The sequence below is a fragment of the Embiotoca jacksoni genome, unplaced genomic scaffold (assembly GCF_022577435.1).
Source record: "Embiotoca jacksoni isolate LCO1_2020_lvr unplaced genomic scaffold, fEmbJac1.0.p SCAF_43, whole genome shotgun sequence".
Classification (NCBI taxonomy): domain Eukaryota; kingdom Metazoa; phylum Chordata; class Actinopteri; family Embiotocidae; genus Embiotoca; species Embiotoca jacksoni.
The window spans coordinates 1,465,635-1,527,012 of NW_027185396.1; the positions used below are offsets into that span (position 1 = coordinate 1,465,635).

General features: G+C 41.0%; 3 protein-coding genes across 8 annotated transcripts in view; 1 reads left to right on the plus strand and 2 right to left on the minus strand.

Annotated features, from left to right (window-relative positions):
* Window positions 1–5,233, plus strand: part of plagl2 (pleiomorphic adenoma gene-like 2) — a 52,198-nt gene extending 46,965 nt beyond the window's left edge. For all 4 annotated transcript variants that reach the window (XR_011179230.1, XM_069169165.1, XM_069169167.1 and 1 more), the window contains one exon: window positions 1–5,233. This exon is cut by the window's left edge. The gene's annotated coding sequence lies outside the window, so the exon portion shown is untranslated.
* Window positions 5,234–9,324: 4,091 nt separating this feature from the next.
* Window positions 9,325–30,217, minus strand: tm9sf4 (transmembrane 9 superfamily protein member 4). Its single transcript, XM_069169155.1, has 18 exons — window positions 30,197–30,217; window positions 27,919–28,029; window positions 26,247–26,346; window positions 25,997–26,153; window positions 25,661–25,805; window positions 23,550–23,673; window positions 23,294–23,415; window positions 22,903–23,014; window positions 20,870–20,940; window positions 20,594–20,726; window positions 19,349–19,430; window positions 19,158–19,233; window positions 18,910–18,993; window positions 17,336–17,511; window positions 17,159–17,222; window positions 16,644–16,763; window positions 15,953–16,042; window positions 9,325–13,472 (listed from the first exon to the last, which is right to left on the minus strand). Exons 1-18 carry the CDS (start codon window positions 30,212–30,214, stop codon window positions 13,323–13,325), a joined length of 1,935 nt encoding a protein of 644 aa, XP_069025256.1. The 5' UTR covers window positions 30,215–30,217; the 3' UTR covers window positions 9,325–13,322.
* Window positions 30,218–31,003: 786 nt separating this feature from the next.
* hck (HCK proto-oncogene, Src family tyrosine kinase) lies at window positions 31,004–53,227 on the minus strand. 3 transcript variants are annotated; one of them, XM_069169143.1, is made up of 13 exons: window positions 53,035–53,227; window positions 43,336–43,513; window positions 41,499–41,532; window positions 40,778–40,871; window positions 40,499–40,594; window positions 40,106–40,209; window positions 37,783–37,932; window positions 37,263–37,415; window positions 36,995–37,177; window positions 36,111–36,187; window positions 34,351–34,504; window positions 33,960–34,091; window positions 31,004–33,345 (listed from the first exon to the last, which is right to left on the minus strand). In XM_069169143.1, exons 2-13 carry the CDS (start codon window positions 43,465–43,467, stop codon window positions 33,143–33,145), a joined length of 1,512 nt encoding a protein of 503 aa, XP_069025244.1. In that variant the 5' UTR covers window positions 43,468–43,513; window positions 53,035–53,227; the 3' UTR covers window positions 31,004–33,142. The 3 variants fall into 3 exon arrangements, with proteins under 3 accessions (XP_069025244.1, XP_069025245.1, XP_069025242.1); XM_069169144.1 differs by having other exon boundaries at window positions 40,778–40,868; window positions 43,336–43,475; window positions 53,035–53,226; XM_069169141.1 differs by having other exon boundaries at window positions 43,336–43,475; window positions 53,035–53,226.
* Window positions 53,228–61,378: the final 8,151 nt, after the last annotated feature.

Consider the following 61,378-nt stretch of genomic DNA (forward strand, 5'->3'; position numbering starts at 1 on the left):
GGAATAAATAAAAACATGGGTGGGGTCAGGAATAAATAAAAACATGGTTGGGGTCAGGAATAAATAAAAACATGGGTGGGGTTAGGAATAAATAAAAACATGGGTGGGGTTAGGAATAAATAAAAACATGGGTGGGGTTAGGAATAAATAAAAACATGGTTGGGGTCAGGAATAAATAAAAACATGGTTGGGGTCAGGAATAAATAAAAACGTGGTTGGGGTCAGGAATAAATAAAAACATGGTTGGGGTCAGGAATAAATAAAAACATGGGTGGGGTTAGGAATAAATAAAAACATGGTTGGGGTTAGGAATAAATAAAAACATGGTTGGGGTCAGGAATAAATAAAAACATGGGTGGGGTTAGGAATAAATAAAAACATGGGTGGGGTTAGGAATAAATAAAAACATGGTTGGGGTTAGGAATAAATAAAAACATGGTTGGGGTCAGGAATAAATAAAAACATGGGTGGGGTCAGGAATAAATAAAAACATGGTTGGGATAAAGAAACACTTGGTGTACTTTGTGCCATGATCCCATGTCACATGGCATTTATGTTTGTCTAACTTTCACGCTTTCAAAACATTCAACTTTTACGCCTAGATAGCGTAAAATGTGGCTATCTCACGTTTTGCTGTAGTGGACCAGCGTGTCTATTTTACGCTCTGCTGTGATACTGGGTTGGGTATTACCATATATATATACATATTGGAGATTGTTTCAGTCGTTGTATCCTCATGGGCTTTGACATCATAATAATTTGGAATTTATTGGAGCACTGTTTTACTGTCTCATCTTTCATTTAATTGAGCTCCTGGTCTTTTCCACGAACACCTGCCGTTGCATATGTCGAGTTTCCAGAAAGTCAGTGTGATTAAATCAGTAAAAGCATGTTGGCCCTGATAGAGATCCCTGATGCAGTCATCAAAGTGACGGTGAGGCAGCTAGTTTCTGTTTTAACTTTGAGTCAGACTTCAGTCAGACTTTGGGGAAGTTGCAGGGAGCTCATGCTATTCGAATCTCTCCAACAGTTCAAAGTTAGCCTGACCCAAAGAGGCGGTCGCCAAATCAATGGGAAATATACGACGATGGAATAAACCGGAATCATCCTCTGGCGTTTTGTCTGTGGAATGACCAACACTGACAAATCTGCATGTTCATCACATACATTTTGCTCGTTCATTTTGTGCGCAAACCTGGTTGTGGTCATACAAGTCGTGCTCAGTTTGTTTTTAGCGGTCGCTGTGCCACAGGCGAGCCCAACCCCACCGTAACGTAAGAAGAAAGAAAGAAAGAAAGAAAGACAAAAACACAGGAAAAGCATAGCACGTACAAATGAAAAGTAAAACACATATTGCTGCTTTTAGCTATGGTTGCTGATGGACGACAACTGTAGACCACTAGAACATTTCACATTTTTATTTGTTATTTTTTTTTTTTTTTGCAACATGGACAACGAGCTGAAAACATGCACAAATCGAACCGACAAAGTGTTCCTCGGCCCCGGCCCCGCCCCCTCTATACTCCTCCTCCTCCTCCTCTTTTCAGCTGCTTCGTAGAGTCAAAAGGAAAGGGTCTGAAAACACGGCGATATCCAGACAAACGCAGTCACCACAATCTCTGGGCTTTGACATTCAAAGCCACGGGGCGGACACATGACTGGCTACACGACTCGGGGTATCGCTTATAGTCATGTTTGTTTTGTTTGTTGTCATATGATATATTATTTTCTGTTTGTATAAAACAGGACCTCGAAAAAACAACACAACACATCACCTCATTTGTATTTGTTTTTAATTTTTCTTACCAAAACCTCGGGAGAAGAAACTACATTTTTGCACAATTGCTTGTTACAAAATGCTGCGAGTGTTATGCGATTCTTATTATACTGTAGGATATGAAACCCTGACGATGAGCAGCTGATGGCCCCTGTGTGTAAGACAGGCGAAACCCCCCCACCCCCCCTTTCCTCCACAAGCTTCTCCACAGTCTGACTGTTGAATTTTATCACAAAGAATCAAAATTGTATAATCCAAGTTTAATCATTTGAAGCTTATTTTACACTTATTAGTCCCCCCCCCTGAAAAGTCATCATTTTGATGATAAAATGATCAATTGATTGATCCTAAATAAATTAGCTGTTGGCACCTTTTCTGAGAATTTACTATGTTAAAGAAGATTCAAATTTGATCTTTATTATGGGTTTAAAAAAGGTATCTTTTAAGAAAAACCCTCCTGGCTTAAGCCAAATTTGTAGCAATCAAGTTGAGCATTTTTTTTTTTTTTTTTTAACAAATGTCCATTTAGTCCTATAAAAAAAAAAAAAAAAAATAGTAAAAGCTTTTGGCATGCATTAAGTTTGTCCTCCCTGGGTTTCTGTGAGCTAATCTGAATTCTAGCACTTTCAACCTTTAAAAAAAAAAAAAAGAGTATTTTTTTCTTTTAAAATTTCAGCTTATATGTTCATGTTTTTAATTTTGTATTGATCCTGTATGTGCCATTAGTTTGATGTGTAGACTTTATCAACCTTTGTGTATTTCTCTTCTCCAAAAGAATAACAGTATTTTTGATATACTTTTCACTAATATCCTTCTACATACGAACCCCCTGCCCCTTCTCCTTTCAAAGTTTTTTTTGTTTTTGTTTTTGGGTAACCAGCTTTGCCTTCTCTCTCATAAATTTATCTCATCAAACTTTATAGCCAAGTGCTTGAAGAGAACCGCTACAACATACCTGTTTAACAGAGGCGGTGACAAACAGAGCCGTTGTCAGCCGAGCGTCAAACAGAGCTGTCTGAAGGCCGCCTGCAACTGAACAAAAATGAAGTCCGGGGTGACCCTAACATAAAGCACTTAAAGATTACAGATATGGTCACAGAACTGGAACATCTTTTCACTGATAATGAGTCATATGTACAAATAGTGTTGCAAATCAGGCAATTGGCTATATCCAAAGAATTTAAATTGAAGTTACTAAAAAAATATGAAGTCGCTGCAAAAGAGCACGTGGAATCAGGCCGTACTTGAAGCTGTGAAACTTTGACAACAACAGATCTCATGCCTGTTGAGCCACCTGATACGAATGGAAGCCCATTCATGCTAATAACAAAAAAAGAAAGTTAAGCAAGACAAAAATAACTTCTCATTAAAAATATTTTCAATTATGAGATATTTCAAGTCAAAAATATTAGTAAAGCTTATTCACACGGGATTAACATTACAGAGGGATCAAATATTCCCTGTGTTTCCTGGAAGTTTAATGTAATTCAAAACAGGATTTTAAAGGAGACCTATTACGATCATTCTGTGTTTTTTTGTTGTTGATTTTGTTTTTTTGAAAATGTTCTGGGACTCTACTAAAGTAGCTTTCCGTGATTATGATTTTAAAAAATCCTTAGTAATCTTGTACTGGCTTTCCACACTGAAACAAGCCATTTTAGCGCTCGTCTCTTTAAGACACCCCTCCCTTCAAGTCCTCTTTCTTCTGACGGACCAGTTCCCACGAAGCACCCAGTGCTTGTGGCCCCGTCTCCTCTCTACATCCATGAGTGTATTTCAAACAGCACCTGAAAATAGCCAATTTGGCTACTTAATTCAAATCAACAAATATCCCCCGGATACATAAATCTGTCCAAATGGGGCACTTCAAGATGCTATAAGCTAGTATGTGGCTCACTATGTAACAAGTCTGACTTGCCAGGTCGAAATGTTGACTTAAAAATTGTATTTAGTCTTATTAAATACAATTTAATTTAAAACAAGCTAAAATGGCTTGTTTCAGTATGGAAAGCCAGTAATGCTGCGTTACAAATGTAACATTTGTATGCAGCATTACCTTCAAAAAGGAAAAAAAAGTTGCACAATTATGATATAACATAACGTGTCCTGATCTAGTTATGATGTCCTGATCTTTATTAGAAGAAAAGGTTTAACGGTGCTGCTTGATTTAATGTGATCAATATCTTTGTGTTTCTTTTTACAGAAAATTCTTTTGGAAAATGTCACATTCAAATTCCTCTTTGTTATGTACCGTTGGATGTACTGACAACATTTACAGAGATATTTAGGCACGGAAAAAAACTTAAAAATGTGTTTGTACTTATAGAATAAGTACTCCAACCCCCACCCCTTTAATCTATTGTGTATAATCTCGGAATTATTTCTGAGTTTCATCGTCTCCAATCTTTTCTGAATGCTATATGCTTCTGTACTTAAAAATATTTTGACTTACTTATAATTCTATCTTCATAAATGTAAATCTTGTCTCAGTAAGTGAAGTCATTTTCAAGTCAGTTCTGACTCAGTATGTCGCCAAAATTTATTTTAAAAAGTGAAAATTTGTATTCACAATCATTGTTCACTAGGAAAACGATGATATTTTTGGCTTACTAAAGTGTCCTATAATTTCAATTTACTGTGAATCGTTTCACGTTTTCATCGGTTTTTCTGTTTTGGCAGAAATGGGCTTCCGTAGTTTGAGCTAAAACAAAACAAAGCTGACACCAAATCAGCGGCGCTCTGAAACGCCGACCTCGGCAGCGGTGTTGTTCTCGTTCCTCGCCTTGGCTGTAGCTCCATTACCTCGACCTGCACCTACTAGGGATGCACTTATCCTCACATTTTCCTCTTTACTAGTAGGTGCAGCACACACACATTGTTTAAGGGAATTTGTTCATCAGTTTAAAGCTGAGAAAAGCTGATTTGATTTTAATAATGCTATCTCTTTCTCGCCCTTTCTTTTGTTTCGCTTTTAGTAAGAAAACTGGGTGCTGTCTGGTGCAGGCAACATCCACATGTAGTTTTATATATTTCTAGCTTAATGTAAGTCTTGCATTCCAACCTCTTTGTGTATCTTGTTTAGTGACATAGCCCATTTTATTTTTATCACTATCGCTATTACAGCCACCTCTGGAATAAACAAGGTGAAAAAAAGGTGAACGAAAATAGACTATTTGCATTCACTTACACTATTTTATATAGCATGGAGTTTATCAACTACAGGGAGAGTTCTATAAATGATGTGCTTCGGAGAAAGAAAGACGACGAGAAGTCTTGCTTTTTTTTGTCACATATCTCACATGCAATCAGTTGCTGCAATGTTAAAGTGACAGATTTGTATATTGGTTGATCCAAAGAGATGAACACAACAACAGAACTATTGACTTATTGTACAGTACAGTGTATCTTTGAGTTGTCATGTGTTATGTTGAAATGATTAAAAGACAAACCAGCGGTTTCATACCCTCTTTGCATTCTTTAACTTTTTATCTTGACGCGAAATGTGAAAATCCACAAAAAATGTATCATCAAATAATTGTAGTTGCTACATGGCCGAAGACTTTCTACCGCCAGGGAGAGCGATGGTCAGTCGTCTGTACTTAAGAAATAATTCACGAAGGTTACGGGCCGCATCACCGTCGTGCCAATAATCACGCATCAAATTATTATTTTAGTAAAAAAGTATTTTTTTTTTTGTCTTTAGTTTGATTTTGTCTTTGAATTTCATCTTAATTTGAACAAAAATAGCTCAGAATCTAATTAGGATTCCTGTTATTGTGTTCTTTTATTACATACGGCATTTCAATCCCGACGTGGATTTATGTATAATAGAGCTTTTAATGAGACTAATCCTCATTATCACTGGAAAGAAATTCTTTGTATGCGGCATACAGATCCCCGGTGCACTAAGTGGAACATTAACAGTCTACATCATGATCATATGACACAAAATAGCCTGAAAAAGTAACTTTTTTCCAATGATATTGTCTATGAAACCATTCAAGAATAGAACTACACAACTGCACAATGTGTTTTGGGAATAAATTCAAGGAGTGACGGCGAGCAACTCAGTAAAAAAGTAACAAAGGGAAATAAAAGAAGACAGAAAACCAAACGTACAAGGAAAACTTCACTATTTATTTATTTACTATAAAGATAACTTCCATCCATTAGAGGCTCTGAGAAAACAAAAAGACCAATCGAACACAACAAAAAGGACAACTGATCAACTCTACCTCTAACCAAACTGAACCTGGACATAATAAAGACTACTCTTTGTACTACGGTGACTCCGCTCCACAATTACCGTCTCAGTGAGTCTAACATGTCACGTGTCAGACGACCAACTGGGAACCACTGCAGGCTTTTATACTCTGCTCCTGACGAGCAATCACGGTAACGGTAAGTAGTTGAACAGCTCCATTCGAGTCAAACAGTTGACCAAAAAGTATGATATCATTTTTGAACCATCCATCCATCCATTTTCCTCCACTTATCCAAGATGGCGGTGGCAGCAGGCCAAGCAAGTTGGCCCAGACTTCCATCTCCCCAGCAACATCTTCCAGCTCATCCTGGGGGATCCCGAGGTGTTCTCAGGCCAGCTGGGATATATAATCCCTCCAGCGTGTCCCGGGTCTTCCCCCGGGTCTCCTGCCAGTTGGGCGTGCCTAGAAAACCTCCAGTTCGAGGCACCCAGCAGGTTCCTGATCAGATGCTGAACCTCCTCAGCTGACTCTTTTCAAGACGAAGGAGTAGTACCTGATCTCTAAGGCTGAGCCCGGCCACCCTACGGAGGAAACTCATTTCAGCCGCTTGTAGCCGCGACCTCGTTCTTTCGGTCACGACCCCCAGAGCTCGTGACCACCCCCCCGGCTGCGCCCAGATATCCTGTCCGTGAAGGTCACGAACAGGATCGGTGACAAAGGACAGCCCTGGCGGAGGCCACGCCCACCAGAGGCCACGCCCACCGGAGACATGTCTGACTTATTGCCGAGAATACAAACACAGCTCCTACAGAGACCGGATGGCCCGTTGCAACGGCTCCGGCACCCCGAACTCCTGCAGCCCTCCCACAAAAAGCCTTCTCCAAGTCCACAAAGCAAATGTAGACTGGATGGTTAAACTCCCAGGACCCTCCAGTAGTCTTGTGAGGGTAAAGATCTGGTCCACTGTTCCACGGAGAGGACGAGATCTGCACTGCTCCTCTTGAATCTGAGGTTCGACAATCGGTCTGCCAGTCCATGGGTCCTGTTCCCGACCCCCATGCTACATTGAAGAGGCGTGTCAACCAAGACAGCTCAGCAATGTCCAGAACCTTCAGCATTTTAGGACGGATCTCATCCGCCTTGCCACCGAAGAGCTTTTTGACTCTCTCAGAGACCTCCGCCAGAGATATGAGACAGGCTTTGAGCACGGTCCACTCGGACTCCATGTCCCCAACCTCCCTCGGGATGTGAGAAGTTCTTCCGGAGGCGAGAGTTGAAGACCTCCCGGACAGGTTCCTCGGCCAGACGGTCCCAGTTCACCCTCACTACACGTTTGGGCTTGCCAGGTCTTTCCAGCCGACTCCCATCTGATCCAACTCACCACCAGGTGGTGATCAGCTGATAGATCTGCTCCTCTCCTCACCCGAGTGTCCAAGACATACGGCCGCAGATCCGATGATACGACTACAAAGTCGATCGTTGATCTCCGGCCTGAGGCGCTCTGGTACCAAGTACACTTATGAGCCACCTTATGCTCCAACGTGGTGTTTGTTATGGCCAAAGTTTGTTCTGGCACAGAAGTCAAACTCCCTTTCCAGAATTCCTCCCACCGACTCCAAGAAGGCCGGATAGTCCCAACTTCTGATTGGTGCATAAGCACAAACAGGTCAGCGTCTTCCTCCCTGTAACCCCCAGGTGCATGGAGGCGGAGCCTCTCGTTCCCCGGGGAGAACTCCAACATGTCGCTGCTCAGCCGGGGGCTCGTGAGTATCTCCACACCCGCCCAGCACCAATGATCTAAATATAACATCTATGCGGTGAGAAGATATGTTTAAATATGAGAATCCAAGCCGAAAGCATCTGTTTATCACAGTTAGATCATTTGAATTTGACTAAAATTACAATTGCATAATAATAATAATAAACAAAATCTTGTCAGAGGTACATGACATGTTGAAAAACTTTCCCTGTGGGTCCATAAGATGGTCATACAGAAGAAAACTCATGAAACACTGGGAAGTAACGGTGACATGATGAGCTGGACGACTCCAACGAAGTGGGAGACTGATTATAGACACAGGAGGACGGGGAGACAATAGGACACAGGTGGAGACGATTAGGGCGGGGAAGACAATCACAGGAGGACACGAGGACAGGAAGTAAGAGAAGCGGTAAATGGACAAAAAAGAAAAGTTAACGGACGGGACGAGACATAACGCAGTGATGGAAAACATGGACACGTGTCCGTCTAACACGTGTTTCTGAAACATGGAGAAATCTTATTTTCCAATCTAAAACTTGCAGACAGGTTGGGAAGAGATATCTGAGCTGGTGAGTCATTTTCCTTCAGAGACCATCCATCACATTCAGTTTAGGAAATGACTTTTTTCATGGGACTGCTTGAGTCCAGAAAGATGTTCTGTAGTGAGTGTCAGGATGTCATCATGTGTAAATTACAAATCTCTGTAATTCTCAAAATTTGGATTCGTTTTGGAATGAAGGCGTCTAGAAAGTAAAACAGTTTAAAATGAATTTCTACCTAAAATAGTTTACAATGCCATCCCAGAATATCTGACTGATGGTGTGTCGCACTGTGTCAAACCCTCATACTGGACCAGGTCTGGATTGTGTCTCAGAGCAGAACCACTGCCGGCATGCATAGCTGAGTGTCAAGACTGCCCTAATTATAGTACTATGAGGCGAACCTATACTTACATCAACTGAGCTGACTCTTACGCGTACATTTATGGGATGCCAACTGTGCCATAAATTCCAGAATAGAAACTTTTTGGGGTTTCGTTGAATTTTCTTTGGAGGAACCTAAACGACTCGTAAAAACACCTCAACACAGACGTGATCGCCGCCTTCCACACAGCCAACGCTTCGGAAACACTGAGCGAGACCAAGAGACCGTCCTGTGTGATGTACATCGTGGTGGTGGTGGAGTAAAGCCAGAAGACTGAAGATTCACAGTTGAAACCATCCACGGTATGTAAAGATGGATGACGTGTCGGTCATCAGTGTACAGAAGTGAAAGCACTGCCATCTTGCACTGGTGGCGTCGTTCGCAAACGGTGGACATCGTCGAGACGTGCGCCGCCGCCGCCGGCTGCATAGAAATCCAACACCACAACCCCACCATGGTGCCAGAGACAAAGTTAAAGGGTCACCAAAAGCTGAAAGGATTCATTCCCTGAATATTTGTTCAAAATGTCAGCGCAACTCACCAGAAATATTTCAGCCGACTGACGGACCGATGCTGCGACTGCAGATGGAAAAAATAAAACAACGGAACGGCCCTTTAAGCCCGTTTCCCAAACATGTAAGAAGCTGAAATTCACATTCAACTTGTCATCAACTTTATTGTTTTGTCATTGTACATGTTGTAATCGGACATTGTGTAAAAGAAACAAAAAGAGAAAAGTAACAGGAACGAGTTCCTTGGAGTCATCGTGAGCATCATGCTTTTGGCTAAAACGATGACAGGAATCATTACAGAGCGGCGCCACAAACAGCGAAATGCAACAAATACAAAGCTGTTTTTTGTTGTTGTTGTTATTTACATTGTAAAACCCTCGGTCACACATACACACGCATGACTGAGGCCTCATAAAAGTCTATGTGTAAAAAAAACAAAACAAAACAAAAAAAATCCCCCCCCCTCCCTCCCTCCCACCCCCCCAACTATGTGCACGTCAGCAGCAGGAGAGGAGCGTCTGTCTGACAGCAGCCGAGTGTCTGAAACTCAACGTAACGGATCGGTGAGCCGAGAAGAAGACGGAGACAAATCACAACGTAACGGTCCTCTTCATTCTGAACGGAGGGAAACCTCTCTGGGCTTCAACCAAGCAAGTGTGTGTGTGTAGGTGGGAGGGAGGGGGGGGGGGGGGGCAACCTTCAAATGTGTTTGTCTTGCTCTCTTCAAGCAGCTCATCGGTAGCTTCATGTGTGAGCTCGGTATGATGATGATGATGATAATAATAGAGGGAGGACGAGCCGTCTGTCCCGCCCCTGGAGAATCAGGGTGGATCACCTCTCCCTCCTCCGTTCAGCCTCGCACCGACGGGTCACCTGGACCTCTGTGCAAAAAAAAACACCCTAAAAACGCCAGCCACTCAAACGATTCCTCAAATGAAGCACTTTTCTATTGTGTCCTGAAATCAGCGACAGATACAGTAAATCCTGCCACAAAGGGCGGCGACAGCTCTGTGACTTGACGTTGTGATATGATAGAAAAAGGAATAAGATGTGAATGTGTCTGTTCCTCCGGCCCGGTGCCGTGAGGGTCTGTTTGTCACGAGGCAGCACAGACGGCATCCTTCTGGTCCACCTGCCGTCCCAGCGCAGCGTCTCCTCGTGGACTCGCTGACCCTTCATCTGACTGAGGTTTTATTTGAACCCTCCCGTTGTCCTCGGGTCAAAACGACCCGCAGCCGTGTTCAACCACGTTCTACACTTCTATATTTTTGGGATCATTGGTGATCATTCTTTAAAGAAACCCTCGCAGCCTCCTCGTCACCAATGATCCCAGAAATATGAACATAAACGAGACCTTGGTTGAACACCGCTGCCCGAGGACAACGGGAGGGTTAAGTTCAAATCTACGACCCCGAACGCGACTCTGAAATATCGGCGACCTGACATAACCTGACCTGTGTTAATAAATCCCAAATTTACAGACAAAAACAAAAGAAAATAGAAATCACCTGCAGGATACCGAGTTGCCCTCGTTGTCTTGAAAGGGTTCACTGGACATTTTGCGATACTTGTGTGCTTTCTTTTGTGGAGTCAGATGACTGATGTCGGCAAACTAAATACGTTCGTTAGCAGCTGGCTTCGTACAAACACCCTCGTGTCTGTTAGATGAGAAACTACTGCTAGCAGCTGGTTAGCTTAGCTTAGTGCAAAATCCTCATGTCTCTGTTAAATAAGAAGCTAATGTGAACAGCTGGCTAGCTTAGCTTAGCACAAAGACCCACATGTATACATGTTATATAAAAAGCAACTGCTAGGAGCTACTTAGCTTAGCACAAAGGCTCTCATGTCTGAACGCTCAAGAAGAAGCTACTGCTAGCATCCAGTTAGCTTAGCACAAAGCTCTCATGTCTGTGTTAAATAAGGAGATATGGTAGAAGCAAGTTAGCTTAGCTTAGCACAAAGATCCTCATGTTGGGGTGCTAAATAAGAAGCTACTGCTTGCAGCTGGTTAGCTTAGCTTAGCACAAAGACCCTCATATCTGTACGCTAAGGAAGTAGCTACTGCTTGTATCCATTTAGCTTAGCACAACGATCTCATGTCTGTGTTAAATAAATAGCTAAGGTAGAAGCTGGTTATCCTAGCTTAGCACAAATAGTCTTATGTTGTGTTAAATAAGAAAAGCTACGGCTAGCAGCTGGTAAGCTTAGCTTAGCACAAAGACCTCCTTGTTTGCAAGTTATACGAGAAGCAACTGCTACTAGCTAGTTAGCTTAGCATAAAGGTTAACCCATCTGAACATTAGCTCCTGCTAGCAGCTGATTAGAGCAAACACTCCGACAATCAGCCAAAAATAAAAACTGCAGCTGTCAGCACCTCTAAAGCGCATTAATTATTAACACATTATATGTTGTTTGATTAATCTGGACAGAAACCTGCAGCTCAGATAGTCATTGCAAAGCTTTAGCCGCGAATCTAACGCTCTTTTTTTAACCAAAGCTTGTTGTACAGATTCACAAAATATATCGCGCAATAAAAGGTGCTGGTGCCATCTTTACACTAAGCTAAGCTAAGCTAAGCAGCTGCTGGCTAATATTTAAGCAGCAGGTATGCGAGTGGTTATCGATCTTCTCATCTTCGCTCTTCACGAGGAAGTGAGTAAGAGCATTTCACAAAATGTCAAACTAGCCCTTTAAACAGACAATTATTATGTAATTGGATTAATATATATTATGTCATTTCAAACAAGAGACATGAGAAGTCTTTAACTTCATTGTTTTTCTCAGATTCCAAATGTATTGTTAAAGTTTTAAACGTAAAAGTTGTACTACTCGGAGAACTGGGGGAGAAACATGAGCTGCAACGCACAAAATATGTGCGTCAGCCTGCGAAGTAACACCGACTGTGGAAATACATTTCAAAGCTCTGCGTACCGGGACGTCCCGAGCGCTGTCAAAATGATATCTGGCAGAAACACACGTGATCTTTGCTGGCTTTCAAGAAAAAAAGGGGGGAAAAAAAAAAAAAAAAAAAAAAAAAATCCAGATTTGACATAAAAAATGTATCAAGCATTTGATTCAAACTTAAAAGAAAATGAGGCATCGTTTCTCAACAAAGAAATGGTCCCTTAAAAAAAAAAAAAAAAAAATCACCTTTGAAATTTGCACTTCCCATTACTGCATAGTTCAGCTGCTCCGGCGCTGCTCCGGCTACACTGACGGCGCGGTTAACCAGCTCAGAGACATATTTATGTTGTGGGCAATCAAATACCAAAAGGTCACTCCTTCCTTGTCGTTTTGTCCTGTGGCTCCGCCCACCGGTCCGCTGCTGTCACGTCATTCAAGTTCAGTCCCATTCAGAGCTGTTCGGTATCATTTGGAGCAAACGGACCGATATTTGGACATAAATAGGAGGACCCACTGTATCGGAGGGAGAAGCTGACATTTTGATTACAGTTGTGGTTAACATGGTCACAGCAGGACATGGAAACTGAAGTAAAAAATAATAGAACATTTAATTTATCCTTTCTCGTGTTACAATGTAGAACTTCTCAGCATAATTTCCTCCATATCAGTTCAACACAACAAACATTAACACCAGGACCACAGTTCGACTCCCCGAAGTCCCCGACATGAAACCTAAGTCCTTAAGTCCCGTCTGAGAACAGAGGCGGTGGAAAGAATGGAGACCAGAATTGGTGAGGAAAAATTAAAAGAAATGAGCTTCCTAGGAAATGATTGAAAGAAATGAAAAGTCGCAGATCGATCCTGTGACGACAAAAAATTTAAAACTCGGATAAGTTACTCAAAACACTTATGAAAAAAACAAAACATTAAACGTGCAGAAGCCGTCGTTGGACAAGCTTTGGCCCGCTGTGTTTGTGTGCAAGGCGAGACGGCAGAAGACATTCCCTCAGGGTCTCTGTCCTGGAAGGGGGGAGGGGGGGGTCTCGCTGTTCTTCACAATGAGGCTAGTGGGTGGGGCTGTCACCCCTTAAACCACACCCCCTCTCCTTCCTTCTGCACACAGGTCAGTGCTTCCTGGACGTGAAGAATAAAAAATATTTATATAAAAAACTCAATGCGGGAAAAAAAAGAAAAAAAGAAAGAAAGAAAAAGGAGACCAGCGGCGACAGAGAGACGACTCAGTCGATCTTAACTGCAGCGTAGATTTTCCTGATGAACATGTAGGCGGCGTAGAAACCGATCGTTCCCGTTAGCAACCAGAAGGACAGCACCATCAGGGTGGTGTAGCCGAAGTACAAGAGGGAGGGGATGAACTCCACGATGTCCAGCTGCGAGGAACCCAACACAACAGGAGTCAGTTTCAACACACTTTTTATTGACGGGATAATAATCCAGCAATTTATTATTCATTTGCATGAGTTTGGTGGACTGGAAACAGACCACTTTTTATTAAAAACGCTCAAACTCAAATCACTATCACGTGTTGTGGAGCTGCCGTCACTCCTGCAGTATTAGGAAAAAAATACAACTATTATGGAAAAGGTGTTAAAAGGAACAACTCCACTGTGTTTTGAGATCTCGGTGAGAGACCAGAGACTGTCCAGCGTCCTTAAAGGAAATATGTCCAATATTTTACTGATAGCAAGTAAGAAAGCTCTCACGATGAAATGGATGAGGACTGGATTGATGTGCCGTGTTGGAGAAACTAACTTTTGTTTTAACACTTACACAAGAAAAGTTTGAAAGCTGTTGGAAATGTTCATATCTTTTTATGTTTATGTATTATTTACACAGTGTGTACTTTTGAGTAAAAGTACACAGTTGTTGTCTATCAGCTGTAGTTTATTATGTATTACTGTGTATCAGACCCCACAGAGCATCTCGTGCAAATCTCTGACGTTTTGACAAAATGGCATTAATGACATCTTGTATTTATTAGGGACGGCATGAATTTTCAAATATTCAAATAATCATTATAATCTACAAAATCCATTCGAACGTGTGACCATCGTTCTTCCTTATTTCCCCCGTTTATCCCTCCGCCTGGTTGTAATGCGTTACTCTCGTCAGAAGGTGGCGGTAATGTGCCTAAAAGCCGTCTGCCAGCCGCCATTAAATAACATAAAGAGAAGAAGAAGATGCTTTCAGGGATCCGGAGGTTTGCGGGTATTAGAAGGTATTGTGAGAACAAGGGGAAACATCCGAGTAATCAATGTAAAATCTAGCTTCGAGCTAATTTCGAATATCAGCTTTGCTTTAAATTCCCATCGTAGCATCCATCAGTTTCATGTTTTTCAGTGAGAAAGGAAGCGCAGACGTCATCTGAGGGATTTCTAACCACGTAACTGAACTTCTTTAATTAGAAAAACATCTCGGAGACTAAATTATAATTCAATCAGAGAGCATTATGCGTCTGGAGGAGATCTGTAATGTTTGCTCTGGCTTTGATCCGACATCACTGAACATTTCCAGAAGAGAGACCCACGATGCCTGAGGGATATTTGGCACATGGAGGGGTCTCCACTTCTGTCACAGGCTGCTGCATCGATGGATTTTAAACTGGATTTTGTAATTCGATCCCCTTCGAGTCAGAAAGTGAAACGTGTGCAAAGTGTGACACCAGAAGGGTGTTTTCACGTTCATCTGCTCAGGATGGAAAACTCATCAAACTACAATCAAAGTTCAACACCCGCACATGAACCTGAAGTACGTCACAGTTCATTGGTTGGACTGTCATAATCTGTTGAAGTTGGGCTCTCCATATAACTACGGCTAGATTTATGGTCTGTCCGATCTGGATCTCGAACACACGCGTTCCTTCACACGTTCCTGACGTCTAACCGTGTCTGTGTCCCGTAATCAGTCACTTTCTGAAACTGATAAATCAACATTAACACCCACTTCCTGTCACGACCGGCCAGATGTGCAGCGGTGTGAGAGAAGCCAGGTGTTCTCATTCCAGTTTGTTTTTCATCTGTTACTCAACTATTTGTGACGCTTTTCATGTTTTTGACCCGAAGCAACACCATTGATGTCTCCCTGAAGAAACTGTCTGAAGAGTGCCGGGTGTTCCCTCTGCTTTACAGCGTGCCGGGTCAGAACCATGATAAACATATGAGACAGCAGAGGGGTCAGGCCGTCTCAGAACCTGAGCCGGACTCTTCTCGGTACCGTTGTTCTTTGAAGCTCAGCCTGCAGGCAAATCAGATCTTTAGGACGGACTGTCACCGACAGCGACGCAAGAAATCCGATCTGAGCCAGCAGAGTTTCCGGACTGAGACTGAACTATCTGAACTGTAGAAATCCAATTGGAATTTTCAAAACGCCTCCAAATGTGGTTTGGTTTCAGATTGCAGAATCTCATTAATGTGTTTTTTTCTTTTTATAGTTTTTGCTGTTTAATCAATCTGGGATCTGGATATGACAAAACCAGTTGTGGGCCTTCAGTCTGAACATAGCCTCAGTACCCCAACGTGTCCTTGTGTGTTTGTGTGTTGTGTAAATAAAAAAATAGGATCTTGATAGAAAAACACCCAAACAAACTAAATCTAGGCCCGAGATTGTGAAGTTGTCTCTTTTAAATAAAATAATTTGTGCAACATGGTGTAAAAAGGTGACATGAATCAAGCTGCAAGAACACTTTTACATTTCCCATCATGCAACTTAACAGCATCTTTTGTTAAATAAATCCCCTCATCGTTCAACCTATAAGGCAGGTTTTCAGTCAAACACTTAAAGTTTCCTTCTGCAGCAGAATCAACAAACAGTTTGTTTGTGAAAGTGTCGGAGACAATCTTGTTTTTGTTACCTTGTTGACAAAGTAGAAGACGGCGTAAACAAGGACGTAGAACGCGGAGCCTCCTGAAACCAGGAACGTCCTCCACCACCAGCGGTAGTCCTGACAGCGAAGGAACACATGTTCACATGATGCAGAGAAGACACTTCTCGACTCCAGGTTTGGTTAAATTCACCGTCCTGGAACAAACCTGTCGACGGTCTCTTTCTTAATTAGCACAGATTAGTGTAAAAACATTCAAACAGCTTCAACTGGCGCTGATCGTCACGTTCACTTCAAAATGTCAACCATTGCAGACGGCAGCTAAAGTGAACAAGCAACAACGTCGTGCCACTGCTGTGAACCGCGACTGTTTCTGTATCCCCGACAACTCCAACAGAAGAAGAAGAAGCCTTCTCTGTAGCTGATCGCACCATGTGTCCTATCAGTTATTAAGCTTTGAATATATAATATGTAGACTCGGGATTGGGTCCAAAAAATGTGATCGCAACATTCCTACTTTGAAGCAGAGTTTTCTATATTTACAGAAAATCCTTCCATAAAATACATGAGAATCAACAGACATAATTAATAGAGCAGAAGTTGTTGTGATACCGTGAATCGTTTGTGTGATGTGTGTACAGTATGTTAATCAAAACACGTCATGCAACCACGAGAGAACGGTGTGTTAAAGTCAGCAGTGCGTGCGTGTGTTGTTCCTCACCTCTGCACACAGCTGGAAATAAACCATCACGATGCTGATCTGAGAGCAGGACACCACCAAGATGATGAAGACCAGGAAGAGGAAGCCAAACAGGTAATAAAACTGATTCTCCCAGATGGCCTGCAGGTGGTGACACACGCACACGCACACACACACACACACACACACACACACACACACACACACACGCACACACAATGATGCTGGCGTTACTGAGTGAGTGAGGACTGAAGACATTTGCCGTGTTCCCAATGACGTCCTTCCCTCAGTACACTAACAACCAGTCCTCTTCCATGTCCTCTTCCTGTGTCGTGCAGGAGTGTTAACAGAGAAGTGATGTTTCAAATCACACTGCTGTTCTGCACTGACAGGAAATGACCTCATCATGTGAACACATCACCCTCCAACATATCTGCAGCTTTTGTTATTTGAAAATTGACAACACATCAGTTAATTATCCTAATTTAGGAGCTGTCTTTGTACATTAAGTTTGTGACTCGGAGCAGGACACTCACACTGAAGATGAAGAAGAGCTCGATGAACATGGCACCGAACGGCAGGATGCCGGCCATCAGGATTCTGGTGGAGAGGAAAGAAAACGAGCCTCACTTCAGAAGTTCAAACAGTCCGTCTGCCATCCGAGTAACCGTCCAAACATTCAGAACAGGAAGTGCGAGCGGTCAAACACTCACCCTACAAACTTGTTCATGTACCAGCGCTGCTCCGGGACCTGCCGAGGGATCTGGTTGGTGCGCACCGGGTTATCGTAGGGCTGTTTACGGAAACCAAAGTAGTAGCCCAGGTAGACCAAGGGCATGGAGATACCGAACCACATGCACAGCAGGGCCAGCATCGTAGTGAAGGGAACCTGGGGGAGGCGAGAGAGCACGGACACGGGAAGAAATATAAACACATCAACAATCATAAACACAGGAAGACAGGAAGACAAACAACCCACGTGATTGAACAGATAATCCTCAGAATTTAAAGATAAGATTCACCGACGTGCTCTTAATTTGTGATGAATTAGAAAATAGCTAGTTTCTAAGCACAAGTTAAATATACAGTTTGACATTTTATCCAACAAAATAAGAAAAAATATAAAGACATGAGTTGCAAAGTAGTGGTTCAATGTTGATAAGTAACACACTGTGGTTATTTAAGATGGACTCAGAGTGGTTGATCACTGGCTGCCCTGAAATGTGTTCAATCATCACTGTGACTCAACACATCATCGACCCACTGGCTTTATTCTTTCTGATTTATTTTGTAACACAAAGATGACAAATATTAAAGGAAATAGTGGACATATCGATCCACTGACAGGTGAAGCCTTAAAAACATCACCAACAATCCTCCTTCATGAGGATTAGGATGTTCTGGTATTTACAGATGACGACCGCTGTAGAAAAATGCTCCACAAACAACATAATATTGCAAAATAACAGCCATTCAGTTTGTGTGCGTTTGTGTATCTGCACATGGAGGGTGCAACAGTTTGGGCTGAAATACACTTTTCATTGATTGATTGATTGATTTTTGTTTTTTGGGTACACATTTGGTAATAGGACTTGTGTAATATGAACTGTGATGGCACCGACTACCACGTGTGTGGTTTCGTCCCGAAGATAAACATCACTGTATAACTGACAGCAAATTCAGTTTGTATATAAAACGATTGAACTTTGCCGACTTGATTCTTTTTCTTTGCTTGTGCTACTGCGACACAACATTTAGGAACATTTCAACAAATCCTTTTTCACTTCTGTGATGAAACCGTTATTATCTGCGACACGCTGGAACACAGAGTTCCTCTCACTGGGTACAACGAGCTGCTGGTCACACCAGACTAACAGAGACTGGAGCAGCAAAACCCTCAAGTGGACTGAAATGAGGAAGGGTGTCAACTAACTGCTGAAGTATTTCACTCTCATGCAAGAGGAAGGTGTTTTTTTTTAAGATTTCCTCTGACAAAAGATTCACCTTAACATTTTTAAAAAGCATTTACGTTTGGAAATCTTTCCTTTAAACAAACAATCATCAGTAATCTGCTACAACTAAAGTAATATACTGTATATTTATTATCTTAAATTCTTCTATCCCGGAGCAGACGTGAATGAGGGCGGCGTTACAGTTTCCCTGTGGGGATTTACAAAAACATCTCTGATGTTGGATTTGCCCTCCAGCATGCTGTTTTCCTTCTTGGCTATAGATGTATATATAATGCATCATCTCAGATTGTGTGTGTCTGAGTCCTGGTACTCACGGCCCCAGATGAGTGCTCTCCCCAGATGAAACAGTTCAGGACGAAGCAGATTCCAAAAACCGCAGCGGGATATAAAGTCGCTGTCTGCAGCGGAAACAAAACAAATAAGAGCCTGAGTGTCTCTGTTCCCACCAACACGTCTTCGTTTACACACAGAGTGGACTCCAAACAAACACTGCGTACGCAGCGCTGAAAACTAAGCAAACGCTGAAGGGCGAGGACATCGAGGACTGAACTTATTGACTCACGCAGAAAGCTCCTTTCCTCCACCGATGGCCCTTCAGTGTGCGGTACAGTCGGCCAGCGAAGTAGCCACCAAACACTCTGGAGGAGAAACAGCCACGGGAGGGAGTGGCGTCAAATCAGAGACATGCTCGGATGGAAAACAGGCTTCATTCTTTCTTCCTGACAGGATTAGAGATATGAATATGAGTCTTACCCCATAAACATGAAGAGGAAGCAAGCAGTGGTCATCAAGGCTCCTCTGCTTGACGGAGACAACATGCCCAGCATAGCGACGACTGTGAAACACACACCAACACAGACGTTTGATGAGAGGACCGATGCCACTCTTGTGCCAGAATGCTAAATATAACAGCAGGTGATTGTATTAGCTTAGCGTAAAGACTGGAAACAGAGGGAAACAGCTAGCTGCCCTTTGAACAAATGCTCAGCAGCACAACTAAAGTGCTTTGTGATTAACATTTAACATCTTGTTTGTTTAATCAGTATGAAAACAGCTTGTGTGGTTTTACAGGTGGTTTTCTAATATCTATTAGCCGACCCTTTGATATCTTGGAGTCTCCTCTGGTTGCCAGGCAACCTCATTGAAATGACATCTCCGAGAAGTCGCTGTGCCAGCAAAGAAATAGTGCAAGTTACAAGAAATACTAACAGCGTGATTTTGTACATAAAAATGTCTGTCAAACAATTCACGAAAAAACATTTAAAAACTATTACCTTGATTTCAGACGAGTAATTGTTATCGCAATTTGCTGTTATTGATATATTATATTGTAATTGCAATTAACGATTACATTGTCTATTTCATTTTATGCTCCTATCACAGTGTACGAATAATCATTGTTTTAATAATACACTTTAGGAAGCCTATTACTAAATATATATGAAATAATTACTGATAATGACAGTTGCCAATAATCCAGATAAACACTGATTGTCTCCTCGGTTTCTATCAAACCACAGCAGAAGAAGAAAATGATGCTATTAACAGAACATCAGTCAACCCTCAAAGACATGTTTTTAAATATTGATGGCAATATGATATTTTTGTGAGTTTCATCCAGCTGTTTTCATACAGATAAACAGAATTATTATTCAGAATAATTGCAGATAGACGATGATGTAATAATTATGACAGGCCTATCAACAGCAGTCAGATATATTCGTTAGCATGTGCAACATTTAAACTTGTATGCTCCTTCACACAGAGGACTCCTCATTGTTTCACATCAGGGTTTGTTTCTGAATAATTAAGGTTTTCACAGACTTTGCTGCTTAATATTTGTAAGATAACGGGAACGAGAGCCCTGGATCTATGAGAACGTTCCTTTGACCCCATTTACCTCACGTTTTACCATCAGAATAAATAACATGAGAAGAATCCTGCAGGCTAAGGAGAGATGTCCGAATCTGAAACTGAAGTCAGAGAAAACACACTCACAGATGACAATGAGGACCATGCAGAAGAGCTGGATTCCTGATCCCAGGAGGGAGCTGAGGATCATGGGATACTGAGGCGGTCTGAAGACATCCCCGTGGACGTTCTTCCATCCGGACTCCTCCATGGTGTCTTCCTGGTTAGAGAGGAGAGAAACGTAATCAAGTAGATGGTAAAAAAAAAATAAATAATCCAAAACTTTCCATTTCAGGGTCATTCTGGTCGACATAATGTCTGCACATCATCATTGTTCCCCGAAGCAAACATCATGTTTCTTACTATGTCATCCTCCCTGTTGTAGTTAGCAATGTCCTTCCTCAAGGTCCTGATGATGATCATACTCAGAATACCTGAGAGAACATGAACAACAATAATCAATAATAAGGAAGGAGAGAAAAAAAAAAGGATGGCAGTCAAATAGTCAATAGTCAGGTTCTCATCAAACAAGTCACTTTGTTATATATATACACACATACATAGAAAATGTAGATTTACATCTGTCATGGGCCTCATGACTGACATGTTGATCCGGGGCTTGTCCAGTTTGAATGTATCAGTGTTCACCACAGTATATAGAAATCCCCAGAGTATTAACACTGACAGGTTCTATGAACACGATCAATTGTAGTGCACAACTGAAACCACCAGAGGTCAGTCCTGATCTCGGCCGGCAGAATGGCCCAGCACTGTTTGAATCGACAGAGAAAGGGTTGAGTCATGGGCTGTTTATAACCGTAACGCTGCTGGCCAGCGAGTGTTGAAACACTGTTTGTAGTGAGTCTTTCAGAGTCTGCCAGACTTTAAGTGTTTGGGTAGTCAGGTCTAACCTGCAAGAGTTCCTCAATTCTTGAGCAACGTGTTTTGCTGCCACAGAGGAAAAATGAAGCACGAAGAAACAGGAATTACAGATGTCACGGATGATGAGCTCAAAAACAGCTCCTATCTGAGGAGAACACGCTTCTGAGCTTCAAGAGGCTGACGGGAGAAAGTGTTCGACCGCGACTGATCAACAAGACACACGAATGTGGTTTATAAATATCACTGTAATAACATGGAATAATGGTAACGGAGGGAACGCTTCCCAACAGGACGGGTGTGCAGCACATATCGGTGTGTCAGTGGAACAACAACATTTAACCCCAGTAAGACTTGTTAGAAAGGTAACTGGTGTTAGGAAGCCCTGTGGGCTCCGTTTAAAATCAGTACTTTATAAAAAAAAATACTGTCGTATACCATTTATTGTGAAGGGTATTAAAGGTACAATATGTCAGAGTTTTTAGGTGAAACCATTCAAAGATTGACGAGACTCCTTGACAGGATGTGCAGATTCAGTCTGTCCTCAGTCCAACATGAGGAAGAACGAGTGGCGTAATCTGATCTCTCGCTACGACTAAGAAACACTGCGGCTGAACGTCTTTGCAGAACAAGAGTGAACGCAGGCGTTGCTCTCCTCCGGCTGGAGACAGCTCTTGGCCTGAAAAAGAAAGTTTGACGCCAAACTTGCAACGTTTCTTCTACACAGTTAAGTAAACAGCGGTTCATGCTAACATTAGCCATGTAGCGATAAGTCCAAACGTCAGGCGTTACCGGACCGTCGGGCGTTACGGGTCAGTAAATCCATACAGTTCACATCGACCTTGTCTTTATCAGTCCTCTCTCTGTGTGTCTGTCATTGAGGGTGCTCAAGGTGTCACGGCTGAAATATTCTCTCCTCGTGCACCTCGTATAACTTTACTAACCGTGTTAATACATTCAGTTTGCTGTTTGTAGATACGCAGTTCAGACGAGTAAAAATGTCGCTTGTCACATTCAGCGATCCATCAAACGGAGGTCGTTTCATGTAGAAAACAAACCAGGCGTACTGATCTTGTTTGGACAATTCAAAACGGATCAATAGCAGCTAATGACGACACAAACCGCACTGAAAAACATCTGGAATGACGTCGTTACATCGTTTTGTTGTGGCTGTTTTCTTGCTGATAAAAGAGACGAGCTGGAACGTAAACTACAGGCTTAAATAGTTTTCTGTCGATTCTCTATTGGGTGTATAAAAATCTATCTTTACAAATATCAGCTATAAAAAAAAAAAAAAGAACCCAACTACTAACAAACATCAGAGCAAGAAAACACAACATACAACCCAACAGCCAAAACTCAAGAGCCCGGCTGAGGAACGAACTGACAGGAAGCCGCAGTGGCTCACTGTCGCCTCTTAACATAGTATTTAGTATAAATAAATAATATCACCTCAGCCTGGTCGATATGAACATTTAAGAAAGGAGCGTTAAGCCGAGCAGAGATGTTGGACATACCGGACAGGAAGAAGACGACCACCACAGAGTTGACGATGGAGAACCAGTGAATCTGGACATCGCTCATGGTCAGGTAGGTGTCCCAGCGAGACGCCCACTTCACCTCGCTCTCCTGCTCACAGGAAACAACGGACTCAGGAGTCCTTCCACTACATTTATCAAACTTTGTTTAAAACTCACAGCTGGAAAAGTACCCGAGGTTTATCATCTGACCTTTTTGCTGTCATTAATAATCCATTTAAAAGAACAATCTTGAGGCATTCAGACATTTCAACACATTTAAATGGACAGAGCGTCCAGAGGGAACCAATGTGCTGCAGTCCTTTGGGGGATTGATTCAGGGCTGCAGACTGGTCTGACTCCTGGTTACGAGATGTTTCCTGTCACTGACCTCCCAGTGAACCGAGTAGGTGAAGAGGACCTCGTTCTCCCTGTTTGGGTCGATCTCCTGGGGGGCGGAGCCACTGGCCTCAGGCAAGGTGCAAGTCCTCTCTTGTACCACAGCCTTCAGATCTGAGAAAGAAAAAAAAAAAAAAAGAAATGGTCCAAGTTAACAATTCTTCTTTGTTCCATTCAAACAGTTCTACGTCACAATAGGTCTGAAACATTATGCAACCTCATGCTATTCAAAAAGAGTTGACACCCACCTTCTACTTTGACGCTTTGCGGTACGACCTCAAATCTCACCACCCTGTAGTCGTGAACCTCGCCCTCCTCCTGTTTCTCCCTGTGGAAGTACAGGATGAAGGACAGGTGGTTGTGCAGATAAAACTGTGAGGGAGAAAAAGAGACGGGACGAGAAATGAATAAGTACCTTCACACATTATTTCTACCACTTCTGATATATTCTGTTGTGCAGGTGACAAGAAATAAGTGTGTTGTGCTTTTCCCATTTCATTTTTAAAAAAAGAAATTAAAAAAAAAGTATATATATATATATTTTTATCAAATCATCAATGTTTCAGAACATTCGCAGAAGTTTCTTTAACTACAATTACCGCCATGTGGTTACATTCCTGCGCGGACCAGTCAAGAAGTTACAGTTAACATCCACATCTGTCCAGTCTCACATGATGCAGCGACACTGTTGTCCGTGTTCTGCTGTATGTAATGTTTTAGTGTGTAAAATTCATAGAGAGAAATACATTTAAAAAAAAAAAAAAAAAAAAAAAAAAGCAGTCAAACTCCTTGTGAGTGTACATGTTTGGCTGATAAAGCTGATTCAGATAGAACAGAAAAATGTAGCCTGAGAGTAGACCATGCTTCAAATATGCCAGGAAGTTACATGTTATAAAATGTGAAGGCTTCAAACGTATCTTCAACCCGACAGCACAGAAGATCAATAAATCACCACAGATTTTAAGATTAGTGTCCCCAAAAAAATCTATCTGACCCAATGAGAAATATTAAATAAAAATATTAAAAATAACATCCCCTTCTGTTCCTGAGGTACACTGTTGAATAATGGACAGAAAAGGGGTTTTGCAGAACATTATGATTTTAAAGTGAAGTTGACCTTTTGGATATAAAATGTCATGACATCTTTTTATCCTATGAGACCTTTGTGTGGATTTTTGTAATAATTAGTGTATGGATTCTTGAGTTATAGCCACAGCTGTGTTTGGGGAGGTCACGGTGACCTTTGAACAACAAGTCCTAATCAGTTCCTCCTTGAGTGACTGTTTGTGCCACAGCTGATGACATTCTCTCAAAGCATTCCTAATCTTGATTTTGTGATAATGTGACAGATGGTCAACAAGCAGAGCGAAACTGAAGCTGTAAGCATAAGTTGGGCAGAGTCAGGCTCACGATCAACACCTCCACGGTGGAAAACCCTGTAATGCTGTTCATATAAGACACGCCTTAGACCCAAGATCTATTTCTAACCAGCGCTGGAGTCTCATATACACACAGAGACACGCACACTGATAGATGGCCAGCAAATAAGTCTGTGAATCTTAGAAGGCTAACGAGACCTGAACACGAACTCATTTTACAAATGAATAGCAAGGATGTAGAAATTAATTCAAGGGAGAAAAACACGACTAAATGTGCAGAAGTCCCATCTAAATTCTACTTCAAACCTCCCTTACTTATCTCTAAAAGCTGCAAAAAAGGAGTGAGGTTGTGCAGCTGCAGGAGGCGTGACGTTTCTGGTGTGTGATGTGGAGGGTGAGAGGACACGTGGGAGACTGAGCATCCATAAGTCCGACTGTCTCCTCCTCAGCTGGAAAGACGGGAGGTCGGTGGAGCTTTGAGGGTCACTAGCAGCACATCCATGGCTCTTTATGAGTCGGTGTGGGTGGATGTGTTGTAGTGGAGCGAGCAGCCCTCCCATGAGAAGCCCTCTGGAGTGCTTGTGTCAGTGAGGGAGTGTCAGTAGCATTCTGCTGACTGCAGCTCATGTTGCGAGCTCACAATCCCTCTGACTGCAGCACAGTTGTAGTGTGTATCATACGATGCCAACTGCTGTGGCAGAGAAATAAATCTCTTTCATGCACCACATTGTTTTGTGGGCGCTTCTCGGGCTTGATGGTGTAACTGTTACTGGCAGTTATGTGTGATCATGAACACAGCGCTAAAAACCCAGAATGAAGTTCCTCTTTAAAGCTCACAGTACGTAGATCAATAATAGACAACAATGCAAAGAAATGTACAAAGTGCAAAACAGGAATCCGTCGCAAAAGAAGTCTGTGAAGCTGAACTCTTTCACCTCTGATCAATGCACCGGGACTCGGAGACACCGCGGGACATGTACCTTGTTGTTGTCCACGAAGCCCAGTCGGTAACCGTGTTCAAACTGGATGTCTTTTACGATGTCCTTCTTCTGCTCCTCTTCTCCTCCGGCCTCTCTGTTGGGGTAAAACTCTAACCTGGTGGCAACTGGAAGGTTGTCTGCAATACTGAAATCCCACCCAGGGAGATGCTCCATTAGTTTTGGTTTGATTATTGGACATCATGTTGTACAACCCAGAGATATAAAACCTAGAAAAAATATCTGTCAATTAAAGAAAGTTCTAAAGAAGTACAACCAATTGTAAAAAGCAGCTCTATCTGACCCCCTCCACCAACAACAGTGAGAAGAGATGCTCACAGGTGAACATAATACTCCTCCTGGACTCGCTCAGCCATCAGCTTACTCTCCTCGATGCCGAGCTTCTTCTTTTTGCACACCATTTCACACTTCCTGTTCTTGTTCATCTCCACATTGTAAAGGGTGTTCACAATACGGTCCCCACGCAAGACCTCACCTACAAAAGAGGGATCGCAATGTCAAAGTTCACAGAAATATAAAGTGTACGTCATAAATAGAGACGCGTGTGTGACAAATGGAGTTCACTCACCCAGGTTCTCTCCCTTGTAGAAAACCGATTCTGGCTTACAGAAAGGGAGGGAGTAGTATTCATAAGGAAGCTGTGTGCGAGAGCTGGTCAGCTTCACTGCCTGAAAAACAAACAGTTTGTTTGACTGACTCACTTGGTTGAAGTAGGGAAAGTCAAAACTACACTCACACAACTTGGTCTGAAAGAAACTGAACTTTGGCTTTCTAAACATGAAAAGCAAGAATTTACATGTTAATAAAGATTAACATCCTGAACAAACATGTTGACTGCTGGAAAACTGGAGTTTTCCATTTATTTCTATGGTTTTATTTTAATTGTGCAAACAAACGAAGAAATAAATAGTCACTTAAAAAAAAAAAGGCTGAAAAAAAGTCCAAGATTGAACCCATGACTGCCTGTTCTTACGGCATTAGGCGATTAATTGCCACAATAATTATGGTTCACAAATGAAATATCCTTTTCTGTTGATTTTATACCACTATTGGAGTGTCCGTCATAGTTTAATAATACAGATACATCTTATAAAGAAGAAGAAAAGCCATTTATTGATAGAGAACGTATGAATAAAGTACATTTCTGTTTGTCTTTTAAGCTTTTACTGAAATAAACTAAAAACAAATGACTGACAATTCAATTTTATTTATATAGCGACAATGACAGCAGGTGGCAATAATGCACTGAGTGGTGCTACTCATGTAGCATCCACTAAATTTCCCCACTGTGACTAATAAAGTCTAATCTAATCTAATCAAACCACGGCAGAGGAAAGGAGAGAAACAAGTCATTGAAAGAACGCCAGTAAACCCTCAAACATTTCTTGTTTCTACAAAGATGAATGGAAACAATTGTAATTATTATACAAAAAGATCACAGTCAGCTCAAATGATCAGGATCAGTGATGATACGGCAGTATGTTCCAGCTGATTTCAGTGTGTCTGAACGGTTAATATCAATAAACAATCGTTCCAGATCTTCTGCTGCTCAGCTTATATTTAAGTTGTTTCTACAAGGTGTCTAAATTAATTCAGGTTAATGGCATTCACTGCTAAAAACTGTACTATTTCTGAACATCAAGTGGTCGCAGAACTCGACAGAATCTTTAGTTGCACTTATTTCTAACTTGATCTACTGGCAAATGATGAAAGATAAACTTCATCAGATGCCTTCAGGGTGGCTGGGAGGATTTGATGAAAGCTGTAGATCTCCAGACCAAAATGACCACAGGATTTGGGGACAACAGATAAAGATTTCACATTAGTTCAAAAGCTTAACTTTGATTACAGCTATCCAATGATCGGGAGAAGTAATCTGAGGAATTGTGACACTACGTGGGTATTTTCCTTTAAACGGTGTATATCGATATATAAGATCAAACGGTTCATTGACTGCTCCTGTTGTGCAGCATGATTGAAATCAGCAGCCGAGTTACACACGTTTGTGCGCATTTACATATTATGGGCTGCCCCTTCTTTCTTATATATCTGTAGAAGTTTGTTGTTCCTCAATAGAGAAGCATCTCGATTAAAATCTAAAAATGTCTCCCCATCGGTACAGAAAGAAATCAGAAATCTGGGACAGTCGTCAGTAAGTAGGAGAAATGGAGGATAACTGCTAAACCACAATGCTTCGAAACAGTAAACTCACATGTTGGTCAGATGAATTGTAGTCTTACCTTAATATCTACTGTCTCACCGTCACGGAAATTACGGGGAGCGACTCCAGGAACGTAGAAGGTCCGGACCGCAGGCAGCAGGGACAACAGCAGCAAGGCCCACCACGTCTCCTGCAACACACACCGCCAATGTTTTACCACACACACACACACACACACACACACACACACACACACACACAAAATAAGTGCATTATTGAGACAATATAAAAAAATGATTGCGACTGTGAATGCAAGAGGACATTGTGGTGGACACGTCTGTTGATAAAGAAAGGGATGGACAAGACATGAGCGCAACTAATCTCTTTCAAGAAAGACTTTTCGGCAGAGCGAATCTGAAACTACTGAATATCAATCTCCTGTCATAATGTAAGCGTATACATACAAGTGTGTCAGTAAAAGGTGTGCACTTCACCTGTAAAAATAAATGAATAAAAAAAAGTCTGGTAGGTGGGGACGTCAGTCTTTCTGCTAACATTAGAAGGAAAAAAAACCCTTTTCGGTGACTCACCAAGGTTACCGAGAAACATATTCAAGGCCGCCACAGACTTAGATTTGCTTTGGCTGGCAAAGTGGATATCGTGGTGATACCATGATCACAGCAAAGGAAGGGGATCCCACGAGTCAAGAAACAAACCTCGATCGCACAAATCATTTGACATCGATCCAAATATATGTCCTGTTTATATTATATCCAAATAAAAACTGCGCTCAACCATAAAGTGAACGGCTGAATGAACAAGCTTTACTTTTTACAGCGTACATCAACTCAAAGCAACATTTCAAACAAATCCGAGCTGTGACCGGCAGCCATCACGTTCAGGGTGTATGAATATTTCCGAGGCTGTGAATCATGGAGGAGCGGAGATAAGAGCCGAGGCAGATGTACGGCGGAGAGAAAAGCCGCAGTGGTTTTTGCCAGAAGGCGTGAGGGGAAAACACAGTCCTCCTCGTGCCATCTGAACAACTGGCTGCAGTCAGCACGAGACCCGATACTGAAGAAGTTATTTTGGGAGAAGACAACTTCACGCTTCTTCTCTCCCATAGTTTCTTCTTATTGTCTGTTGTCTCCATTCAGTTCCTTCGCTCACGTAGTTTCTCTTCTTTCTTCTCCAGATGTCCCGTCATGGAGCTGCATGTCTCTGCTCGTCTCCACCAACAGTTCTTCTCTTCTATCGTCAACGTTGTCATAAACATGTGCTCATTTTTCTTTGACAGACTCTGCATGTGTGCTTTCATAGAAACATTCAGCACAGCAGGAAACTTACAAGGTTGCTGGACATCACGAGCTGCGTGGAAGCTGGAAAAGGTCGACTGCCTTCCAAAGAATAAAGAAGAAGTGACTTTTGAACAATACGCACGTTTCTGGGTGAAAGCTCTTTTGACAAAAAACACGTCCAAGTACAAAAAAGTAAACTCGACTTGCATGACTGCATCAGGATGAAGGTTAAACTTAAATCCAAGTCTTAACTCCTGTCCACAGGCTCAGAGACACCTCAACAAGGACAAACACGGCAGAGGACAGCCTCCTTTCATGTGTGTTGATACAGAATCAGACTTCTCACTCAGTTTGAGCTTCTTTCAGTCCTGGTGGAGGAAGTTAAAAAGGAGTTACTGTCGGGGGACATGTACTTTAAACCCCCAAACAGGAGGGAGGGAGGACTTTAAACTGAGATCATGTCGATGTCACAGCGTTTCTTTTTCACTGCTCGATGTCCGAAAGACTTTTAAAGATCCAGAGAAGGAAGTTAGCAGAGCGACACGACTGGAGCAGCATTCACACATGTACACCTAAAAAGACCTTCTTAGTTCACGGCTGATCTTCTGCCGTCACCTCCTCCACCTCCTCCACCTTCTCCACACCGACAACAACCGGAAAACCGACAGAGCCGCTAACAGCTAACGTAACGCCGTTAAAGTTCGCCAAGCTGATTTGTTCACAGCTGTACAACACCTGACAGGCTGACAGCCGCCTGCGTGGCTGAGTGAACTCTGTCAGCACCATTTCATGTCGTCAGATAAAAGCTGCGGATCAGCTGGACGAGCTCGCGGCTCACCGAGAGTCGAGCTAGGTAACGTTAGCTCGCTAACTCAGTTAGCAAGATCGTCAACATTCAACCAGAAGCCAACTCCAGCTGGTTAACGGTAACACGTTGCTCATCGGCGCGGGGAGACCTCCGCTCTGCCACAACCACAGCCCGGTGGTTGACTTCATTTGGGAGGGAAAGACTGAACAATGTGCAGTTTGAAGAAAACAAGAGTTCGCTTTGCTGCTTACCATCGCCGCGGCCGCCATTTTGAATACGTGTCATTAGTGACGTTGCGGAAGTCGCGTGCTCGGGGTTTTCTCTCCTGTCACTCATTTTTAATGTTTAATTCGACACGCGCAGAAACGTGATCAAAATGCTTCATTACAGGGAAAGTTATGTGTTTAAAATGTGTACAAACAGTGAAATGTACTTCAAGTAGAATTTGCCATCGTAGAGAAATGTCCCCTCAGCACTGGATATATTATACGATCTTTATTACACTGAATTTCTTGTTTTAGATCAATGATTGGTCAGTTGATTTTATCAATCAACTCATTATATTTGTAAAAAAAAAAGATAATTAGAAATGCCATCACAATTACAGAAAACCCAAAGTGCCTCCCTGACATATCTTATTTAGTCCAATAAAGATGAAGCAAAACTCAAAATTATTGTGAATAATTAAACAGAAAAACAGTCATACATTTAAGAAGCCAGAACCATGAAATGTTTGACATTCTTGAATGTAAAATTACTTCATAGTTGCCAATTAATCAATTAATTGATTAGCGAAATGTGTACTTGTATTTACTGTTGGATGGTTCAACTTATATATATATTTATTTATACCAAAGCATGATATTTTATAACGCCTTCATTTGTTGAGTAAAATCTTAATCTGTTAAGTAGTTCAAGCTTATCACACAGACTGTCGGCTAGTTTTTCTGGATTTGCCTCCAATTTCATTATTCAAGTTTATGCCTTCAAGTTAACAAATTAATATATAAAAATAACATGCTCAATATGGTTTGCTGTTATATAAATACACACTTAAGTGGTTTTTAAAACAATTTATTTAAACATTTTCATGACAGTGGAAGAATTCGAGCAATCATCTCACCAAATATATGCAAAGGGTTTATATTGAAAAACACAAAAATATTCTTAACCCTATGAAGATGACTATATACAGGACAGTGCTGGGACATTTTTTACATCCTTCCTTATGTAAGAAAAACTCTCCCAGATACTGTTGCTCACAGTTCTGGCTAAACGGATGAGACCTAATTTTTCACAGCATAAAATTCACAAATCTTATATCACTAATTTTTTGATTTTGGTCCACAAGATATGTCGGAACCATTTTTAGACAAAATAGTGAACATTGCTTTTATCACATGAATTATGATTACTTCAACAATCATGTCAATTATGACTACTCAGATGGTTTGCCCAACAAAAAGAGAAGCACATTATCCAAACAGGATTCTTAACCAAAAAAGATTCAGGTACAGAGATGTTCAGAGCAGTGCTTTTAGCAGAAACAAGAGTGGAGTATTTGCACTGTTTTTTCAATAAGTTAAGTGATAAACGGTAATCATTTAAAAATTAACAAGCATTATTAGTTAACGACTGAGCATTTGCATCTCTTTATGTATATATGTGTATATACAGATCGTATGGAATATATGATATTAGTAAAGTCTGGAAAAAGGCACTATGAAGGAGTAATGGTGAAATAAGCCATAACATAATGGAAAGCATCTATGCAGTATAATCAGAAGATTTAAGCAGAATCAGGCATTTTCCCTGCACTTTGTAAAGTCCACCACTTTCCTTTCTGAATGAACAACACCGTACAATTCAACAGGAGGAGAGAAGATAATGGCGGCGTTGCTCGCTGAGTTATTGAAATCGACACCATCAGCGCATCAGAGCTGAGCACGGCCCATATTTCACTGGGAACATCTGTGTTGTGGTTGATGGCTGCACAATGTGTGCTGGAACAGAACAACTGTATCCAGGTGACCTATATGGCCGTGTATTTTTGTGTAAATTAATATTTTGCGTGTGTGAACCAATCATGCTTTTATAACTGCATGCACTCTGTTGAATATCAAAATAGACTATTTGAGACTGTAAATAAATTATTGTGGAGGGGAGAACAGAAATGTGGGAAAGGTATTTATATTTTCTTTTTGTTTGGGGAACACCTATTTCTTCCTCGTCTTCCTGTACCGTAGTCGTGCACAAGCAGAGTTTATCCAAGCACACTTGCTACTTTCATTTGCACTTTTGTGGATAATGTTGTGCAGCGATCCATCACGCAATCTGTACTGAAGCAAAATTAGTAAAGTAAAAGTACAAATTAATTATGATAAAGAATCTTGTCGGTGCCACGTCTTATATTAGAGGCTGCAGATATAACGAACACACGTCTGTCTGAACATATCACGCGTCGACAGTGTTGGAGAGTAACTAGTTACGTATAATTAAATTACAAAATAAATGTTATTGTAATCAGTTGGTTACTGAGAGAAAAGATTAAATGAAATTACAGTTACTATTCAAAATATTGGTGATTACAAAGGTGTAAAAGCTTGTATGTAGAATATAACATTCCTTCTGCTTGTTTTCATTTATTTGTCAGTATGCTCTAAAATCTTGATCGCCATTTTTGATGGGTTTACTTGTTTGAATTTGTGCTGCCTCGCGTCTGCCAATCAAATCATTGTGCATTGCTCTGACTACGGCCACATTAGCTTACGATCAGACTCAATTATGAGGTAAGATTGTGTTGTCATACAAATAATAATAATAGTAATAGTAGTTACTGTATCTATTGTTTTTTTAATCTCTGGTAATATTATTTTAAAATGTTCTAATTCAAAGGGAGAAAAGCCCAGTGGACTATTAAAATCGTAACACAAGGCCTACTTTCTTTATAAATAAAAAAGTTACACCCCACCAAAATGTTGTAGTCTCTTCTTATTTTGCATTATGTGTGTGATTAAGAAAGAGAGTCAGGCAGGGATTAATGTGTGTGTGTGTGTGTGTGTGTGTGTGTGTGTGTGTGTGTGTGTGTGTGTGTGTGTGTGTGTGTGTGTGTGTTTGCGGGTTCTGATCTGCACTGCTGCATGTAGAAACTGGACTTTTACAGTACATATGAATGGGACAGCACTGCATCAGCAGTCTCACGGCTGCTGCTGATACTGGCTCTCTGTGGCCGTGTAGAAATCCTCCAGGACGCTCTGCAGGTAATCAAAGGTGGGCCGCTCCTCAGGCTTGTTCTTCCAGCACTCCAGCATGATCTCATAGAGTTCGGTGGGACAGCTGTCCGTGCGCTGCATCCGGTAGCCTTTCTCCAGGGAACGGATCACTTCTGGGTTGGTCATCCCTGAAAACAACAGTGGATGATTGGGCTCAGAGAGTCTGCAGAGCCACGCCCCCTTCACGTAAATGAGAATCTCATTGGCTGGCAGCAGATGACTTCTGTTGCTCAGTCAGTTGGTCAGTTCAATCCAAACTAAGATACCTCAACAACTACTGGATGGATTGCCACAAAACTTTCTACAGACATGCATGATACACACATGATGAATCCCTCTGATTTTTATAATCTTTAACTTTCGCCACCATGAGATTCACATATGAGGTTTTGAGTTGAATATCTCAACAACAGTTTGATGGACCTCCTTGACCTTTGCAGCACACGTTTGGATGGACAGCAATACATTTGGTTTCCCTCTGATCTTTCCTATTGCCCCATCAGTAATACCATCCGATACCTTAGTTTATGACCAAATACCTGCAAAACTACTGCTGCTTGCTGCTGATTATCAACTGCTTAAATGTTAAATTAAGATGCTAAACATAATAATCATTTTGGATGTCCACTTTAAAACAACAGAACTGGACAAACTGTTGTGCACTGACTCTATAATTTCAATGTCCTTTCTCTTCACAGGCATTCTAGCAAACTCTATATCATGAGACTAGTGGTCCACTTACCGGGGTATGGTGTGCGTCCATAGCTGATGATCTCAGTCAGCAGGATGCCGAAGGACCAGACGTCAGATTTGATTGTGAAAGAGCCATAGTTGATGGCCTCAGGAGCTGTCCATTTGATGGGGAATTTGGCTCCTGGTTATTCGGGGAAAATGGAAAACCCAATCAAAATTTGGAGTAATTATTTGAGACATTAGTTGACCCCCGATGACACTGCCAGTCATTCTCATCTTCTCTCTACTTCTTTTGTCACTCGTGTTGTAATCTCTTGTCTCACTGACAAAAAGTCATTTCCCCTAAACTGATGAAACCGTAACTTCAACCGTTTCACCTGTCGCGGGGAATCAGTTCCCTACTTTCTGATGACCCATGGCGACACAACGTTTAGTCTTACCTTCCCTGGCCGTGTACTCGTTGTCTTCGATGATACGAGCGAGGCCAAAGTCAGCAATTTTGCACACTAAAGCCTTATTGACCAGGATGTTGGCAGCTCTCAGGTCTCTGTGGATGTAGTTCCTCTGCTCGATGTAGGCCATGCCCTCTGCAATCTGCACAAAAATAATTCAGTGCAAACACAGTCCAAACATAGTTTTCAAAGTAAAAGTTGCTGTTTCTTTCAGTAACTTGCACTGCTGCTAATAACAGCAACAGATATTTTGCAGGGTTGATTAACACATGTACTCTTTCAGTTTAGCTCCTTTGTGTTAGCGCTGGATAAAATCTGTCTCACCTACTATCTGATGAATAATTTAACACCATAAAATCGGTCATGGTAGGACGGAATCAAAACAGACAGGTTTAGACCTTCTTCCTCTTCACTTCCTGCTCTGTTGTTTGTATGACACGGGAAGCACCTCACACAACAGGGCGCTTACTCAACTCATTCGTACTTAAGAGGTTGTAGAATTTATTTTAAAAAAAAACTGACAGGAAGGAAAGTAACAGTGGAAAGAGATATCAATTGTCCCTCGTGGATTTTCCCTTTAGGTCCACCTACTGGTAATCCAGTAAAACATTCTAACATGTACTGGACAAATTAGCATCATATTTTGTATTGAGGTTCATGGTTCCCAGATGATGTGTCCTAATTGTTGCTGACCTATCATCAAATGCTACCATGAAGTAAACATTTGTGTTTCATGTTGTTTATGGTTTATTGTTATTCCTATGTTAACAAGTGATTCATAATCACTTCTTTTCCCTCTTAAGTGATGGGTTGCTGTGCTTTGAGTCTCCTTTGGTGTGGATTTTAAAGCTTGATCCAGTTCAGCATGATATTTGAATTTGGGTAAAAGGTTAAAGGTCATAAATTCATGACAGCGCATATGTTGCAAGAAATGAGTTGCTTACTGTGATTTCTGTTTCATAATCACCTCTATGTGGTTTGGAAAACGATGTGCTGTGAATATCCGACCGATGGAAACGAAGCTGTGAAGTCTCCGTTCAGTATAAAAATGCTCAACCTGAATCCTTTGAGACTGCATTGAGGAAATATTATCTCCTATGCCAAAACATAAATATATTTCTTTTGTGACGACAGCAGGTGTTTGTGTTTTCATGTCAATTCCCATCAGCCTCAGATGTTAGTATTGTCACTGAGAGCGTGTTATCATGGTAACATCAGTATTTATCTCAATGCATCACTGTTCCTGGCCGTATTTTACGTGTACAAGTTGTTCCTCTACCTTTCCTCAATTCTTTGAAACAAAAAGATAAAAATGCAACACAAAAGAAACACAATTTAGTCCGTTGCTGGATGACATGAAATATCTGCATATCTGCATGTATTTTTTTTTCTATTACTACTTAAATATACACATATTTAGCATCGTTGTTTTCTTTTAGCATTTGTGATCAACCTTTCATTTTCTTAATATGAAATACATATGACTAATAATAAATAAAACATTGGTAGGCCCCTTCTCATCCTCTCCAACATAACCAGGAGGACAGTCAGTGGAGGACACCCTTCAAGGAATATTCATTATTTTACTCAGTTTTAAGATAACATTCATTGATTCCAGGCTGTCCAGATTACAACACAAAATTAGGAAATTATGGGAATATTGAAAAATGTCCTGTGCACTGCTCACTCAAGAAGGTGATCTGGTGTGACTAAACAATGTGTGCAGCGGACGACTGAATAATTCTCACCTGGGCAGAGAAATCGATGAGCTTGGGCAGCTGGACGTGGTTTCCTTCAGTACTCTTTAAGAAGTCTAATAAACTACCTGAAGGTGCACAAACACAAAAACACACATATATAATCAAACACGTATCGAAGGGTAAAGATTAATACAAAGAACATCACCTGAACATAAATATCCTGCTACTGCAACAAAACCCTGGATTACAAACATCTAATGATAAAAGTTTAACCAAAATTACTGTTGTTAAATATATTTCATTTCATTTCATGTATTTATTGCTTTTAGCTAACTATATTAACCATTTATCCGTCATCTGTTGTTGATTATTTTAACCATGTATTATTGTTAGGTAATACTTCAATAGCTGTTACAAGTTCATTACTATGTCATTACCTATTATTTGAGCAATTTCAGATGCTTCTTTCTTTTCATTTATAAACATTATTTTTATCAAACTATTTCAACCATTTATCAATTACTTTATGCAATGCCAACCATTACTAGCTTCCTCTATTAACCAATGTCCATTCAGTTGAGCGAACGTTTTCAAATCTTCTTCTTTCTTTTAGTTACACATGCAGATTTATTTTTATTTTTTTTCTTAAATTGCGATTTTCACTTTTTTTTAAATAAGTTACTCTACGAAAACACTTCACATCCCTCCTGGAAAATGCAAACATACTAGTAAACCTGGTTGAGAATGACTGGCTTTGGGATTTGCCCAAGTTTCCTTTTCAGTTAAATAAAGTTTTAGTATACTATGATGTCTGTTTCTTATTGTTTGTCCATACAGCAAAGTGCAGCAACTGACTTCAATCAAAAGAACACGGCAACTACACACAATTGCACATGTACTACACTTGCATACACACAAACACACACACACACCTTTCTCCATGTACTCAGTGATGATGTAGATGGGCTCCTCCTTGGTGACGACAGCATTGAGTCGAACCAGTTTGTCGTGCTGTAGACTTTTCATCAGGTTGGCCTCCATCATGAAGGCTTCGACCGACATGGTGCCCGGCTTCATGGTCTTCACTGCTACCTTGGTGTGCTTATTGTACATAGCTTAGAACAAACAAAACAAAAATTACAAAAAGAACATGAATTGCTAGCACCATCACTAACTAACAATGATTCATATCAATCTCACCCATCCAGACTTCTCCAAACTGGCCGGCACCGAGCCTCTTGTCCAGTTTGAGAGAAGATCTTGGGATTTCCCAGGCGTCCTTCTCCCATGGCTTCTCAGGTTTGGGGCTCAAGCATGGGTTAGTCAGGGATTGGCAGAGGCCATCTCCCAGCTCTGATTACAACAGAAAAAACATTTGTTTTTGTTATTTTTCTATGTGGTTGGCTTACAGAAAATAAGTGATCTTGTTCTTCTTTGTGGGTAAAATGGTGATGGTGGTTGTGTTTATAGAGTAACGCACTAGTAACAACCTTAATGGTGTTTCATATCAGAGGAGGTAATAAAGTTTACCAGCAGAGTGTGCTGTTCATCACTAGAAACATAATGTTAAATGGTGGAACACAGACTGTTGTGAAGATGTTCACCATTAAATGACTTAAATCGTCATTTAATGAGACACTAAATCAATGAGACCACAAAAACGCAGTGGTGAGAAATCATGTTAAGACAAAGCAGTGGAAAAAGGCCAGCAGTAACTCACTCTTGTAATGGCTGACCAGCTCCTGCAGGGTGCTGAAGGTGATGCGGGGAGAGATGTAGAAACCTCCGTTGTCCAGTGTGCGGATCTTATAATGTTTAACTGTTTCACCGGACTGGACATCGCCGTCCCTGACAGACAGAGAGTAGCTGCCTGTGGTAAAAGAAAAGCAATAGAACAGTTACCACATGATCTATGGGGGATTTCCTAATGCTGATGCCAATTTTTTTTTAACTGATTCTAGCTAATATTTTTAGAGGATTCAGCATTTTAGGATGGTAACATTCTTATTCTCGGGAATTACAGGAGTCCACTATTTCACCAAACACGTAGAAAAGCTTGTGGGACTGTCGGCAGATTAGCGTGGGCTACTCTAACAATTTAGCATTGCAATTCCATTCATTTGGGAGATTAAAATGAAGAATAATCAGGATCAAAGCAACAGAGGCCAATATCTCCTGAATTCAGGTCTCTACTATGAGTCAAGCACCAAAACTACTGGATCCTACATTTCTCGTGATTCTCAAAGGCCTTAACCACAGACTGTATATAAAAGCGGACGTAGCTTCGGGGTCTGAAAAATGAGGCCAATGCAGAAGTGCCTTAAGTTGCAATACCACCGACTGCCACTAGAGGTCGGCTCCAAAAAGCCTGCGGCTCCATCGACTCCCATTCAACTTCTCTCTTAAAGTTCTTAGTCAATAAATGTTCTCCAGCAGTTATCTCGGTGTTGTTAGCTAAAGTCACTCCTTCTTATTAGTTTTCTGGAGGTCCATCTGAAAATAATCCCTCATTCATTAGAAAAGAAGATTCAAAAGGTCGTGTTTTTGGTGGCAGTCAGGTTACAGCTATCGGGATCGGGACGTCGTACCGCTGGGTTTCCAATCAGATCAGTCAGATCTATCACTAACTTCCTCAAACTCGTACAAATACAGTCCCTTCTGGATCCAAACCGATCACAACTAGCAAGATGACGACGGACAAAATCTGAACTCGAGGCTTCGTTACGGCTGTTCACAAACCAACGGGTGACGTCACTGCTGGCTGTCGCTTGGCATTAACCAACATAACCCTGAGGACATTATTTCATTATTTTCATTATTCATCAGATCTGTTAATTTGAGGAGTCTAACCTGGATTCAGACGGTAATTTAAGAATTTATTTGCAATTCAATTAAATTCAGTTCAAGTTTGTTTACATATCGCCAAATCACAACACAGGTTATTTCATGGCACTTAACACATTTAAAGTCCTAACAGCAGAACTTTACAATACTATACAGAGAAACCCAACAATTCGATGAGAACAAAGCATTTCACTATGGACATTTTATTACAGTTACAAGTTGATTTTAGCTGATGTATTAGAATAAAGTTGCCTATTTCCATGACCAGTAGAGACTGAGCAACAGCAGCATTCATTGTGTGTCATGTCTCTGGCAACCTCACAAATACAAGCTTAAATATTTACTGTCCTTTTAATAGGAGAAACAAGAAAATGTCTTTTAGCTGATAAATGCTTCACTGTGTTCACCAATTATCTGTGTCTGTGTGCCGGTTGGTGCTGGGCAGGTAGAGGAGAGTAGAGGAGAGTAGAGGAGGTAATCACACCTTTTTGGCTGAAAATAGCTGCACAGCTCGATCTTCATGCTCTAAAACTGTCCTGAGAATATTTTGCAATGTTCTAGTAATGTTTTCAGGGGTAAGTGTTTGTTGTTCCCAGAATGTTATTGTTAAAAGTAGAAGATAACGTTCTCTAAAAACACTGTAGAAATATTTAGTGTTTTCATTCTTAATGTTTTTTTTATGTTCCCAGCAAGATACCGTAAATTAAATCATTATACTAATGTTTTGTGCTAACAATCTACCAGTTTTCGCAATGTTTTTAGAGAACGTTTTTCTACCTTTGAGCTGCTTCATTTCTAGCTGGCTGCATCTTGAACCAGTGCTTATAAGTGTGAACCAGCTACAGTAAAGTTACGGACAGTGAAACCAAAACGGAGTTAAAAGATGCAAAACGGTTCTCTAAAAAGAAGAACCGCTGAGTTGGGTTAAAATTATCCGTGACTTGAGACTGAGAATAATTGACCACTTCCACATTCTACACTGTCACCTCTGCCATTGTTGATATAAAAATATCAAAAGAGCAGCTTTGAAAAACAATTATTAACATGAAAGTCATTGTATCAACCTAAGTGTGTATGCTCTCTGATGTATTGTATTATTCATTTCCTTCTTATATTGACAACCTGCTGTGTCAACTTATTTCCTTTTCTAACTTCTTTGACTGCCCCACTAAAGGTTAAAGTTTTTTTTTATTACTCACCCTTGGTGGTCTCGCTGTCTCGGATCATGAAGGATCCCACTTTGTTTCCGGCGGCCAGCAGCTGCCGCTCTGCATCTTTTCTGCTCACGCCCTTAAAGAACCACCTGAAAAACAGGAAACAGATCAGTTAGTACAGAAACCTCCAAACGGCTCCTCCTGTGCCTTGTTTTCCTGCTGCTTTCCACTTTGTGAATGACTAGAAAAAGTGGCATTTCAATATGGTACATGACATAACTACTGTTTATAGCAAGCAAAATATGCAACTAATAACTACAATTATATTGAGTGGAACTAATATCATTTAGTTTCATTTAATGGCCTCTCATGACCAAAAGAAGCAAAAGGTTCCACTAGTAATCCATGTCAATGTGTGTTCAGTGTGAGTACTCTTACTCTTCGGCCTCCAGAGTATCTTTGGCTACATAATTACTGGGGATGAAGCCGTCTTGACCTGTTTTGATTAACATAGCTCTCCACCACTCCCCCGATCTACAGAGAGAAGACAGAGACACACAACAATCTTGAATATTCTTCATCAACAAAAACAAAAACAAAAATAATAAACTGCCAAACTTTACAAGCCCCAAAACTAAAAACTCTACACAAAAGGAACTTATAGTTTAAGCAACAACAAAACAAGAGTATATATTTCGCTGCTGATAAAAGACTTACTCCTCCAAGATTTTCAGCTTATCTCCCTTTTTGAAGCCAAGGTCTCCCTCATGAATGGCCTCATAGTCGAACAGTGCCATGGCAATACTCTCTGCTACGGCAATGAAAAAAAGAAAAAAGAAGCAGAAAGAGGCATTTTGTTCGTAAGTTGTGGTCATGAGTCGCAGTGGAAACTACGTCCCCTTTGCATTGTCATGTGAAGCATGATAAACAAAGAGTATTTCACCAACAGTGCTGATATGTGAGAGAGAATGACTTAGTATCTGCTGTGTTTTTTTTTTCAGTGGACTTTTCAGTGCCTTTAAGTCTGAACTGAGCTTTTGTTTGTTGCTTACATTGGGTTCCCCCATATTTTGACTCTGTGACTGACTTCCTTGTGCATGTGATAATAATAGCAGAGGGGCTGGTCCTCTGCGTACTGAAGGCCTCTGTGGTGAGAGGGGATATCACTCTGCACTCACACACCCACTCTCCTTCCTCTCGAGCTGCAAGGCATCGTTTTTCTGTGTCTAACCCTCACCGACCTACATCATGCTTTTAAAAAGGACTAACTTGTCGTCATATTCTCTGGTGGTGTTCACGGTGGATTAGAAATAAACCAACAATTGTCTGGCCTCTGGGTGGTGGACTTTAATACAAAATACAAAATGCAGTCCAGACACTTTAATACCCACGGTGTAAGTGGAGGTACAGTAATGAGTAGGTAAAGGTTGTAACTCACCATCTGAAGAGTTTGCAATAGGAGGCATTTTGGCCTGTAGAGAGAAATATTAAAGAGACATGAAGACATCTGTTCTTACAAACTCCCCTTCACAAACCAATGGGTGACGTCACTGTTGGTTGCATGTTGGTTGGTTGAAACACTGGCATGTCAATCAAATCAGGCACACTCCCAGACGTAGCTCTCTTTGAGGACAGTGGAGTGAATTTAGCAAATGTTATCATAAAGACTTGTGAAAAAAAAGAATTGACTTTCAGAGAAGTTGACGCTTTTTGGATGGGTGTGTAGGTTTGTTTGAGTTTTTTTTTTGGAACTTCCGCATTCACTTCTTTTTAGACCCAGAAGCTACGTCCAATTTACCAGACAGACTGACCGAGGGTTTGTAAATTTAGACATCTGTAAGATGATACAGCATGTGCAAGTCAGTACGTCTAAAGTGTTGCCTAACACTTTTGATTATGCATCTAGAACTCTCCGGTTGTGTGTCTGTCACTTCCTCTTTCTTCACTGAGGGTGAGAGAGATGTTACAGTCAGCACACAGGAAGCAGTAGCCAGAGGAACCACAGTCACCCATGGCAGCACTGCGACTTTACCCCGGTCACAGATCAAAGTCTTGTCTGTATGCAAATTCACAACAAGCCATGTGATCCTGTTTAAAGTGTGTGTCGGCACGCATCTGTCCTCTGAGAAGCACAGGAAAACAATCCCCCATGTCAGGCAGTAACCAGTGAAACTGTGCGTTCTCGTCTACTTTTACTGTTTCTGCATTCAACACCGTTATTCTTCAACATTCAGGCCACTTCTGCTGCTGTTTGCGCCCAATACATTTGAAAAAAAACAGCAAAAAAACAACTTTTTGACATTTAAGATGCGGCTCATGATTAAATTTAATGTTCAGTAGTGGAAAGTAATCTACTCAAGTACTGTATGCATCTTTCCATTAATTCAGGGCTCCAGAGTGCGACCAAAAACCTGTCAAGTGTGATTACTGATTGTACTATTGATTATTCCAAAGAGCAGTAAAGGTGTCTCAGAGCTTTTCAACCAGCTGTGAAAGATGGAGCAGGGTGCAACATCTTTAATCATTGTGTGCGTGTTGAGAAATTATCAATCTATGTGGAACTGGCAAAATAAGTAGAGCTTAATATGTATTATTGCAGCTCTAAGGCGTAGTAAAAAATGTTGGGTGTACTAAAATCATGTGCTGCTGGTGCACCCAATGTAAAAAGTTCTTCATAACTTCATAGTTGCGCTGTTGCATTTCAGAGGTAATATTGCATTTTGTACTTCATTTCCTTGCCAGCTATATTTAGAAGGTACTTTTTAGGTTAAGCACTTTAAGATTAAAGCAGGTCATCATCCATGTGGACTATGTTTAGTTGGGGCCTCTTGACATATTCCAAACCTAAATATAAATTCATCCCAAAATGCAAAGATTACAAAATTAAAAATGAATCATTTCCAGACCCCTGTGACGCTTCGGAGGGACCCAGCTACTGTGTTGGGAACCATGTGATTAAAGAGCCCAACAGTAGTAGTTCTAATAGTCACAGGGGACTATGTTTCAAAAATAAAAGAAAATATTTCTTTTATTTAGGATATTCTAAGTGGCTCTAACTTGTAAAATAATATTTAGATTGCTGTTGTCTGAATACAGTATATTGCACATCTTCCACCAGTGGGGATGTCATAGATGGTAGTATGAGTTTTTTTTTTAAAGCAACAACTTGTAAATGACTGATCTGAGATATTTTTGGAATAAACTTTGAGTTGTTTTGCTTGTCATGTGATGAAGACTCAGATTTGTATCACATCATTTGTCACATCACTGCTTACAGCTTTGCTGCCGGAGTTTCCCGCGGTGGGGTCTTTGACATAGTGGGCCGTCTGTGCTCGGTTCTGATGGTCGTCGTTAACCGTCCCTTTGCTGAGAGCCTCCTGCTCCTTCTTTGAGCCCACACAGCCCATGATGACTTCTGCAGGAGGACAACACAGGAACGGCAAGATGTGAAAACTGAGGACACAGACAGGAAAAGACCACCAACTTATATTTTACAGTATGTACATTATTCAGAGGAAAGCAGAATGTTTTGGAGTTCACAGCAATTTATTATTGAACATAAACCAAAAATTCAGTGAAAGACCAGACTTTTATGTAAAAAGTAGCTTTCATGAGAAAGATTTTGTCTTTTGTTGTTTTTCGTGACAAAAACATGGTTGTGATGTTTAGCTGCACAACAACACTCCCACTGAGAGCTCAGACAGGTTCTAAACTTCTCGGACTCTGTATGCACATGTAGATTTAATAAATGAACAATTAATTCAACGAGTTACTTTTGAAAACACTACTGAGAGTTAATATGAATGTAGTTCCTTCTGCTGTCGACATTTCTTGTAATAATCATTCGTTTGCAATCATTGACTGTAGTGTTATTACCCAACAACCCGGTCCTCCTATGAAAAACCTAAAACCAATAGGTTGTTCATGTCAGCACATTATTGAGGCCCAGAATTATTCTCTATTGTAACAGATACCTCTAAGGTCCAAAGTATTTATGGCAGAGGCCAAAGGAGGAAGGGAGTTCAAATAATGATAAAGCCATAAAGATGGTGTAGGGGGGAGGTCAGGGTGGATGAATGGGTCAACAACGCACTAAAGCATAACATGGGAGACAGCTGTTCATTTCCAGTTTCAAACCAAAAGTCAATGTCAAAAAAAGTAAGTTACATGCAGAATGTAAACTGATGAGTTAATTTTTTTTTTTTTGATTTGGATAAAATAAAATAAAATAAAAAAAACTCATGACTGTTACTCATGAGGGTCATACCTTCCTCCAGCTCCATGGAGCAGTCTCAGGACGTATTGATCCACCCTTGTATATGGGTTTGAACAGATATGCATGGAAAGTATATCTTAAGTGGTTAACAGAGACATACAACCTCTAGGTAGTAATTGTAGTTTTAAAATGAACTTTTCATCTTGAATCTGATATGTTATCTGTTATAGCAATTCAATGCTAAATTTGTCTTTATAAGTCTTTATACTTGATAAAATGGGTGCCTTTAAGTAACTTAGCATTGCATAGCATGCTTATTTGCATATTGATTCATATTTATATATGAATTTCTTCTTTTAATTTCAACATTATTGCATGCATGCTCCCCTTGTGAGCTGAAATATGATGGTCTGTTGATGTTTGGTAAAAACCGGCAAAACGTGAAATAGACAAGCTTAAAAAAAGATCGTCGGGGTTAGGGAAATAAAAACATGGTTGGGGATGGAGAAAGAACATGGTTGGGGTTAGAAAACAAAAAACAACAGCAGTCCGTGACTAATGGCACTGAGTCAATACTGCTAAAAACTGTCTTTTATTACACCTCTGTTGCGGGATCTTGGTCACATGATTCAGCGTCACATGACACTTAGCGGCGTCAGTTTCACTCCTTCAAACGTGTAACTGTCACGACTAAACAGGCCAAGGCGTGGCTATTTCACATTTTGCTGTCGTAGACCAGTGTGTCTATTTCACGCTTTGCCATGATACTGTGTTGTTTTGATCAAATATGAACATATAAATGAAACATAGCTACCGTGTATGAAAGCTGACACAGTAGGTCTCTCAGCTGGCTGTTGGTGTGAATTCATTTTGAAATGACTCTAATCTTTGGGAGGTGGAAGAACAAAAACAGCATATCACATGGTGATGTAAGATATTCCTAACTAGAGGGGGAGGGGGGGGGGACTGGGAAGACAAAGACACCTTATAGTTTACAGAGTCAGTCAGCTAACTGAATGACTTCACACTATTGGTGTTCATCCTGAATAATTGATATTTACTGATGTTGGCAACCCAGCTGCTGTAATCTCACATATGAGTTAGGACAATCCAGATCTTCCACGAAAGAATGATTCAAGGTCTTTCTATGTCCTGCGGCAACACAAGCCCGCTCACTCATCTCATCTGGGGAATAATTTGTTTTCTCTGTGTCATACTGTAGCTGCATATGTGTAGCTGGATGTAAATGTAAATGCAGATAGTGCATCAGGTTCAGCAGAAGCGAGAACAAAGAAGGAGTTTGTGACCGTGTTTGGCAGCAGATGGAGAGGACACGAGAGAGACAGTTAGTCAGTGTGTCCAATCTCTCTTTAGATCAGAGAAGCCGATTATTTCACTGAAGTCAGGAAGACGTGTTTATCATAAGCGCTTCGACAGCAGAGCTCTGCATACATGCACAGTGGACTTACTATAATTTTAGCGATCACCAGTTGATGCTCCAGACAGGAAACATCAATGATTAAAAGTCTTTTAATGTTTCTGGAAGTGTCTCTGGGTCTGTTCTGTATTTAAGTATAACTTTCGGTAAACTGTCTTTACCAGAGTTAACCGCCGTGGTGACACTCACATACAGTTGTCAGCAGTGGAAAATGTTTCACTAGAATATTTAGACACAGGAAGTGGTGCTACGGAGGTCAAAATTTGTTCTGTTAATGTACATGCTTCCTTTTTTCTCTCTGTTCCAATTCCTCTTCAGATGTCCAATCAAAGAATGATTGGGGTTCTCCGAACAGGTTTTACTTCAATTTAAAACTCTTCAGTGTGATTCCTTTTAGTATTAAACAGATGCGGCTCTTTGTTATTTTTTTTACTAGTACAAAATGAATGTCATCACAAATCTGATGTAGGACATTGCCCTAGTTTTGCTCTGTAATAATGCTGTCATCGATTACTGTCAGTCTGTGTAAAGCAGCTACAATACTCTTCAAAAGCTTTCATCGAGCCTGGATCAAAATCCTAATATACTTGACAAGCAGCCAAAGGACAGAAACATGTTTTTTTTTAATCAAAAATCAGTGTCATTGAGAAGCAAAAGCTTCAAATATCGGCAAGCTGGGATGTTAGTCCGCGCAGCACTGACACAACCCTCCACATTACAACATCATTTGACTATCACTTGACTAAATGACAATATAAAAAAAAAAGCTCAACACCAGTAAATGGAAAATGGCATTGATCTAATTGTGTGGATGATCTACAGTAAATGTTGGTTTTACGTATGTATTTGTGATGATAAGAGAAGCAGCGCATTGTAATGCCTTGATGCGACCACTAGGGGAGCCAAAGCTCTATTCATTTAAACGGTAAAGTGTAAATTTGTTTACACACAAAATATTATGAACATGAACTTGAGATTTACATTTCTAAAGTATCTCTGTAAATAACATCACAAAAAAAAAAGTTTTTTCCTCAGAAATGCTTTCTAAAATAGCTATATAATGTAATTTAATCATATAATCGGGCTGGAATGCCGAAAAGGAACTCTGTAGGTTAATTTGCACATTTTTGCATATACTGTATGTGCTAGAGCTTAACATAGACACTATCTTGTTGCAGATATATTGGCGTTTGTGTATATTTGACCAGTAAGTAACGTGAAACATCAGTACAGAAATGCTACGCCAAGTTTACGGTAATTTAGAGACACTGCCAGCAGTACATATTTTGTTCACCAGACAGCACTGAGTAGCTGATTTTTCAGCTGTAAAATGTCTTGCTTGGTACATATATTTGTCACGATTTTAAAAGTCCTTGAATTGCCACGTTATCGGGTTGAAGAGAATTGTGTTTTCCCGATGGTCCTGCCAACTACTGCATGTTGGGAGAATAAGCTCCTGGTTGGGAAATTAGTCTCAGATGTGAGGCTCTTCAAACCACAATTCCCAATAATTCCTAAAGGAGCAGAGTCCAATGATGGAAGCCATCTCACCCAATGGAGGGAAACTGGAGAACCTTCCTGGAACCAAGCCTGGTCAGGAGCGTCTTGGTGCCCAGACCCCACCACCACCATGCACCAACAAGGATGAACACAAGGGTCAGCTGGGTGGCGCTCAAATGTCAGCACATTGGATAGCTGGTCCTTGGTTGCAGAAGCGGGCTTTTGGGACAGAGCCGAGTCCAAATAAGTAGTGGCAGATAATGACACTAAACAACAGCAACAAAACACCAAATCTGTGGGAAATTCATGTTGTGGGTTTATCTAAAAAGTGTCAGTTTTAAGCCCAAATGCCCAGCCTGAAAAATTTACTCAGAAACTGAGATGAGGTCTTTTTCAGGCTTCGTCTGCTAATGACATTTAAGAAATCATAACATGAAAGGGTTAAAATTTTCGGAAAAGCTCCAGTAGAGTATTAGATAAGAAGTTTGATACAACACTGCTTTTTCTATGCTGCTGTGACGACCACATTTCCCACTGTGGGATTAATAAAGTCCAAATCTAATCTAATCTAATCTAAATCTAAATCTAAATCTAAATCTAAATATGAAGCTGGAGCCAGTAGACGGTAAATTTAGCCCGACATAAACTGGCCAAATGTAAAAAAAAAAAAAAAAAAAAAGAAAAAAACCTGCATTCTTAAAGTTCTCTTATTAAATTTGACAATTCTCCAGTAAAGCACCACTTCCAGAAAAAAACACATGGCAGCCAATAACAACACAAACAATGTGGATTAAATTAATGACATTTAATGTGTTAATTACTGAATTTTAGAGGTGCTCGTAAGCTTCCCTGCTTCATGCTAAGAAAACTGTCAGTAAATCCGGATTAGAAAGCAAAATGTCAAACTATTCCTTTAATAGCGCAGCCAAGCCAGAATTATGTGCTTCACAACAAATTTGACAGGAAGTAGTGATATGCTCTAAAATCTTAACTTCACTTTCAAATAGATTTCTAGGTTATGTGAGCACAACAAAACCACCATCACACATATTTCACTTCTCACACCTACAGCTCTCTGCTGAGCCGAAATCAAAGTCCAGAGAGGAAATAGAAGCTAAGAAATCACCAGACAGCCATTAATGACTCACAAGGTGTTGTGCATTTGTCCTTCTCAACAGCAGTCAGGGAGTGGGGGTGTTACCATCATAACCAGTACAGAATGATGCTGCTGTTACTGAGGCAGCAACCATTAGATTAGCTGGTGTTTTCTAATACACAGAAATGAGTGGTGAAGACGACAGAGCTCCAATACAGCACGAACCCTATGTCAAATTTGAAAAAAGTTGAATTATATACAGCTGATATTTCTGTTTTGCATACATGACCTTAAGAATTTAGGTGATAAGTTGGTAAAATTAATTTTTCAGCTTGTTGGGGATGTGAATGGTGAATCTGAGAAGTTTCTCATGCCATGACCACGCCAGCAGTTTCACTTCCATGGCTGTAATTGTTCTCATTTTCATTCTTGTCCTCTCGGCCACTTGTGGTTTACTGTTCAGACCACCTTAAAAATAGACCATTCGTCACAGCTAAGCCCACAGGAAAATGGCTTGGTCAGAAAAAAAATCTATTACTTTCAACTGTTTTGAATGTCTGTTACTTTAACAATCATCTCTAAAGGCCGATCATGTCCAGTGTTTGAAATCTTGAATCCATATCTATCTATTCCCAAGAATAGAATAGCTTTAAAAAAAAAAGCAAAAGAACTTCATTGCGGACTTTAAAAAAAAACGTTGCTACCACCCTCACATCTGTGCGCTACACAGACAGGGCTAGCCTAGCTGAGCACAAAGACTTGAACCAGGGGAAACAGCTAACGACGTGCAGTTAAGATTGTGTCTTTCAAATGTGCAATTTAACACACGTTGTCCATTTTGTGTGTTTGCCTGAATACATATGCAATATGTTGCGTATGTGTATACGTTTCTACTTTAACGTGCAAAATACTGGGAGGGAAAATGCAAATAGATAAATTTAGCACCTATAATGATATTTACTAAACCTGAAAGTAGAAATAGAAAAAGTGATTGCGTGTATTTTAGTACAACTGAAAGTCACGTGTTAAACAGATGTTCACATCAGTAGAGATGGCTGCTCTTATTAGATGCAGGAAACCAAAGAACACGTGGAGAACGTGGTTTTACACCCGTTTAAACATTTCTGATATCCCACCAGTCCCGTTAGTCAGGTGAGCTGTCCCGACAGAACGATAGGCTATGTGGAGTCTAACTATCAGCTAGTCTTCTGCAGCTCCCCAGCTATTTATTTCCAATGATCTAAATGCCACTCATAACAGCACCTTCAGGACACAATACTTCACATTACCGAAGACAAAGATGTCAGAACCTCCAGTTTTACTGTGATTTTAAAGCCAGATAGCAGAAATTTAGCTTACAGTGGTTAACACTGTAACAGTGGTTCCCGAGATAATGACATGATCCATTTCACTTCAAGACACCATCACGTTTATCTGTTGTATGCAAAAATGTATAACAAAAAGTTGAGAAAATTGTGGTCAAGTATCAGCATTCTACACAGCATTTAAAGTTTGCTCATTTTAATCCCCATTAGCTGCTGGTCATACCCGACCAAGTGTGGCTGCAGCAGCAAAAAACACGGCCACTGTGCTGACTTGAGCAAGGGTGAGATTCGTACCTTATGAAGTCAATTTATTTTTCAAAGACATTTTTTCTTCTGTCACAAACGACATGGTCACACTTTAAAATAAGCCATGTGCTCGTAAAGAGCACCACAATGTCTAAAACAGGAGAGCAGTTCTAGTCAGACACATTTAAAAACACACTGCAGTGTCTCAGAGGAGCAGCGGTGCCTTTCAGCTTCTGTCTGAGGAATGGAGAGCACAAAGTGAACCCAAGTCATAATTTATTATAATAACATAGCATTTCAAGAGGGTCCAACAGTGGGCTTAACTTATTGATGACAAGCTCAAATTGCAAACAGTCATATCATAAATTGTGCAGTAGCTGTCATCTTTGTCCACTACAGGAAAACGGGTAACTTTCACACCTAGACAACACCAAGCATGTCTATTTCACGTTTTGCTGTCGTGGGCGGACGTGTCTATCTCATGCTTTGCTGTGACACCGGGTTGAACATGCTCTATGTATAAAGGCCCAGTACAGAATTATAAAGTGATAACCTACCATGCAAATAAGCACCACTGCTTCCACTGAGCTGTGTAGTCACCATTAGACAGGCGGCCACATTTAGCACGAGCTTTCAGGATTTTTGGATAATGTGATGATGCCTTTTTTCTTTTAGCCCACCACCAAGAATGCGCTAACATGCACTTCAACATTAGAGATTTCATCTGCACCCTGTACCTGTCCGAGCAGTGAGCAGGTCAGCTCAGCTCTTTTCCATATGGCCTTGTTTATGAAGGATCCCATACACTATCCTACCTCAGAAGTTTGCCACAGAAAGACATACTAGGCAAGACTCTCAAGAGACAGAAGACAGGAATAATTCATGCATGGTCTGTTCTGAGGGGAGATTTTTACCTCAGATCTACATTTTGTGAGCTGTGAAAAGCTGCCAGGCTGTGGGTGTAGCTGTTGGGGACTGCCTGAGGCAACAACAACATCACCTGCCAGCCTGGCAAGGGACCAACAGGACAGACAGAGAGACAGAGAGACAGACAGACAGAAAGAAAGAAAGAAAGAAAGAAAGAAAGAAAGAAAGAAAGAAAGAAAGAAAGAAAGAACATATTTCTTACTACTTGCGTTGTAACTGAGTAACTTATCAAGAGGACCTGAATGTCTCTACACTGGGTGTCTCACTTTTTTGCTTAAAACTTTGAGGACGGTGTCATTGGCACGACTAACAAGAACCAATTAGCTTGGCAGATTGCCCATGTCTATCATTGGACACGGTATCTTATAAATTTGTTTGATTTCAACACTTTGTATTCATATTTTTATATTCAACTTTAGAATATGTGTTTTTTTCTTTCATTACAGTATTTTGTTTACTCTACTGTACTCTTGGAATAACGGATTCATTATTAAGGCCCATTTAAAAAAAAAAAAAAAAAATCCCTCCATGCTCTCATGCTTCCCCTTCAAAAATGTAAAATAATTGAATGAAATCACCTGACCTTTAGAAAACAAGTTCAATTAACTTAAATTATTAGGTTTTGTTAACACAAACATTTGCATTTCCTCCGTTTAAAAAGTCACTTCTTCTGGAGAAATACGACTGCATGTTGAAGCCATTTTGTCCCAGATGACACTCACTATCGAGTCGGGACTCAATTCACTATTGGCCTCCATCATGAAACAAGAAACAACTACGACTTAAAGACACCAAATTTCCATCATATTCATTAAAAATACAAGAATTGCCAATATGCTACTTCTGTTTCTTTACAAACTTTTATAAAATATGTTCATTGCTTTCATAGTCTCAGCAGCATCATTTCAATTAAAAGGCCCAAGTTTTTTATTTTATTTTTTTTAATTTTTTTTTTTATTTTATACACTTTATTAATCCCCCCCAAAAAATTTCTTCACTACAGCAGGGGGGGGATGCTGCAGCAGGCTGCCACTAGCGTGGCGCCAGGTAACCTGACCTGAGGTGCATGTTTTTCGATGATGGGAGGAAGCCGGAGAACCCGGAGAGAACCCACGCAAGCACAGGGAGAACATGCAAACTCCGCACAGAAAGGCCCAGGACCGGATTCGAACCCGGAACCTTTTTTGCTGTGAGGTGACAGTGCTAACCACTGCACCACCGTGCCCCCCTAAGTTATTAAATGGCCTCAACTATTCAAGTATTTTTGTTGTTGTTGAATGAACTTAAAAAGATCAAAACTTAGATATTTACATTAAACTAATGAGAAGAAAATAGTTGGTTTCACAACTTTCCAATTTGCATTCCACTTTACAGAAAACTATACATTTGTATTACAACCAATATTCACACACACACACACACACACACACACACACACAGAGATATTCTTGACTCCAAGAAATCCAATTCATGTGAAATTTTTGAGTTGCAATGACCCTTTACTTTTCTGTTTGCAACATCTGGGGAGAAACGATTTTGTGACTGATGTGGCTGCAGCACTAATGCAAGATAAGATGGTGGTGAATTTATTCTCCAGAATTATGTAATATCGGCATTTCTGCATTGTATGTAACATACTTCCTTATTAAGACTGCGGGGATTAAAGCAGGAAAGCACACGACTTAAAGCACAATACATACCAGTACATATAATACCTTTGGGGGCTCTGACTTTAAGCCTATTCAACATGTCGACTGGAACTTAATGTGTAGAAACTGCTGGAGTGCAGAACAGAACTGAAACCAGTCGAGTTTCAGGTTTAGTCAAGATGGACAGACTAAAAATAAACACACACACACACACACACACACTTAAAGTTGAACACAAAATTCCGCTGTGGAAATACTTTAAACTCCTCACTTCATACAATTTGGAAGAAAACGCTGTTCAGCATTGTGATAAGATTGTGTTCACCAGTTTATACTTCTTTCACACTTGACCGGCTCCACATTTATTATTTGCTTCTGCAGGCGGTGGCTGTTTCAACTCAAACACCATGAAGTTCCTCTTTTCTCAACTGAGCATCTTCTTTGTAAAACCGTATGTTCCTTTGTCGATCATCAAAGCACAACTTTCTTATTCCTCTCTTAATTTAACTTAATTTTTTTTTTTGAACGTTTGCCCTCTTTCCTTCCACACAAACAAACACAAAAACAGGATACTTACCGCGCTTTAATCAGTCACTTCGACTACTATCTACACGGTTGTATTTGATGTTCTGGATGTGGATGACGGCGTGAAGAATATTCCTCATGTCCTTTCTCTAGCTTCCATCTCTTCCGAGCCCCAGCGGGTCAGACTGAAGATGTGGACGGGACGGCGGAGCGCAGCCCACTGGACTTACAGGAGGAAGTCTGAGCTGAACACATCTGTCTGGCTGACTGAGGGCGTAAAAACAGGAACAAGCACACGCCAGTCATACACTTGGTTTCACTGGCTGAAACTGTCGCTGTCGCTTTTTTATTTTTTATTTTTTTAAATTATGATTATTTGTCAGCTGCTTTTTCGGTGGTACTTGGTTGAAATGGAGAGAAGAGAAGAAAGCATGCCTCGTGCGTCAAAACGCAGAATTTTTAAAAAGCAGCATTTAAGATACATGCATACTTCCAAAACTAAATCATTTTTTTTTCTTTTGTCTGTTTTAAAAGAAAGATTGCTGTCCAGTTTATCCACTTTTTGTCATTATATCGACATTTGTGTTGCCTATTTGGGTTAGAAGCCTAATTTGTGTCAGATGGAAGATAGAGGGAAGAATGGATAAATGGATGGGTGGGTGGACAGACGTGAGGAACACATTTGCATGGCGTGCAGGACAGCTGTAGCAGGTATTCAAATACTATTTGACAGCTATCATGCTCAGCCTGTCGTTCTGGGGTGGAGGCATGCAGCAGGGGGGTGGGGTGTGGTTCAGCCTTAGGGCCACAATAGCAGCCTGGCATTAACACATAAGAGAAAGCTCTCAGCTCTAATCCTTAATCAACAGTCAGGATTAGAAACAAAGTTCCCTCGGAAACCCAGGCTGGGATGGAGAGAGACGGGTGGAGGGGAGATAAGGATAAGAATGAAACAACACAAGAAGAAGAAAAAAAAAGAAATATAGAAAGGTAAAATGTAAGGGTTTAAGAATTTTGGAGGGATGACACAAGATAAAAACAAAGCCCTGGCAGGAGGGATGAAGAGGCAGAATTTGGGTTGAGCGGCTGCAGATCACCTGATGTTGCACAATAAGCCGTTTACTCTGACAAATAGGCCTCAGTTTGTGGCTTTCAATATTTGAACCTCAAGGAGAAATGAGTTTCTCATTTATCAAGGTGAAGTTCACAGTAAGGTTCATTATTACACAGGAATCAGAGCACACAGAGCTGACAGACGACATTAACAGGTGCATATTAAACATGCACATGTTCTCGGACCTGCTCAGTCTGCGATACTTCAGGCACAAAAGGAATAACAAGGAAACACTGCACTCTTTAAACACATCTCCAGCATGACCTTTCTGTTCCTGCATTCTGTTGCTATTTGACATAATTGTATTTCATTTCCTAGTTCTTTGATCGGGTTAGATTTCCTCCCAGTGTGGATTATTTTTCATGTGTTTTGAAATTGAGGCATTACTCTGGTATATTTTAACCTGGTGGACTTCCCATTAATGTGCGGTAGTGTGAGTCCTGCTAACTTTGTACTCTCCAGCTGAGTTTTAGAGCTTTGGGAGAACAAACTAGCCTGGTGCTACCAGACTGTAAAGGCTCTGTTTCCACTTGGTATTATCCGTTCTGGTGTGGACGGATCACACTTGTTTAGCTTTAAGGCATTTCATGCGTCTCCAAATGTGTCTCAAGTCACCACTTATGATTGGATCTCACTTACCCACTCTATTTGTAAATGAACATGTACAAGTAAATAAGCAACACAAACAGAAACGGGAGATGAGAGTTTCGAGCAACAGGCATTTAACAAAATGAGACATCTTTGCTCACTGAGCCTTATTTGAATGCTCCATGTTTTGGAAAGGGATGATGTATTTCATATTTGTAAATGCTTGAACACAATTAGTTTGTAAGCTTATTTATTGGCAGGTCAGGTGAATGATTGACTGGAGGGAAAAAAACATCCAAAACTGACAAAACTGACTGTTTGGCATTGTTTTAGACCTTCCTTGAAAGAGACGTTGTCTGGATGGCAGCATATGTTGCTCCAGAACCTGAATATATCATTCAGCAGTAATGCTTCCTTCCAGATATTCAAGCTAACCATGCCATGTGCACTAATGCATCCCTGTACCGTCACAGATGCTGGATTTTTAACTGAGCGCTGATAACAAGCTGGATGGTCCCTCTCCTCTTTAGCCCGAAGGATGCAATGTCCATGATTTCCAAAAATAATCTCAGATTGTGATCCATCGGACCAGATGAGAGTTTTCCACTTCACCTCAGTCCATCTTCAATGATCTCAGGTCCAGAGAAGACCGGTGTTTCTGGATCATGTTTCTATCTTGTTTCTTCTTTGGAGTTTTAACCTGCATTTGTAGATGCATTGATGAACTGTGTTCACAGACAAGAAAGTGTTTCTTAGCCCAGACATCCAGAAACATGTCTTTTTTTTTTTTTAATGCAGTGCCATCTGAGTGTCCAAAGATCACAACTATTCACTATTGGTTTTCGGCCTTGCCCTTTGTGTACAGAGATTTAGTAGCGAGCAGGGATTGGACTCAAACCCACAACTCTGAGACAGCCAGGTCTGTTCAATGATCTTTACTGAATTAATCAGGAAAGTCACAGCAGATGTATCAAAGCGGTAATCCATAATCAGTCACAGTTCGTTCCATAAATCCAAATCCAGAGCTCAATCCACGCAGGCAGCGGTCATACACAAGGAAACCTCACTGACAAAGAACTGTGAACTACAACAAGTGGCAAACTAGTGAGGGGAAGATGCGGCCTATGTACACATGAGGGCAGGAAGACAAATGGACGCAGGTGGAAACAATCAGGGTGGAGTGGACAATCACAGAAGTGGGAAGCACGAATTGAAGACGCCTGAAACGAGCTGAATAACAAAATAAAACCGGAAATGGAAAGAGGAAATTGTAAAATTAGAGAAAAATAACTTAACGGACATGACGAGATGTAACAATTCTTTACAATTTTACATTAAGGAAAATATTTTGAAATTGTTGCACAATTTTCCCACACAATCTTTTCACGGAGTGGTGAATCTTTCCCCATCTTCACTGCTGAGGAACTCTCTGAAATTATCTTTTTATACTCAATCATGTCACTGATCTGTTGCCATGGTAACATAATTAGGTTAGGTTAGGTTAGGTTAGGTAGTTACTTTATTAATCACCGAGGGGAAATTTTTCCGCTACAGCAGCATACAGGAAGCAATAGATAATAATAGAATAATAGAAAGCAATAAAATAGCAGTAAAATAGCAGTAAAAATATAAAATATAAAATATAAAATGCACAGTATATACAGTACATTATATATCTATATATATTATTGTCAGATGTTCCACCAGGTGTTTTTATTTTGCATCACACAACTTTTCCAGTCTTTTATTGATCCTGTCCCATCTTTTTTGAGACGTGTTGCAGGCCTCAAATTCTAAATGAGCACATATTTTTCATAAAACAATAACATGTATTAGTTTTAACATTTGATATGTTGTCTTTGGTCTATTGTCAATAAAATGTTGGTTTATGTGATTTGCAAATAATTGCATTCTGTTTTTAGTTACACTTTACACCCAACTTTTTGGAAATGGGGTTGTACTTGACTCTCTGCTGTAGGCGACTGATCGCTGTATTACATGCTGTGGTGTAAAACCTGGTAGCATCACCATTCATTTCCCCACGATAGATTGCAAAGGGGTGTCCCCCGATACATGCTGTTTTGTGTGACTCCCCATCTCCCTGAACCTCTAACTGGAGGTGGAGAGAGCAATGTTTGCTTTGCTGCAGTCTGATATAAATTTTTATTATCGTTTAATGCAGGAACAGTAAAATAAACACACAAAAAAAACCTTCAGATTGAGCCAGTCAGCCAAAATCAAAATGAAGATGTCATGATAATCCATTAAATATTTGTTGAACAAAGTGGTGGACTGAGTGACCCACTGGCTTCTGAACCCAGAATTATTTTTTACATTGAAAATAAAACTTTAGTGTTTAATGTTTGCACTGGACTAAATGGGATTATTGGGGAAATTATTTTAAAATGTCTTAATTCTATTTCTCACAGTGCAAAGCAGTCTCTGTTTGCATTCAAATGAAGATTATTGCAAATGAGGAAAAGGAAGACAAAAAGTAATTTTATACTGACAAAGTTTAAATTTCCATCTGTCACTTCCTGTTGGGGAAATGTAACCAGCCAACCAAATTTTAACTGAGCCAACTACTGTTTCTTGAAGAGAGTTGATGAAATGTTCCACTGTGATGCAAACACGTGGTTTCATGACTGTAGCTTTAATCTCTTGAGAGAAAGGTTTTACAGGATACTGACCATGGAGCCGATTTCCTACAACAGTGAAGCTGCATCACACCACGCTGCTGCATAACTAACCTTTGATTGTCCGTCTTTGGCTAATCAACACACCACAACTCCTTTGCATAATATCCTGAACAAAGTGTCAGATATGATGTTGCTTCTATTTCCCAGAACACTCATTGGTATTCACAGAGGACAATTCAACCTCGGCGTATACCAGGTCTGTGGTCAGTTTGTTTTGCTACAAAGTATAAGAGCTGAAGCAACGTTCAAGAATGGAAATTTATTTCAGTGTCAGTAATAGTACGTCCATATACAGTAAAATACTAAAAAACGAAATATCTTTCCAGACCAAACAACAGCACCGCATTCAGCTTGATGGATAAGCATACAGTCGTACACTTATAGAAGCGCAGTCAATCACATTTTAATCAAGAGAAAGATGTGATTGGGAAAGGAAGGTTATTTTATCCACTGACCTGTGACAAAGTACTGAATGTAATGGACTATAATGGCAAGAGGGAAACATAATAGAAACCGTAGAAATCAATACAACAGCATTAGGACTGAACATGGTAGTGGTGGTGGTGGGGTGGTGCTGGGAGGGGGTGGGGGGGTCACACACTGGAAGCTAAAAAATGAACACATTTGAATAAAGAAAGGGAAAATAATCTCATATTTTAAGAAGATATTGGCTGATTCTGCCTGTTGATTAGGGAATCTCCAATTCAAATTTTTATTGTACACAAAATGGACTCAATGACCTTATAGGGTGGTGACTTAAAACTTATTTAACTGACTCTGTTACTGTTTTTATCACCCATATCCTACCAGCCGAACGTCAGCTCTCACAGCTGAGTGGAAAGTTAATACTTGCAAAATTTGTGCATGCTAAAAATGAAAAAGAGGAAGAGGAACATGTTTTTTCTCTTCTGTCTTTCTTTGTTGGCCATATAATACGAGGGTGGTGGTGGTGGGGGGGGAAGGGGAGGGGGGATCTCTGGCAAAAAATAGCCAAGCAGTGACAGCAATGCTGGGAAAGTAAGGCGGAAGTTTGACACCCCAAAACTGTCTGCTTTGTTTGTTTAACTTTAAGGTCTTCTTACTTTTGAGCTTTTTCTGCAGGTGTTTGTGGCTCTGGAGCTGCATGGTTCTGCCCTGAGTTTATTGGTTTTTTGTCTTTCCATGCTTCTCTTTTCACGCTCTGCTCCCCCTTCACACCTCTGAACCTAGTTGTGAAGGAGGTTTTCATCCTGTTAAAAGGGAGTTTTTCCTTCCAGTTGACACTCGTGAGAATTGTTGAATTGTTGGGTTTCTGTATATACTATTATAAAGTTCTGTTTAAGGACGTTACAATGTTACGTGCCCTGAGATGACTAATGTTGTGATTTTTAGCGACAGTGCATCCGGAAAGTATTCACAGTGCTTCACTTTTTCCACATTTTGTTATGTTACAGCCTCATTCCAAAAGGGATTAAATTATTTTTTTTCCTCAAAATTCTACACAAAAAAAAAAAAAAAAAAATCACGTACGTAAGTATTCACAGCCTTTGCCATTACACTCAACATTGAGCTCAGGTGCATCCTGTTTCCACTGATCATCCTTGAGATGTTTCTACAACTTGATTGGAGTCCACCTGGTAAATTCAGTTGATTGGACATGATTTGGAAAGACACACACCGTCTATATAAGGTCCCACAGTTGACAGTGCATGTCAGAGCACAAACCAAGCCATGAAGTCCAAAGAATTGTCTGTAGACCTCTGAGACAGGATTTTATCGAGACACAGATCTGGGGAAGGGTACAGAAGCATTTCTGCAGCATTGAAGGTCACAATGAGCACAGTGGCCTCCATCATCCGTAAATGGAAGAAATTTGGAACCACCAGGACTCTTCCCAGAGTCGGCCGCCCGGCCAAACTGAGCGATCGGGGGAGAAGGGCCTTAGTCAGGGAGGTGACCAAGAACCCGATGGTCACTCTGACAGAGCTCCAATGTTGCTCTGTGAAGAGGAGAACCTTCCAGAAGGACAACCATCTCTGCAGCACTCCACCAAGCAGGCCTGTATGGTAGTGACCAGACGGAAGCCACTCCTCAGTAAAAGGCTCATGACAGCCCACCTGGAGTTTACCAAAAGGCACCTGAAGGACTCTCAGACCATGAGAAACTAAATTCTCTAGTCTGATGAAACAGAGATTGAACTCTTTGGCCTGAATGCCAAGCGTCATGTCTGGAGGAAACCAGGCACCGCTCATCACCTGGCCAACACCATCTCTACGGTGAAGCACGGTGGTGGCAGCATCATGCTGTGGGGATGTTTTTCAGCAGCAGGAACTGGGAGACTCGTCAGGATGTAGGGAAAGATGAATGCAGCAATGTACAGAGACATCCTTGATGAAAACCTTCTCCAGAGCGCTCTGGACCTCAGACTGGGGTGAAGGTTCATCTTCCAACAGGACAACGACCCGAAGCACACAGCCAAGATAACAAAGGAATGGCTTCGGGACAACTCTGTGAATGTCCTTGAGTGGCCCAGGCAGAGCCCAGACTTGAACCAGATTAAACATCTCTGGAGAGATCTGAAAATGGCTGTGCACCGACGCTCCCCATCTAACCGGATGATCTCCTGGATCTGTCCTTGTGACAGCGGAGTTCCATCAAGTCTCGCAGTGACAGTGAACCAGCAGTGCTGAGGAGTAACTACACTGCTAAAAAAAAAATAAAGGGAACACTTAAATAACACATCCTAGATCTCAATGAATGAAATATCCCAGTTGAAAATCTTTATTCATTACATAGTGGAATGTGTTGAGAACAAAATAACATAAGAATGATCAATGGAAATCAAAATCATTATCCATGGAGGTCTGGATTCAGAATCATACTCAAAATAAAAGTGGAAAAATCAGATCACAGGCTGATCCAACTTCTGTGGAAATTCCTCAAGACAAGTCCAAATGAGGCTCAGTAGTGTGCGTGTCCTCCACGTGCCTGTATCACTCCTGACAACGCCTGGGCATGATCCTGATGAGACCACAGATGTTCTCCTGAGGGATCTCCTCCCAGACCTGGATCAAAGCATCAGTCAACTCCTGGACAGTCTGTGGTGCGACGTGGCGTCGGTGGACGGAACGAGACACGATGTCCCAGATGTGCTGGGTTGGATTCAGGTCTGGGGAACGGGCAGGCTGGTCCGTAGCATCGATGCCTTCATCATACAGGAACTGCTGACACACTCCAGCCACATGAGGCCGAGCATTGTCCTGCATCAGAAGAACCCAGGGCCCACTGCACCAGCATATGGTCTTCAATGGGTCTGAGGATCTCATCCCGGGACCTAATGGCAGTCAGGGTACCTCTGGCTAGCACACGGAGGTTCTGTGCTGCCCTCCAAAGAAACGCCTCCCCAGACCATTGCTGACCCGCTGCCAAACCGGTCCCGCTGGAGGATGTTGCAGGCAGAAGAACGTTCTCCACGGCGTCTCCAGACTCTGTCACGTCTGTCACATGTGCTCAGTGTGAACCTGCTCTCATCCATGAAGAGCACAGGGCGCCGATGGAGAAGCTGCCAATCTTGGTGTTCTCTGGCAAATGCCGATCGCCCTGCACGGTGTTGGGCTGTAAGCACAGGCCCCGCTTGTGGACGTCGGGCCCTCGTACCACCCTCATGGAGTCTGTTTCTGACAGTTTGAGTAGAAACATGCACACTAGTGGCCTGCTGGAGGTCATTTTGTAGGGCTCTGGCAGCGTTCCTCCTGCTCCTCCTTGCACAAAGGAGCAGATAGCGGTCCCGCTGCTGGGTTGTTGTCCTCCTACGGCCCCCTCCACGTCTCCTGGTGGACCGGCCTGTCTCCTGGTGGACCGGCCTGTCTCCCGGTATCTCCTCCGTGCTCTTGACACTGTGCTGACAGACACAGCAAACCTTCTTGCCACAGTGTGCATTGATGTGCCATCCTGGATGAGCTGCACTACCTGAGCAACTTCTGTGGGTTGTAGACACCTCATGCTACCTCTAGTGG

Excerpts from the sequence above, each read along its gene's own strand:
- tm9sf4 (XM_069169155.1), bottom strand. Across the intron at positions 26,154-26,246 it reads CTACAAGGGAGAGAACCTGG|GTGAGGTCTTGCGTGGGGAC; the intron begins GTGAGTGAACTC and ends CCTCTTTTGTAG. Across the intron at positions 20,727-20,869 it reads ACAACAGGGAGGATGACATA|GAAGACACCATGGAGGAGTC; the intron begins GTAAGAAACATG and ends CTCTCTAACCAG.
- hck (XM_069169143.1), bottom strand. The coding sequence starts at position 43,467 with ATGGGCTGTGTGGGCTCAAAGAAGGAGCAGGAGGCTCTCAGCAAAGGG. Across the intron at positions 40,872-41,498 it reads TATTGCAAACTCTTCAGATG|CAGAGAGTATTGCCATGGCA; the intron begins GTGAGTTACAAC and ends TCATTGCCGTAG. Across the intron at positions 34,505-36,110 it reads TCATCGATTTCTCTGCCCAG|ATTGCAGAGGGCATGGCCTA; the intron begins GTGAGAATTATT and ends ATTTTTGTGCAG.